Source organism: Glycine max, chromosome 20, assembly GCF_000004515.6.
Source record: "Glycine max cultivar Williams 82 chromosome 20, Glycine_max_v4.0, whole genome shotgun sequence".
Lineage (NCBI taxonomy): Eukaryota > Viridiplantae > Streptophyta > Magnoliopsida > Fabales > Fabaceae > Glycine > Glycine max.
Genome location: NC_038256.2, coordinates 11255395 through 11320246, shown reverse-complemented (window position 1 = coordinate 11320246; position 64852 = coordinate 11255395). Strand labels below are relative to the sequence as shown.

At 33.6% G+C, this 64852-nt stretch overlaps 1 protein-coding gene across 5 annotated transcripts; it reads right to left on the bottom strand.

The window, feature by feature from the left end:
* Positions 1 to 24665: 24665 nt before the first annotated feature.
* Positions 24666 to 34328, bottom strand: LOC100800818 (transcription factor bZIP34). Of its 5 annotated transcripts, XM_041013644.1 has the most exons (8): positions 34306 to 34328; positions 34148 to 34218; positions 30746 to 30792; positions 29384 to 30542; positions 28707 to 28778; positions 28104 to 28318; positions 26345 to 26568; positions 24666 to 25781 (listed from the first exon to the last, which is right to left on the bottom strand). In XM_041013644.1, exons 4-8 carry the CDS (start codon positions 30483 to 30485, stop codon positions 25040 to 25042), a joined length of 2355 nt encoding a protein of 784 aa, XP_040869578.1. In that variant the 5' UTR covers positions 30486 to 30542; positions 30746 to 30792; positions 34148 to 34218; positions 34306 to 34328; the 3' UTR covers positions 24666 to 25039. The 5 variants fall into 5 exon arrangements, with proteins under 5 accessions (XP_040869578.1, XP_040869577.1, XP_006605643.1 ...); XM_041013643.1 differs by lacking the exon at positions 34306 to 34328 and having other exon boundaries at positions 34148 to 34234; XM_006605580.4 differs by lacking the exons at positions 34148 to 34218; positions 34306 to 34328 and adding an exon at positions 31558 to 31752.
* Between the last annotated feature and the right edge of the window lie 30524 nt (positions 34329 to 64852).

The following is a 64852-nucleotide window of genomic DNA, read 5'->3' as shown; positions in this document are numbered from 1 at the left end:
ATTCATGCATGCTTAGTGCTTGATTAATTGTCTCTGTGCTTCATTTACGTTCATGCTTAATGATCGTTCATGATTAATTGGTGTATGTGTTGCTTAATCACATAATGAATGCCTTATGTTAAATTTCGCTTAGTAATTTAATTTAGGGTTAGATTAAGTGGTTGAACTGATAAAGGATAAACTCTCGTAACCTAGGATAAGAGACTTGCTTATGAATCAAGGGAAAACAACGTGTTTTAATTCTGATATTTTCGAATTCACATCTATTCGCTATTTAATTTACAAAAGCAAACAACCCCCCCCCCCAATTCGTTACTATTTTCCTACTATCTGATATGAACATTTGGTTTATCATTGCTCGTTGGGAAACAACCTAGGATCACTTACTAGTTACTACATTTTAATGTTTATTTGATTCGAGTACGACCTCGATCAAATTTGGCGCCGTTGCCGAGGAGTAATGTCCAAAGGTTCATAATAGCTAGTGATTCGTGTTTTATGTTTAGTTGTTTTAAGTTTTCGTGTTGTGTTAGTGTTGTTTAGTGTCATTTAGTGTCTTGTTATTTTGTTTAGTGTGGTGTTTTGTTTTAGTTTTTATGTTCAGCGCTTTCCCTGTTTCAGTTTTTGTGTTTTGCTGTGAATAGTGCTTTGCGACGGATTTAGCGACCACTTTTGTTGATCTGGAAAACCGAGTAGTAGTGCAAATCCCTTAGCAACTGAATTAGTGATTGTTGCTGACAATTTAATTGGTGATTTTTGTTTTGATAGTTAGGGTTGTTATTTTTGGATGAATTTTGGTGTGGTAGGTTCTTTTGACTCATATTTTGTGTGAAAAATACTAGGAACACTTGTTGTGGCCAGATTTGAGAGATTCAAAAAATTTTGAGAACTTGTGTGTGCCAAAACTTCAAACGGCCATAACTTTTGCTCCGGGTATCAGAATGACTATTATTATATATGTATTTGGGGTAGAAAAAAATTCCCCATACCGTGGCAGCCGAGGTCTCTAGCTAGCCAAAATCGCCTGTTTACTAGTTTTTTTTTTTCAAGTTTTATTGTTTTATTTTTCTAAACTTTCCTTAGGTAGTTTCCATAGTTAGACTTTGAATTTTTGCCTGAAAATTTTTGTGCCATCTTTTCATGATTTTAGGGTGTTGCTCACAAAATTTCAAGTCATTTGAATATCATTTGAGGGTAGTTGTAGTTCAAACCTACATTGTTACTTGCATAAGAAGGCAACTAGTTGTGCATGCTGAATGTAGTGTATGACTAGGGACAATCCATTTGACTTACAACCCTTTGATCCTGAGATAGATAGGACATTTCATAGATTAGTTAGGCATCATTTTGTACCTTTTGAGTATTGGATGCACAAGCTTTCGTAGGTGAAATCAGGTGCAACCATTTCCCTTTGAGTCCTCTCACGGGGTGGAGGTTGTGCCATGTTCTCAGAATGTTCAAAACTATAATCAACCATAGAATGCTCAGACTCACCAATAACAGAATGCTCAGGATGCTCAAAACTGCACTGATCCATTTGCTTCCAAAGTTTCATGGCCTTGCAGGTGAAGACCCGCACAAACATCTAAAAGAATTCCATATTGTCTGCTCCACCATGAAACCCCTAGATGTCTAGGAGGATCACATATTTCTGAAGGCTTTTCCTCATTCTTTAGAGGGAGTGGCAAAGGACTGGCTATATTACCTTGCTCCAAGGTCCATCACGAGCTGGGATGACCTCAAGAGAGTATTCTTAGAAAAAATTTTCCCTGCTTCCAAGACCACGACCATCAGAAAGGATATTTCAAGCATTAGGCAACTCAGTGGAGAGAGCCTATATGAATACTGGGAGAGATTTAAAAAACTATGTGCCAGTTTCCCTCACCACCATATTTTTTAGCAGCTTCTCCTCCAATATTTTTATGAAGGACTCAGTAACATGGAGAGAAGTATGATAGATGCTACCAGTGGTGGAGCCCTTGGAGACATGACCCCTGTTGAAGCCAGAAATTTAATTGAGAAGATGGCTTCCAACTCCCAGCAATTTAGTGCCAGAAATGATGCTATTGTCATTAGAGGAGTGCATGAAGTAGCCACGAATTCATCTTCATCAGCCGAGACTAAGAAGCTTGAAGGTAAACTAGATGCCTTGGTTAACCTGGTAACCCAACTGGCCATGAATAAAAAATCTGTACCTGTCGCCAGACTCTGTGGTTTATGCTCCTCTGTCGACCACCACATAGACCTTTGCCCTTCTGTGTAACAATCTGAAGCAATTGAACAGCCTGAAGCTTATGCTGCAAACATCTACAATAGACCTCCTCAACCTCAGCAGCAAAATCAGCCACAACAGAACAGTTATGACCTCTCCAGCAACAGGTACAATCCCGAGTGGAGGAATCATCCCAACCTTAGATGGTCGAATCCTTCACAACAACAACAACAACCTTATTTTCAGAATGTTGCTGGCCCAAGCAGACCATACGTTCCTCCACCAATCCAGCAGCAACAACAACAACAGCAACAGCCCCAGAAAAAAGAAAACAGTTGAGGCTCCTCTGCAACCTTCCCTTGAAGAACTTGTGAGGCAAATGACTATGCAAAACATGCAGTTTCAACAAGAGACCAGAGCCTTCATTCAGATCTTAACTAATCAGATGGGACAATTGGCTACACAGTTAAATCAACAATAGTCCTAGAATTCTGACAGATTACCTTCTCAATCTGTCCAGAATCCCAAAAATATGAGTGCCATTGCATTGAGGTCGGGAAAGCAGTGTCAAGGACCTCAACCAACAACATCTTCCTCATCTGCAAATGAACCTGCCCAACTTTACTCTACTCCAGAAAAATGTGATGACAAAAATTTAAAGAGTAAGTTACCTAACAATTTCTATGCAGGTGAATCTTCCACTGATAATTCTGATTTACAGAAGCAGCATATCCCTCTTCCATTCCCTCCAAGAGCAATTTCCAACAAAAAAATGGAAGAGGCAGAGAAGGAGATATTGGAAACATTTAGAAAAGTAGAGGTAAACATACCTCTGCTGGATGCAATAAAGCAAATTCCAAGATATGCTAAATTCTTTAAGGAGCTATGCACTAATAAGCGGAAGCTTAAAGGAAGTGAAAGAATTAGTATGGGCAGAAATGTCTCCGCATTGATTGGTAAATCTGTTCCCCAAATCCTTGAAAAATGTAAAGATCCAGGTACATTCAGCATACCTTGTATTATAAGGAACAGTAAGTTTGACAATGCCATACTAGATTTAGGAGCTTCTGTTAGTGTTATGCCTCTGTCTATTTTTTATTCTCTATCTCTAGGTCCTTTGCAGTCAACTGATGTGGTAATTCATTTAGCTAATAGAAGTGTTTCCTATCCTGCTGGTTTCATAGAGGATGTCTTAGTTAGAGTTGGTGAACTAATTTTCCCTGTTGATTTTTATATTTTGAATATGGAGGAGGGATTTTATCAAGGATCAGTTCCCATCATTCTAGGCAGACCTTTTATGAAAACTGCTAGAACTAAGATAGATGTATATGCAGGCACACTATCTATGGAGTTTGGTGATATAACTGTTCATTTTAATATTCTTGATGCTATGAAACACCCATCTGAAGATCTTTCTGTATTTCGTGCTGAAATAATTGATCATATTGTTGATGAATACATGACTGATCTTCATTCTAATTTGCATGCCTGTCACTCTTCATGCATTGAATCTGAATTTGTACTTGATCATATGTCTGCATTTGATGCTGAGAGTGAATCTAAAATTGATATTGAGTACATGTCTGGTGATGTTTTACCTCTTGAGATTGATTTTCTAGAGTCAGATAGAACTAACCATGTTTCAGGAAGTACATATACCTCTGACTTTCTTTATGAGGTACAGGCTGAGAAACCATCTCTTTCTACCATTATCCAGCCGCCCACACCAGAATTGAAGCCTCTGCCATCAAATTTAAAATATGCTTACTTGGATGATAGCAAAAGTTTTCCAGTAATTATATCTACCTCCCTTGTTGATGAGCAAGAGGAGAAGTTGTTATCATTTCTCAAGAAGCATAAGAAGGCTATAGGCTGGACCCTGGCGGACATTCCTGGTATTAGCCCATCCACATGTATGCATCGGATAAATTTAGAGGATTGGGCTAAACCAGTAAGACAGCCACAGAGAAGACTCAACCCGGCAATTCTTGATGTAGTGAAGAAGGAGGTAACCAAGCTTTTGCAAGCTGGAATCATTTATCCTATCTCCAACAGCCAATGGGTGAGTCCCGTCCAGGTAGTCCCGAAGAAAACCGGCCTCACCGTGATAAAAAATTAGAAGGAGGAGCTAATTCCTACTCGGGTGCAGAACAGTTGGAGAGTCTGCATTGACTATAGGAGGCTGAACCAGGTTACCAAAAATGATCATTTTCCCCTACCATTCATTGAACAGATGCTTGAATGCCTGGCAGGTAAATCTCACTACTGTTTTCTTGATGGTTTTTCTGGTTATATGCAAATCACTATTGCTCCTGAGGATCAGGAAAAAACCACATTCACCTGCCCCTTCGACACTTTTGCCTATAGGAGGATGTCTTTCGACCTGTGCAATGCCACTGGTACCTTCCAGCGGTGCATGATCAGTATTTTTAGTGATTTTTTAGAAAATTGCATAGAGGTATTTATGGATGATTTCACTGTATATGGATCCTCTTTTGATATTTGTTTGGATAGTCTGGAAAAGGTTTTGAATAGATGCACTGAAACTAACCTTGTTCTAAATTTTGTAAAATATCATTTTATGGTTGAGCAAGGTATAGTTTTAGGCCACATTATTTCCAATAAGGGCATTGAAGTAGATCCTGCAAAAATTTATGTTATTTCACAATTGCCTTACCCCTCTTGCGTGCAAGAGGTGCGATCTTTTCTTGGTCATGCAAGATTCTACAGGCGCTTTATAAGAGATTTTAGCAAAGTAGCCCTTCCACTATCCAACTTGTTGCAAAAGGAGGTGGAGTTTGACTTTAATGATAAATGCAAAGAGGCTTTTGATTGCCTCAAAAGAGCACTGACTATCACCCCCATCATCCATGCACCCGACTGAACAAACCCTTTTGAGCTTATCTGTGATGCATCAAATTATGCATTGGGGGTTGTCCTTGCTCAGAAAATTGATAAATTTCCTAGGGTGATATATTATGCTTCTAGGACTTTAGATGCTGCCCAAGCGAATTATACTACTACTGAGAAAGAGCTACTAGCCATAGTTTTTGCTCTTGAAAATTTTCGTTCTTATTTGCTTGGTACTCGCATTATTGTTTATACTGACCATGCAGCTTTAAAGTACTTGTTGAAGAAGGCTGATTCAAAGCCTAGGTTGATCCGATGGATGCTCTGGCTCCAAGAGATTGACTTGGAGATCTGTGATAGGAGCGGAGCACAAAATGTATTTGCTGATCATTTGAGTCGGATCGAGCGTGTGTCTGATGAGGACTCACCCATTCAAGATGATTTCTCGGATGATCATTTGTATATATTGTATAGTATTTCTGATTCTCTTTCTACTCCCTGGTTTGCTAACATTGTCAATTATTTAGTTGCTTCTGTTTTTCCTCCCTTAGCATCTAAGGCTCAAAAAGATAAAATTAAAAGTGATGCTAATCATTTTATTTGGGATGACCCCTACTTATGGAAATTGTGCAGTGATCAGGTCATTAGACGATGCATTCCAAATCATGAGACTGACTCAGTCCTGCAGTTTTGTCATTCTTCCGCACCGGGAGGTCATCTGGGTGTTAAAAGGACAGCTCGCAAAGTGCTTGACTGTGGCTTTTATTGGCTCGCCATCTTTAAAGATGCATGGAAGATTTGTAGCACTTGTGAGCAGTGCCAGAGAGCAGGAAGTGCACTTACATGGTGACAACAAATGCCTCAGCAACCTATGCTATTTTGTGAGGTGTTTGATGTCTGGGGCATAGATTTCATGGGCCATTTTCCTGTCTCTTTTGGTTATGTTTACATTCTCCTTGCAGTTGATTATGTTTCAAAATGGGTGGAAGCCAAGCCCACTAGAACTAATGATGCTAAGGTTGTTGCAGATTTTGTCAGATCTAATCTGTTTTGCAGGTTTGGAGTACCTAAAGCAATCATTAGTGATCAAGGAACCCATTTTTGCAACAAATCAATGCATGCCTTGCTTAAGAAGTACGGGGTTGAACACAGGGTATCCACACCATACCACCCCCAAACCAATGGACAGGCATAAATTTCTAGCAGGGAGATCAAGAGAATTTTAGAGAAGATTGTGCAGTCAAGCAGGAAAGATTGGAGTACCAGGCTTGATGATGCTCTTTGGGCACATAGGACTGCCTACAAAGCACCCATAGGAATGTCTCCTTATCAGGTTGTCTTTGGAAAGGCATGTAATCTTCCAATGGAGATTGAGCACAAAGCATATTGGGCAGTGAAGACCTGCAACTTCTCTATGGATCAAGCTGGTGAGGAAAGAAAGTTGCAACTGAGTGAGTTAGATGAGATCCGCCTAGAAGCCTACAAGAATGCCAAGTTCTACAAAGAAAAGACCAAGAAGTTCCATGATAGCATGATAATTAAGAAGGACTTCATGGTTGGGCAAAAAGTGTTATTGTATAATTCTAAGCTTGGACTCATGAGTGGTAAGTTGAGGTCTAAGTGGATTCGTCCTTTTGTTGTTACTAATTTTTTTCCTTATGGTACAATTGAGATCAAAAGCGACTCCACAAACAAGAGCTTCAAGGTCAATGGACACCGACTTAAGCCATTTCTCACAAACCCTTCTTTAGTGGACGTAGTGGTGGAAGAGACTTCCTTACTCCACCCTACTCTTCCTCCACCATGACTTAGGGAGTTTTTCTTTTCCTATCTCCTCCTTTATTTTTATTACGTTTGTCCGATTCTATTTGATGGTTTAATTGCCTTTAATCTTTTAATTGTGCTACATTGAGGACAATGTGTTGTTTAATTATGGGGGGGGGGGGGGAGTGTTCTTTGGTTTTGGTTGCTAGTTTTGTTGGATTTGTTAATTTTGTTAGTTTTGTTGGGTTTCTAGTTTAATATTTTAGGTCAATTATGTTTGCATGTACAACTTTGCATGTTTTTCTTTGAATTATAGGATATCTTCAAGTAATGGGTAATTGTTTTGAAAATAAAAGTCTCTTGACATTTTGTGATTTGAAATCCTTTTTTTTCCTCTACATGTCATGATAGTTTTGAAAGCTCAATTTGAAAGTGATAAGTTTACCTTTGTGAGAATTTGAGCCATCCATCATCATAATCATTTGGTGTGTTTTGCCCCATTGATTGCTTGCACAATAGCCTTGGCTTGATTCTTGTTGATGCTTCCTAATTCACATGCATATTTGGAAATGATTTAGGCAATTTTGTTCTTATAAGCCTCTAGTCAAATGGACTTACCTTAAATTAATTCCTTTGATAGCCCTTTTGAGCCTTGTTTCCCTTTCCTTGTTTTGAAGCTCATTACAAGCCTTAAGTGAAAAACCATGATCTCACCTTAACCTTAAGGAATTTTGGAGCTTTGGAATTGTTTTGGGAACAAGTGTGAGGGGGGTTTTGTTGGATAACATGTGTTTGTTGGCTATGCTTCATGATGTATTTTTGGGCCATACTGATGTACATTGTATATGGCTTAAATGTTGGACATGCTGCCGAATGATATGCTAGTTCTCAAATGCTACCGTTCTTTAAAAAAAATTCAAGTTGAATCAATTAAAAAAAAAGCAATAAAGTTGAGTGAATAAGATCTTAAATGGAAAAAGAATGACGAGACTCTTAGCTCTACTCTTTGCATTTAAAATTTTATCTTTAGGTTTTCTTATTTTTTTCTTAATATGCACTTATTCCCCATTGCTCCTCTATTCCTTTGGGATTTAGCTACTTATTCCATATTTTTCCCTACCTTGTCCTTGGCCCCATTACAACATTAAAAGACCTTTTGATCCTCATGTGCTTGTGTTTATGGGTTGATTGTCAATTTTAGAATCTTGCCAAGTTTATGTGGTGTTGGTTTTCATGGGTGCTTTGAGGGTAAATAGTAGCCTAGACACTTAAGAGATAAAGTGTATATCTTGTGAGGCTTTATCACTTTTCATTCTTGAGCTGATTAACTATTTTGCCATAATTGGGTTACTTGGATGATTTTCACGAATGTCTTGACTCTTTGGATCTCTTCATGTTAGATGTTACCCATTCCTTTCATTCCTTGATGTTCATTGAGAAATATGTAAATGTTTTTGTTTGTCTCTCTTTGATACCCTTGGATTTTGTTCTTTGTTTCATTTTGCCCAGGAGTGCAAAAGGCTAAGTATGGGGGTTTTGATGTGCCATTATTTTCTCCTATTTCTTAACCCTTTTTGCACCATTTTAATTACTGATTAGTCTTAATTGTCAAATTAATTATGCAGTTTTATCATTTGGGCCTATTGGACTAATTTTGTGTTTTTAATTTAATTTCAGGAGATTTATAAGTAATTGGGCTTGAATCCAGAATTGGGCTTGGACTTGAAGAGAGCTGACAATTTTATCAAATCTTATCTTATCTAGATTTTATCTAATCTAGACATTATTTCATCTAGATCTTATCTTATCTTATCTTATTTAGATTTTATTTCATCTGAATTTTATTTTATCAAATCTTATCTTATCTTGTCTAGATTTTATTTTATTTATGGGCTTGGACTTAAAACAAATTTGTAAGCTTTGGGGCTGAAAATATATAACAGCACCAAGGCTCTAGTTTAAGCTCTCTCCCCTCTTTCATTTTTAGTTTTAGGCTTCTCTTCTTCTTTTAGACACTTTTTCGTTTTGCAATTCCAGTTTTTACTTTTCGTTTTAGCAATAAAATTTCATTCTCTATTGATTAATGGAAGGCTAAGTCTCCAGTGTTGTTTTCTCTTGAGGATCAAGCACAGTTCTCTTTGAGGTTCTATTATTACTATTAAATTCTGTTCAGTTTTTCATCTTCACCAATTACTCTGTATTTGTTGCTATTAATTCATGCGTGCTTAGTGCTTGATTAATTGTCTCTGCGCTTTATTTACGTTCATGCTTAATGATCGTTCATGATTAATTGGTGTATATGTTGCTTAATCACATAATGAATTCCTTATGTTAAATTTCTCTTAGTAATTTAATTTAGGGTTGGATTAAGTGGTTGAACTGATAAAGGATAAACTCTCGTAACCTATGATAAGAGACTTGCTTGTGAATCAAGGGGAAGCAACGTGTTTTAATTCTGATATTTTCAAATTCACATCTATTCGCTGTTTAATTTACAAAAGCAAACAACCCCCCCCCCCAATTCGTTACTATTTTCCTACTATCTGTTATGAACATTTGGTTTATCATTGCTCGTTGGGAAACGAGCTAGGATCACTTCCTAGTTAATGCATTTTAATGTTTATTTGATTCGGGTACGACCTCGATCAGGGGGGGTTGAATTAAGATATCACAAACTTTTTAAGATTAAAAATTTTATTTTGATTTTAACCCAAATCCCAAGATTCCTTTCAAAATGAACTCCTAAAGAATTATGCAAATTAATATTACTGAATAGAAGCAATAAGCAATAATAAATAAAGGAGTTTAAGGGAAGAGAAAATGCAAACTTAGATTTATACTGGTTCGGCCACACCCTTGTGCCTACGTCCAGTCCCCAAGCAACCCGCTTGAGAGTTCCACCATCTTGCAAAAACCCTTTACAAGTTCTGAACCACACAAGGACAACCCTTCCTTTGTGTTCAGATTACTTTACAACAAGAGACCCTTGGTCTCTTAATCCCTTTTTAGAAATAAGATGAAGAGAAGAAGAAATCTCTTTTGAAAGAGATAGATTGAACAATTAAGCACTCAAATAATTCCTTATTGAATTGCAAGTGTATTGACCAAGGAATTTTTAAGAGGATAAGATGATTTTTCTTTTTGAGAGGATAAGACCTTTTTATTCTGAAAAACTCTAAGCAAACTCGTGTTCCAAGTCACATATAAATAGACCTTTGATGGCCATGTAAAAACCACTTGAACAAATGTGACCCTTGGAAATAATTTTCTGAAAATCTCCTCTGGTAATCGATTACAAGACTTGTGTAATCGATTACAAACTTTAAAATTTGAATCAAAACGTTTAGTAACTGCTGGTAATCGATTACCATCCATGTGTAATCGATTACACTGTAAAATTTAAATTTTAATTTCTAATGGTTGTTATAAATCATTTTGGTCACTGGTAATCGATTACATCCTCTGGTAATCGATTACCAAAGAGTAAATCTCTAGAAAAATACATTTTTGCTTAAATTTATTGGCCAAACCTCTTGCTGTTTCAATTTGGAATTCCCTCCCTAAATCACTAGAGATCTTCTTGATGATGTATCTTGAATCTCTTGGATTTTTGCCTTGATCTTAACTTGAGAAGCACCTGTTCATATGGCATCAAAACATCATGATCATATGGCATCATCAAAACATCAAAGTCAAAGTCTTTGCTTCTACAATCTCCCCATTTTTTATGATGACAATTTAATTCTTGAAATCAAGATACAAGTAAAGTATATGCAAGATATAATGTTGCGTTCACTCATTTTATACTCCCCCTATGTTTTGGACTTAATGATCACATGGTCACTTGATTTCTAAGCTTCTAAACCACCCCGTTTCTCTCCCCCTTTGGCAACATAAAAAAGCCAAAGAACGTGGTAAGCAACACAAGATGGAAGAAAATGATAACTAAAGTTCACATAAGCATTCATAAATCAAAACCAAATATAATCCAATCATAAAATACTAAGTGCCAAATATAATCCAACCATAAAATGCTAAGTGCCAAATAACAAAATATAACGAAAGTTCAGAAAATGATAACTTGAAAAGCATAACCAAATACACAGCTTAAAATAAAAGATAATAATGATCTAAAACTAGGAAGGTGGTGGAAGGTTGAAGCACTGACGAAGATAAGTCACATCCTCTTCAAGCTGCATGATACGGGTATCCATTCCTTCAAAGCGACCATCCAAGGAATCAAACGTTCGCCAACATATGTGCAGAGGCCCCGTAATTCTGAAAGAACTTCATTCGTAAGGACTGAGGAATCATCTCTTTGAGGAGGAGTACGCTCGTCTTGTGGAGGTAGTGCGTCCTTCTTCAGCCATTGTCCATCACGATCCTTACAGTAACCAAATGAAGTTACTGCACCAGCACCTATAGCAAAAGATCTCTTGACTTGAACAAAAGGTTCATCATCAAGAGGAATTTGAAAATGATGGAGAAAAAGGGTGACCAATTAAGGATACGGAAGAGGTGCATTGGCCCGTAATGCCTTATGCATTCGGTACCTAACCAAGTAAGCCCAGTCGATCTGACGACCGGTAAGGAAAGCCCACATCAAAATCAAGTCCTCCTCAGAGGCTTGAGCCTGATTAGAAGAACAGGGAAGCAAAATTTTAACAATAATATAGTGCATGATGCGACAATCAAAAGGTTAATGATCCGACCAACAATCTACCGATCATATCAGCCTGGTCATTACAGACCATACGGTGAGCATCATGACTAGAATAATCAAACTTCCAGTCATCAACAATGGTGCCCTCAAAAGGTGCACCTTGACTGGGTAATTTAGTTAATGAAAACAGAGATTGATCAATGATCATAGAAATACCATGCACCTCAGAACGAATAATACCATCCTGAATTTTGAATTTGCTGTAAAAGACTCTAACTAGTTTAGGATAATAAGGTAATTTTAAGGACATAAAATCAACTAATCCAGAGTTTTGAAACACTTGATAACATTTAAATGTCTCATCATTGAAGAAATCTACGTCTAGGTACTTAAGGTCTAAGATGATCCAAGAAGAAAATTGAGAATTGTACCGTAGATGTTGATCATCTAAAAAAAATAGAGTAGATGATCGTGGAGATGACAAGGAAGGATGAATTGGTGCTGTGGGTGCTTCAGATGGTCCGTGGCGGCGATGGCCAGCAGCAGCGGTGGTGGAGGACGTTCCCTTTCTCTTCTTTGATGATTCTTCCATTTGATGAAGTTTTAATAAATTTCAATCAGTGGAATTGAAAGAGGAGTGAAAATGATGAAGATTGGGCTTTGTGGGACGTGTTTTGGTTAAGAATTGAGGGAGTTATGAAGATTTGAAGATTAGGGAAAATGAGGCACGTAGAGAGGAGTGTGGCTGCACAACGCTACTGGTTTTCGTGAGTATTTATAGAAGAGGGTGTGATGTAATTGATTACAAGGTTTGGTAATCGATTACATGAGCATTTAACCTTCTGGTAATCGATTACAGGATGTTGTAATCGATTACAGGCTATCTGTTCTTGTGTAATCAATTACACGTGATGGTAATCGATTACCAGAACATTATCTAGGTTGTTCCCTTAAGGAATAGTTATGTCTAAGCTAAAAACATCTATATATGTCAATTATCAATACTAATACTCATTTACTTCAATCAAACAAGTATCAATCACACAATAACATACCAATCAAACATAATTAACACCTTAGAATAAAAAATCAATCAATCATGAAACATTAAGATTTCAAACAACCAATCAATCCTTATTTATCCAAATCACTAATATCTAAGAGGCCTAATTCCCTTCTAATGGAAAAGAATGTTTCTTTTGGGAGAGGTTTTATGAAGATATCAGCAAGCTGATTCTTTGTATCAACAAACTCTAGCACACAATCTCCCTTCAGAACATGATCTCTTAGAAAATGGTGCCTAATTTCTATATGCTTGGTTCTAGAGTGTTGAATTGGATTTTTTGATAGATTGATTGCACTGGTATTGTCACACCTAATAGGTATATGGTCAAGAAAGATTCCATAATCAGAGAGTTGTTGCTTCATCCATAAAATCTGTGCACAACAACTGCTAGCAGAAATATATTCCGCTTCTGCAGTAGATAGAGCAACACTATTTTATTTCTTACTATGCCAAGAAACTAGAGCAGATCCAATGAATTGACAAATTCCACTTGTGCTCTTTCTATCTGTTTTAGAACCGGCAAAGTCTGAATCAGAGTATCCTATTAAGGTGCATGTGGAATTCCTAGGATACCATAAACCTATATTCATAGTGCCTAATAAATATCTTATGATTCTTTTAACGGCACTTAGATGTGATTGTTTGGGACTTGATTGAAATCTAGCACACATACACACACTAAACATTATATCAGGTCTGCTAGCAGATAAATAAAGAAGGGATCCAATCATACCTCGATATTGCTTAACATCTATTGACTGACCGATTTCATCTTTATCTAAATAACAAGCAGTGCTCATTGGTGTAGCCATGTGCTTAGCATTTTCCATGTCGAATCTATGAATTAACTCTTTGCAGCACTTGGATTGATTGACAAAAATACCATCCTTGGTTTGTTTAATTTGTAATCCAAGAAAGAAATTAAGTTCTCCAATCATTGGCATTTCAAACTCACTTTGCATGTCATGAGAGAATTCCTTGCACAATAATTCATTAGTAGATCCAAAGATAATATCATCAACATAAATTTGAACCAATAAAATATCATGTGATTTTCTCTTTATGAAAAGAGTAGTATCTACTTTTCCTTTAGAGAAGTCCTTTTCTAAAAGGAACTTACTCAGACGTTCATACCAAGCCCTAGGGGCTTGCTTTAAGCCATATAAAGCCTTTTTTAATTTAAAAACATGATTAGGCTTGTCTAAGTTTTCAAATCCAGGGGGGTGATCAACATATACTTCCTCTTGAATAAAGCCATTTAAGAATGTACTTTTTACATCCATTTGATAAAGCTTAAAATTCATTATGGATGCATAAGCTAATAGCATTATGATGGCTTCCAATCTAGCAGCTGGAGCATATGTCTCCTCATAATCTATTCCCTCTTCTTGATTATATCCTTTGGCGACTAATCTCGCCTTATTCCTTATAACTATGCCATTTTCATCTAATTTATTTCTAAACACCCATTTTGTCCCAATGATTGGGTAGTTTTCAGGTTTCTCAACTAACTCCCAAACATTATTTCTTTCAAATTGGTTTAGTTCTTCCTGCATAGCTATTATCCAATTTTCATCTATTATGGTTTCATTTAAATTTTTAGGTTCAATCATAGATACAAAAGCCATGTTTATTGCATAAATCTTTGAGATAATGTCTAGTTGTTACCCCTTTTGAGATGTCACCAAGAATGTTGTCAAGGGGATGATCTCTTGAAGCTTTCCACTCTTTTGGAAGATCATTATTTGCTTTGACTTCTACTGGAGGATCTTTATTGCTTCCTTCTCCTTTTCCTTTAGAATCTTGTCCATGAATGTGCATTTGTTCTAAAGATTCTGCAATATCATCTAAAACATCCTTTCTTGGAGAAATAACATTAGACTCATCAAAGGAAACATGAATTGATTCTTCAATTGTCATTGTTCTCTTATTATAAATTCTATAAGCTTTACTATGCAAAGAATAACCAAGGAAAATTCCTTCATCTGACTTAGCATCAAATTTTCCTAAGTTTTCTTTTCCATTGTTTAATACAAAACACTTGCAACCAAAAACATGAAGGTGTGAAATGTTAGGTTTTCTACCATTAAACAGTTCATATGGAGTTTTCTTTAAAATGGGTCTTATTAAAGCCTTATTCATGATATAGCATGCAATATTAACGGCTTCAGCCCAAAAATATTTTGGAAGATGAGTGTCATTTAATAAGGTTCTAGCAATTTCTTCCAAAGATCTATTTTTCCTTTCAACAACTCCATTTTGTTGAGGGGTTCTAGGTGCAGAAAAGTTATGTTCAATGCCATGCTTGTCACAAAATAATTCAAATTCTTTATTTTCAAATTCACCCCCATGATCACTCCTAATAGATATAATTTTGAGATTTTCCTTGTTTTGAAGCATTTTTGCAAGTTTCCTAAATGCTTGAAATGCATCATTCTTATGAGTGATAAATAGTGTCCAAGTGTATCTAGAATAGTCATCAACTATATAAAGGGCATAGTAACTTCCTCCAAGACTCATGATTCTAGAAGGGCCAAACAAATCCATGTGTAGTAATTGTAAAGGTTGAGTAGTTGAAACAATGTTTTTGGATTTGAATGAAACTCTAGTTTGTTTTCCCTTTTGGCATGTATCACATAGTCTATCTTTTTCAAATTTTAGTTTTGGCAAACCAACAACTAAATCTTTTGAAATTAATTTGTTTAAGTGTTCCATGTTAATGTGAGCAATTCTTTTATGACATAGCCATGGATCATTATCTTTGCTAAGAAAACATTGATTATCACCTAGTTTTTGACTTTAAGTCTATCATGTAAACATTATTGACTCTAAATCCATGCTTTATATTTGTATCATGTTCATATTCAATGACACATTTTTTAGAATCAAATGATACCAAATAGCCTTTATCACACAATTGACTAACACTAAGCAGGTTGTTCTTAAGACCTTCAACAAGTAGAACATTTTCAATGGGGGTTGAAGAATTTGTACCTATTTTTCCAACTCCAAGAATTCTACCTTTGTTGTTGTCACCATAGGCTACATGCCCGTTTTTCTTGGGAGAGATATGTGTGAACTTTGATGTATCTCCCATCATATGTTTTGAGCACCCGCTATCTATGTACCACTTTTTCCTCAAGGGTTCCTACAAGATCAATATTGTGACTTAGGTACCCAATCTTTATTGGGTCCTTGAGTGTTAGTGTGAACAATGGATCCTTTTGGAACCCAAATCATTTTAATATTGTTGCAATTTTTCCTAAAATAGCATTTAGATATGCCATGCCTTTTTCTTCCACAGTAAAAACATGTAATGAAAGGAGAATTATATTTTTGTGTGGAAGAAAAGAAATTTTTATAAAACTTTTGTCATTTTTCTGGTTTATATCCAATCCCTGCTTTATCAAAAATACATCTTTGTTTTCCTAATATAATATCTAGGTTGTTTTTACCACTTGAGAGTTTGGCAAGTGAGCTTTTCAGATTTTTAATTTCTTCTACATATTTACTACAACATTCACATGAATTTTCTTTTTCAATAGTCATAGTAGAAGTATGAACTTTATCACTTGATTTAGAGATTGACACTTCAGACTTAGGATGATCTAACTCTTTATTTAACTTCAAAATCTCTTTCTCTAAATCTGAAATAGTTTTCTTAGATGAAGAAACAAGTTTTGCAAGTTTAATAGATTCGCTATGTAATTCAGCAAATGCATCTTGTAACTCATAAAAAGAAATAGATTTGTTAGAAGATGTTACCTCTTCGTCACTTTCATAGTTTTTGCCCATTAGACATAGATTAATCACTTCTTTTGCAGAATCATCAGACGATTCTAAGTCGTTATCATCCCATGTGATGTAGGCCTTCTTTGCCTTCTTTTCTTCAATGTTTTTGTTCTCGAATTTCTCCATTCTTTTCTTAAAGATTGGACAATCAACCCTCAGATGTCCGAGTTGATTGCACTCATAGCATCTTGGAGTTTGATATGATTCTTCAATCCTTCTTTTAGGTTTGAAGTTTTGTCTTCTTTGAGTTTATCTCATCCTGAGAAATTTGTTGAATCTTTTGACAAAGAGACTAAGTTCTTCATCATTATCCAAGTCAATTGAATCTTCCATATCACTTTCTTCTTGGATTGAAGATGAGGCTTTAAGAGCAATTCCCTTCTTCTTCTTATCATTTTCTTCATGTTGATTTAGTCTTTACAACTCCATTTCATGTTCCTGTAATTTTCCAAATAATGTAGCAAGAGACATACTAGATAAATCTCGAGATTCTGTGATGGTTGTTACCTTGGGTTGCCAATCTCTACTTAGACATTTCAAAACTTTATTTATTAGATCCTCATTTGGAAATATTTTTCCTAAAGATGCAAGATGATTAACTATGTGTGTGAACCTCTTTTGCATGTCTTGTATACTTTCATTTGCATTCATCCTAAATAGTTCATATTCATGAGTTAATGTGTTTATCCTAGATCTTTTAACATCTGTTGTGCCTTCATGTGTTACTTGTAGGGTATCCCACATATCCTTTTCACTTTTACAGTTTGATACCCTAAAGTATTCATCCATTCTTAGGGCAGATGTAATTATGTTTTTGGCTTTTAAGTTGTATTGTACTAGTCTTCTTTCTTCCTCACTCCAATCTTCCCTAGGCTTTTCTATTGTTGTATTCCCAACAACCATGGTGAGAATATAAGGCCATACTTCAATTGCATCCCAAACATTTAAATCTATTGCCTCTATAAAAATTTGCATGCGAGTTTTCCAGTAATGGCAACCCACTCCATTAAAAATAGGAGGCCTATTTATTGAATTCCCTTCAGGAAACAAATAGTTTGATGAGACCATTATTCTTGAAGCTTCTAAACTTTATACAAGAATGAAGCTCTGATACCACTTGTTAGACAAGTGGCCTCAGATATCTTAAGAAGGGAGGGGTTGAATTAAGATATCACAAACATTTTAAGATTAAAAATTCTATTTTGATTTTAACCCAAATCCCAAGATTCCTTTCAAAATGAACTCCTAAAGAATTATGCAAATTAATATTACTGGATAGAAGCAATAAGCAATAATAAATAAAGGAGTTTAAGGGAAGAGAAAATGCAAACTCAGATTTATATTGGTTCGGCCATACCCTTATGCCTACGTCCAGTCCCTAAGCAACCCGCTTGAGAGTTCCACTATCTTGCAAAAGCCCTTTACAAGTTCTAAACCATACAAGGACAACCCTTCCTTTGTGTTCAGATTACTTTACAACAAGAGACCCTCGTTCTCTTAATCCCTTTTTAGAAATAAGATGAAGAGAAGAAGAAATCTCTCTTGAAAGAGATAGATTAAACAATTGAGCACTCAAATAATTCCTTATTGAATTGCAAGTGTATTGGCCAAGGAATTTTTAAGAGGATAAGATGATTTTTCTTTTTGAGAGGATAAGACCTTTTTGTTCTGAAAAACTCTGAGCAAACTCGTGTTCCAAGTCACATATAAATAGACCTTTGATGGCCATGTAAAAACCACTTGAACAGATATGACCCTTGGAAATAATTTTCTGAAAATCTCCTCTGGTAATCGATTACAAGACTTGTGTAATTGATTACAAGCTTTAAAATTTGAATCAAAACGTTCAGTAACTGCTGGTAATTGATTATCATCCATGTGTAATCGATTACACAATGTAAAATTTGAATTTAAATTTCTAATGGCTGTTATAAATCATTTTGGCCACTGGTAATCGATTACATCCTCTGGTAATCGATTACCAGAGAGTAAATCTCTTGAAAAAGACATTTTTGCTTAAATTTCTTGGCCAAACCTCTTGTTGTTTCAATTTGGAATTCCCTCCCTAAATCACTAGAGATCTTCTTGATGATGTATCTTGAATCTCTTGGATTTTTGTCTTGATCTTAACTTGAGAAGCGCATGTTCATATGGCATCAAAACATCATGATCATATGACATCATCAAAACATCAAATTCAAAGTCTTTGCTTCTACACATCCTCCCCAGCGATCATAATTCTGATCTTTCCTTGCCGAAGTGTCAACTGGTCTATGCCATCTTGACTCAGGTTAGTATTAATGTGGCCCAGCTAATCTCGGACGACATTTACCAATATGTAGGGATCACACCTCCGAGACGCCATGTTAATATTCACGATTTTTTTCTATAATATTAGTTGTTACATTTTTTATCAATACTAATATTAATAATTATAGTAAACAAGATTTTTTCATATAATGAATAAATTTTCATTAATTAAATAGGCATATTAGCATCATAATTAGAACCTTTTCATTATTAATTAATTATTTTTTCTTTTTGAATCATGGAAACATTTTCAGTTTATTATAAGCTATACATTTCCTTAATAATTAAAGAGATAAATGTCATAAGTTACCACAAATTATCTAACTTTTCAAATATGTTATCTATTTATGTATCCAAAAATGATATATTTTTAGTTAGAGAATGGAAGTTAATATTCTCTCCCCTAGTGTCATGATAATCACCTTATCTCTTCTTTTTGCATATAACCTTTTTCCGATAAGTTCTTTCACCCCATGTTTTATCTATATTTTGTTATTTATTTGAAAAGGATATATTATTAATATAAATCAAGAAGTTTCAAGCATGGATCACGGAGTTAACCAATTTTAGCAACAACAAAAAAAAATTATCTCCCCTAATTTTGCACTAATCACCTTATCTCTCGTTATTTATTTGATTGATCTTTTCCTCATAAGTTCTCTCACCCAATACTTTTCTAATTTTTTATCTAAAAATTAATGTTTTTAATAATAAAAAAACAGGGAAGTTTCAAATATGGTTCATGGAGTTAACCAATTTTAGCAACAAAAAAAATCCCTCCCCCAATTTTGCACTAATCACCTTATCTCTCCTTAGTTTTCTAACCTTTTTTCCCCATATTCTATCTAATATTGATGGAATTTTTTTTTTTTTGAGAAATCTAAAATTGATAGCTAGGCTGAATGTTTTATGATTTTTTATTTTATTTTTAATAGAAATTAGTTATGACTCAAAAGTAAAAACTACTAGATGTTACTATGTTAATGGAAGTATAATTCCCTCAAAAAGATGAAAGTATAACAATGAATAAGAAAAGATTATTTCCAAATTTAACTAATATTATAATAGTAAGTAAAAATAATATTCCTTTAGGTTAATCCTTCATTTTTTAATCTTAAAAAAAATCTTACATCTTTTTAAGCTAATTTTATAATGGGTTTGCATTAAAAAAAATTGAAGTATTCAACAAGGTATTGTCGCCACTAGTTAAAATTGGTATGCTTTTTAGTAGTTTTTTTATTTATAATATTTTAAAAGTTTTATTAATGGATCCTTTCAACAACAAAAAATTGCATTGAATATGGTGATGTCAACAACATAAGGAACTAAATTTCAAAAAAGAGGTCAACTATTCTAGAAACTAGAAACTATATGAAATGGGAGTAGTAGATTATCTTTTCTTTTCTTTGTTCTTACAACTTGCCATGTGACTTTATAGTAAAATACCCATGTGACTTTACAACTCTCCTCACCTTAATTAGTCTTTACAGGTTATAGTTGTTAGGTGGGGGAGTAGTAAAAAGTAAATACAAAGTACCAACCCTAAATTCAAAAAAGGAAAAACCTAAAATTGAAAGGCAATTTTTTAGCCTCCCCTTCAATGAAGTTTGCTTGAATGATGTACCATGGAGGATTACATAGCCTTCCTCTCCCCATCTATTGTAGACCAAGATTTAAAATGTCAAGTTAGTAGATAGTAAGTGGGAAAAAATTTGAAAAACATTTCAACTTTCTTCCTTGGTCCGACTTCCTGAAACTTTTGGTTTATTTGATGTCACATCCTTTTTCTTCCCCCTGGGTCTGACCCATTTCGTGTCTACACCCGGGTTGTGTCATGTCAACACAAGTATGGTGGGGGAATAGGTGAGTCTGAGCATCATAGCCTTCAAGAACCTCCAAGGCTTTGATGATCAAAGTCTAGACTATAGAGCCCCTCATATGCTTCTTCTTAAAGATATGATCTTCCTTAAAATAGATACTCTTCAAAACTGGAGTCCAGACTGTTGAGTCTAAAACCCTAGTGTTTCAATTATGACAAACTTTCTGAACACAAATCATAAGTCTTTTAAGTTTATGTCTACTGAAGACTTTGTTTAAGTATATTTGGAAAAGACAAGTTTTGTAAAGAACAACAATTGAAGTAAACTCAAGGTTGTCGTGAGTCACTCAGAAAAGATGATATGCATGAAAGCGCAAAAGAAGACTCATAGTGTCCTTGACTATGTACTGCAATGAAGAAGTCAACATGCTCACTGGTTGAAGAAAAAACATTGAAGTCATGAGAAGTAATCAACAACTGAAGGACAAGAAGAATGTTGTAGACATGAAGATCTGCACAATAAACATGACATGGAGAGCAACATTGTTGCAGCACACTCAAAACAAGTTTTTTCCCAACTATTTCCTTCACGTATCCTAGCCATTGATCTTATTTATGTTCTAACAATTATTGTACATTTAATTTCTTGTATGAGAGTTGTGTTGATTCAGTATGATCATTTGGTTTAAATAGTAAGAAATCATACTTTGTGACGATTCAAAATTTTCATTAAGTGGTTTTAATTCGTCACAAAATATATATTTTTCTAAAAAATTAAATTGATTTTAAAAATTAGAGGATAAAATTGATCCTAAAAAAAACTAAATGACTAAATTGAATCGATTTTAAAAATTATAGGATCAAATTGAACTCAAAAAGGTGAACTTTCTAATATATATTATTTTATGCTTTTAACATCAGCCGAACTTGTTAAATCAACCGAACTGTTTAACAAGTGATAACCAAATATTTAAAATCAATTTTAAATATTGACGAGTCTCTAGATCGCCTTGCATTCTACTTGTCTCAAAGCATGACAAATCATGGAGACTATCTCAAAGGAAAGACCTTTAAGAACTTTGAGGCTGCCTTGTGAGTACTTTATTGAGGCTTCCGGTTGAAAAAAAATTCCACTTTGCAGCTATTTCAGCAATTCTTGAAACAAGGCAACATCATTGTGATTTTGTACACATAATGAACTATTGTCATGGTGTTCAATGACCTACAATGATTAAAGTTGTTGCACATATGCACAAAACATTGAAATTGACATCAATCAAATGGGATGGTGGGGGCTTTGAATGTGTTTCTAGTCCATCAAATTTTGAGGAAACTAGTAGGTAACTCCATGAGCATGTCAAATCTTTAAAATAAAATAAAAAGTTACTCACCTCTTCAATTTAGTATTTTTTCCGGTAACATTTTCAATTTAATAGTTACGAATACATATTTATTTTATTATATTTATCAGTCATTCTAACATGCGTATATAAAGACCAATGCGACCTCACCAGTGTAGGTCAACCTAATAGTGGAATTAAAAATGGATAAATGGTCACTTTTGTCCCTGAAAGTGTAATTCGATGATAAATACGTCCTTGAAAGATGAAAATATAAAATTTAGTCCCTGAAAGTGTAAAAAGTGCGGCAAATATATCCGACCATTAATTTTCGTTCGTCACCGTTTATAAAATAGTCTGCGTGGCACAAAGGGACGAATTTGTCACTAAAATGATTGTCAATGTAGTCATGTCTAATTGCCAACATAGGGGCATATTTTTCATAATATTTTTTTTTTACTTTTTGTCTTCCCACTTCGTTGACAAATGCGTCCTTGAAAGATGAAAATACAACATTTAATCCCCAAAAGTGTAAAAAGTGCAACAAATATATCCAGACTTTAATAGTAGATTGTGACTAGTTATTATAATTTGGAAAAATTTATAATGATTGTGAAAAAATTTTGGGAGAGCTATATCACACTGGTAAGTTTCTGTTTCCGTTATATAATTTTTAAGCTTCATCAACGGTTGAGACATGCATAAAATATTATCAATGGAAGTGAATTTTTATTGCTTTGACGAATTCTTATTACTTTTCTTCAACTACAAAAAAAAGTCAATCATTTGATTGTTAACTCTTAAATAAATGTTATTAACACAGAAAAAAAGAAAAAGAAAAAGAAAGTTTACTGTAAAACGATAAGAAAATCATTGTTTTTGTTTAATCAAATACTATTTATTTAATTGTTTTTTAAATAAAATTTTCATAATAAAGTATGAATTTCTATTAGTATATGCAATGACATCAAATTACAAATTATAATAAAAGTTTGTTGATTTTTAAATATTTTTTAAAAATCATACACAATTATTTTTTATTAACTGACTGATCATTTAAAAAAATCATAACCTTAAAAAATCATTCCAAAGGAGGTGAATTTTTTTACAAATTAAAAGTGTCATTGTAATTGCAATTTTTCCTAAAAATTATTCATGGATCTAATTTAACTATAATAATTTACAATAAACATTTCTTTTTTACTTGAACCTTTCATCAAGCATGGGAGTATAAAAAAATTATTTAGGAGTTTATAACACAAGTATTCTTTTTTCTTTTAGACTGAATTTAATTTATGAGTTTTATCATTAATTTAAAGTTAATAAATCAAATACAAAAATAATTATTTATTATATTTTTTCTTATTTTTTTTTTACTTTTACCTCTTTAACCCTAATTCTATGATCTAAATTTTAGTTAACAACCAAATCGAAATTTTAATATACCCTAACTTTTTTTTGTTATTTGAGATGAGTTAAGTTAAAAAATATATTAAATTACTAATTCGATCCTTTTGTCACAATTATTATAATTTTTTTCAAATTGTAATAATTAGTCACAATCTACTATTAATGTCTAGATATATTTGTCACACTTTCTATACTTTTGAGGATTAAATTTTGTATTTTCATCTTTGAGGACATATTTGTCAACGGAGTGGAAAGACAAAATGTCAAAAAAGTTATATGACAAATATACCCTTATGCTGACAATTAGAGATGGTCACATTAACAATCATTTCAATGACAAATTCGTCCTTCTGTATCATATAGGCTATTTTATTAATGATGACAGACGGAAATTAACGACCGAATATATTTGTCGTACTTTTCATATTTTCGGAAACTAAAGTTTGTATTCCATCTTTCAGGGACGCATTTGTCAGCGAATTACACATTCAAAGACAAAAATAACTATTTATCCTTAAAAAAGTCCATATTATTTGGTCATATATCATCTTCTTTCGGATAACTACTTATTGATCATTTGCTAGTTCTTAATGCATTTCCTTAAACAACATTTATTGTAAAACCAGAACATGAAACAATTTGCTAAAAGAAAAAAAAATATCAAAATATATTTTCAATCCCTAATAAATGACTAAATTGTATGTTTATTTTCTTTTTGTATTGAATTCCTAATAGAATAACAATTTTACTTTTGGTTATTAGACACTTTTTTAGTCCTTGATAATTAAGGAATTTTGTGTTTACTTTAATTAAAAAATTCATTTGTTATTTGTTTTTTTCAAAGGAACTAAGAATATATGCTTTTTTTTTTAATCATGAAACACACAAAATTCGCTAATTATCAGTGACTAAAAAAATGCCAGGTACCAAAAACATTTTTTGTTTTAACAAGGAAAAAAATAAAGAAAATTTTTATTAAAAAATAAGCACAAAATTTGGATATTTATTATAAATCAAAAACATATTTTAAAAAAACAAAATATCATGTTAACTTAAAAGAATTATATGAAACCCAAGGAACTTTGGACCAATTTGGATGTATTTTTCCAAAAACACTTTTAAGAAAAGAAAAAATAAAAAGAAAATAAACTTCTTCATAAGTTAAAATGAACTCTCCATTAATTAATTTATAGAAATTCTTATATAACTTTTCTAAAAAAATGAAAAAACATCTACAAATTAATTAGCAATTAACTAATAAAGAGTTCATTTTAACTTTTAAAAAAAATCTTTTTTTTTCTTCTTGTCTTCTAAAATTACTTCTAAAGAAATTTTACCCAAACGGATCCTTTATCAGTATTCCATTATAAATCCTAATATTGAAGTACTAAAACTTAACCTACACCCATGCATATCATAAATTCAAACAATTACGTCCGTAAAGAAAATCAAGTAAAAGTACTATATATGACACTTTTTGTTTACAAAAATGACACTTCACAAGTTCCTTCTCTTAGCATGCATAGTAGCACTTTAACAGAACCTAGTAATTACAGCTTTGCCTAACCTGTAACCACCGTCTTGCATTATTGAAATGATGAAACTATCATATAAGTATGCTCATCCTGTAAATATACTTTCTTCCTTCCTTTTTCTTTCTTTCATGTACAAATGCCACATCCAATGGACTTGTATGAAACTCAACATTCATGAGTTCAACATAAACCTGTAATGCTGCAACAACTCCACCATGTTTAATGCAACCTATGAAACTCAATTATTGTTTTGGGATTTTCTTTTCAGAATTGGCAACTCAAGATTGAGACATGGAATTATCATCTTGAGACAGAGAATTCCACTGACCATCTTGAGCCTGAGAATTAGATCTATGATGATAATTCTTCTTGGCAATCTGAATGGCTTGTCTAAGATCTGTGTACATCATGATCGAAGACCCGGCAAAATTATTTAATTGGGCGAGAAATCCAAGAAAGCTTGCACGAAATTGATCAAAACCTGAATCCCAGTCCTCTAATGTCCCATCTCTCAATAGATTATCCGACGATTCGCTACGGATATTATTAGCACTCCAAGTTGTTAAATGGGAGTGATTTGCACCTTTACCCTGGTTCTTCTCTTGACGCGGTAAGAACTGGGCAATTTCACCCGCTAAACTCTTCATAGAATCCACAACATCCTGGACGGGTAATTCGCCAAGCTTTTCCAACCAGATTTCACAGGTGGCATATATTGGAGGACCATACATTCTTAGGAGTGGACGTTGGGGTCTCTTTTTCTTTCCTGGTTTTTGTTTAAGAGAAACACATTTGTGCAGCCATCCATTTATGGCCTCCAGATAGAACTTCTGAGCTCCAATCCACTTGGTAAAACTAGAGGATAGATAATGGAGCTCGCTTTCGAGATAGGAAGTAATTTGCCTACGTAATTCAGAGTGTGTGGCAGCAATTCCAGCATGGCTGTTGTTATACACAGTTGACATTGTCTGAAACTGCAGCTTGTGGCACTCAAACATCACTTCCCACATCCGACTTAACCTGCCATCGCAGCACAACGGAAACATAAGAAACAACAAAAAAAGCAACAAGTTCATATTTATAGACAAGTAAATTAACATGTATAAACCACACCTAATACCTAAGAAAACACAAATGTAGATCCATATTCAAAGGTTATTAGTACAGCATCAGTAAGTTACTAAGATACAAATCAGAAAGTCAGCAACCTTGAAGAGCATAGAATGATAATAATCATTTGATAGAGACCAGCAGAAAGGACAGGAAGAAAGCCATGTTCTTTGCACCAAAATAACATTAATAGAGATGACCTATTTAAAATCTATTCCACTATATGAAAAATAAAAATAGGAATTTGAAACTGTATTTCAGTTGTGTGAGCCAGACCTAGAATGATAGTCACAATAAATAAAAACTCAATCTGTAATAACTTTTTCTTCAAAAAGTTTCTGTTTACGCTTTGAATTGCTTTCACAGATGGTGCTCCTTTCACCCCAACATCGAAATATAATGTAATATAAAGCAAAAAAATGATAGCATGAAAAAGAGCCTTAGAAAAACAAGATGAATCTATAGAATCATACCCGTCAATCAACTCCTCAAGTTGAGGCGTAAGCTCTTTGTCCCGCAATTCCTCAATCCTCTTAGATATAGAGTCTATCCTAAGAATTGCAATTCTAATTCTTGAATGCAGATCCTTGACTACAGCACGCATTTTATCAATTCTAGAAGTCTTTTCTCCTTTTGATTCCAGATTCCGTAAGAATTTGCACTTCATGTCATATTCCTTTCTGATCAAATCACTAGCCTGCAATTAGCAGAAATAGGTTGAGAATTTACTAAAACTGATTAAGAACAATATAAAAGGAATCAGAACTAATTTTGATATAGACAAATCTTTCATAAGACTCCACATGATTCAGATTCAGATTCTTATGCCCTAAAGTCCTAAACCATTAATACCAGATGCACAAAGGATAAAAATAATGATGTATAAAAGGAATAATAACAAATCATGCATCGGTGAAGGTTCCACAATATGAAGGAGGAAAAGGTTCATAATTTTAATTTGCTTTATCTTCTTACACTCGACCAACTGTTTGCCACAAGCTAAGCCACCCCTATTGCTCTCATCCATCCCGCCCATTAGCTTTTAATTCATACTTACCACAGATATTAGAAATATAGCCTTGCCTAGTTACTGTTCATCAAACTAAGACGGGGTTTTTAACAAGTTCAAACTTCAAACGATTTTTATTAAGTATGATGGACATATATAGTTCTTAGAACACTACTCATGACGCCAAATTTGACCATATCAACACCCTCTTCAAATTTTGATCTCATGAACATCCTAGATCTACATGACTTGATGGATAAACATTCTTCAAAGGGAAACTTTTTATTGATAATACCAAGGATGTGAAGAACTGATGTAAAGAATTTGGCCAGCTAGAAACTAAAATTATTTCGTGTCAAATAACTGCTTAATCTAGCACTGTAGGCATGCTTAACAAGGATAGACAGAAGTATGAGAAAAGGAAAGGATAGAACATTATAAGAGGATATAATCTAACCTGGCCCGGTAAAATTCTATACCATCTATTTATTGGTCCACCATCCACAACAATATAAACATTTCTAAAGCAACAACAAATATTTAAATAGAAAATTCCCTTTTCCCATAGTTCAAAGCAAAAGGCAATGCCAGTAGAAGGTAGTGAGGCTAACAGGTGGATGCAGTGATGGCATGGTGCAGATATGAAAACATTGCCAGTATTGGTATTGATGCGATAGATACTAGTGGTCATATTGATGGTGGTGGCAATTGAGAGGGTGCTAGTGGCAATATGGTGCAGGGGAAAGTGGAAATATTGACATACTAGTTTTCTTATTGAGCCTTATATATATGGAAAATGCTCAACAAAAGTTACTATTTGGATAAGCTTTTATAACGTGATGTGTGCACCAGATGTTGTATAAAGCTATATAGGATAGCATATTATTTCTATTGTGCCAAACAATTGTATCTACTATCTAGGGTATCAAATAGGCCATAAAGAATGAAATGCTACCAATCATGATAATAATTTCCTGTACCTTGAATGTAAAATTAAAAGGAGCTGTATCAAACCAATGAACTGTTTCACCAAGAAACGGTTGATATCCTTTATTCTACCATGGCATGCACCTTATTGCTTAAAATAAATTGTTAACAAAATAACTTCAGAGCTTAGTCTGATATCCAAACCAAGACTTCTGCAACATCCTAATATCAAAACATAACATAGCCAACATAAAGAAATGTCTAAAGGTTACTAAGAAATACACAGTATACAGTACCTTCACTTCGTCATAGAGCTTTCTTTCCCATGCATATAATCTATCCAAGGTTGATGCATGACTTCCAGAGATCATGCAGAAATTATCAAAGAGATTATTTGTAACATCATCTACATCAGCTTTTGAGTTTGCTCCCGGAGGGTTTGCGGATGAATAGGATCGAGATGACATTGTCCTATGCCAAGTTAAGTACTTAACAGAGTTTTGAGCAGGTTCTAAAAAGGTGTAGTGAAAAAAATCAGATATAGGATCCCAGAAACAGCTTTCAACAAAACCAAGCACTATAGATAGAGACAATTTTAAAAGCTTATAATCTCACAGCACTTTGGAGAGTCATTATAGACAATAACCACAAAAAAGGTTAGGAATATTAAACATATTAACAATTTAAGCGGACCAGACCTACTGCTATTGAAATTCAATACAAATTACCAATAATCTCATGCACAATACACACATTTAATAAGAGGATATTATCTTTCCTACTAGCACAAATATGTAATCCAAAGGAACAAGCATGAACCAAAAATCAGACTGCTCAACACAAGATCTGCAAGGTCCTGGTAAGGCGAGAGATCAACAACAAAAGACTATAAAAATTACCTTCAGGAAGTTTACTAGGGTCTTCCCCACATGAGAAACATGCCTTCAAAAATGAGGGTGCCACCAAACGATCTGTTATAATAAGACATGTTTAAGCATTAAAGCATTTAATCTTGAAGTGAATAATGTAAAGAAACTTCCAAAAACCTCTTTGAAAATGAAATTTTATTATAAAACAAAGAAAAACAGCTAGATATCTAGTTCAAAGAAAGTATCATGATCAAGGTTATAGACATTTACACGGGAATTGCCTAGCCTGTGGTAAAACCCTTCTAGTTTTTTGGCTAAGGCATTGTTGTTGAAGTCGTCCACATAAAAATATCATCATTCTTATGTAACGTACTAACGTATACTATAAACAATAAGGAAAAACATAGCATGCCATAAAAACATCATTTTTATTTTATTTGTACACTTTTATAAATGGATTTGAATGACCCCATGTGACTTTTTTACATGACTAAGAGAGTGATAGACAGAGACCCAACTCAAGGCCTGTCAATTTTGTCACATGTCCAGAATCCTTGTCACTTTCTATCCACATGATCTTATCAAGTTAATAGCCCATGAGAGAGATACAAATCCTCCTAAAAACTGCTAAAATTTAATATTCTCCAAATTATACTAACAAGGAGAGACATATGGACTTATGGAGATTAGAGAGCTAGAAAAATTACTTTCTTTGGCCGGAAATAGAGGACGAAAGTGTGACTTATTTGCTTCAAGCATTTTTGGAACCTCTTTACCAGATTCAGAGGCTTTAACAAAGAGGAATTCTATATCTTTCATGCTTGAAAAGAAATCCTTAGGAACAACTTTTTCCCTGTGATTTTCTTTCTCCTTCGATTTATCTATTACAGTTAGAAGCGAAACTTCTGTAGAAGCTGTCTTTAATGGTGATACAACAGGAGAATTCCCTTTCTCCCCATTCCCAAGTTCAACTTCAGAAGCAGAATCCCCCTTCGGATGTTTATCTGTGGCAGATAAGTCATTGGGTTTAATATGATCATTAACTCTATTAAAATTTTCAAATCTTTGGACTAGAGTATCTGTGGCAGGCTCATCATCAAATTCATCTTCAGAGTCCGTAGAGTCTTCCCTTTCATGAGAAGAAACCTTCTCATCATCTTCTAATTCAGGAATTCCTTCCTCCTCCCTAAGTCGTGATATATCATCAGCATTCGCCACCATATCTTGGTGCATGACCTTCCCTTCTTGAAAAGAAAATTGATGATCAATGGGATGAAAGAGACCAAAAAAATCCCATGGTGGAGTTTCAACGGGAAGAGGAGAAACTTCAAATGCTGACTTATCAGTGGGATGAGGAACGACATTATGTGGAGTACCTGATGATGTTACGGTTCCTATAATGGGTACAGGTGGTTTTTCTTCAACCTTTTTAGAAGAACTACTGCTAAATTTCATATGATGTGCTTGGAACTTACTAGAGCTAGGAGGAGAGGGAGTTGGAGAAAATGTTTCAGCTGCATCAGTGCGTCGGGACACAGATGAAGATAGTGAGAACTGGGACAGGGTTTTGTCAAGTGGCTGCTCTGGTGTGGCATTGGTGGAAGTGTCTAAGGAAGATTCAATTGGGGCTTCAGGTTCCAAGAATTTTCTCAAAGCTGTTCCTGTACTTTTAAGTGACTGGACATATGAAACATGAGAAGCTGCAAAAGAGCAACGCCCATCAAGTGCTTGCTTAACAAATTTCTTCCTTTCACGGCAAAGCTGGAGTGCCTTATCATCATCATCCATTTTGGAGCTTGAGGCCCCCATTAGCCCAAACCTAGCCTTAGTTTTCCCCTTATGCAAATTTTGGTGAATAACTTCAATCTACAGATTCATTCAGTATCAAACATATTAGAGAAACAATAATTATATACAAGTAGTAACGACAATAAGCATAGTAATAACACGACAAATTACAGCTCAAAAGCACCTCTGTATCAACATAACAAGATTATGAAACATTATAAATGTAACTAACTAGCATTCAAGTCTAAACAAGAGGTAAAGATGTTAAAAGTTATAAATACCAAATATCTCCATCGTCATACATAGCGACAACAGATATAACTCCGACCTACACACGGACAAAAAACTAAAATTAAAATTAAAACAAAAAGTTAACAGAACCACCAATGCAATAAAGAGCATCAGCAACTGCCAAAGGAAAACCAGATCAATCAAAGCAAAAACAACATCAACTCTCCCAAGAAACAAGTTTCCATGCAACTTTGTTCGCAAATGAAAAAGGGCAAAGAAAACAAATTACATGCTCAAACAACACTCACTGCCTTTACAGTTTACACAATTCACTCTAAAACAGATGATATTATAATATATTGACATCATATAAACAAAACAAAATTAAATTAAAAACCAAAGTTGGAGGCAAAAGACACAAGAGAACCCTATGAATATTCCCACAGGCAAACTTTCCCAATTTAGCATACCAATTCCACATAACTACGGATAAACAACATCACACCCTCCATTCAAAAGCCCTCAACTTTCCTATTGAAATAATAGAAAAATAAAAAAAAGGCAACCCAATACAGCAAACCAAAATAGCAACAACAGAACGTAAACTTCACAACCCAATTCTAAACACAGTGCTTGGCGATGCAAAAGGCAAAAAACTTTAACACAAAGGAAACAACTTTCAGGGAAGTAAGAGAAAACCCACTTGCAAAACAGGAAAACAAAAAAAGGGTAATTCTCAAAAACACAGAAAGAAAAGAAAAATCAATCAAAACCCGAATGGCACAGTGAACATAAAAAAAACTAAAAAAAAAACAAATACTGTCATAAATTGAATTTGATAAGGTTGAGAAATTTGGGGTACCGAAGGTGCAGTGAATCAGTGGTGCACGGCAAGAACTTGGAATATAGTCGCTGAGTCAGAGAAAATCGTTAAGGAGAAGGAAACTTTTTTTTTTCTAGAGAGAGAAAGAGATGTAGAGAGAGAAAGTGAAAGTGCGGGACGAATCTCGATCAGCCCGTAGATGTTTCCATGCAAAAGGCATAAAAAAGGACAGACCATCTGAGTTTGGAGTTTGGACTGTGGGCCCAGTCATATTGTACAAGAATTGACCGTTTTCAATTGCATGAAAATTGAAATAATAAGAAAAAAAACATAGGTTTAATTTAGAAAAATCTTTATCTTTATACTAGGGGTGCCTCTTTGAATTTTTAAAATAATAATAAAAGAAAAAATCAGAAGTTAAATACAATTAATAAAAAAAAGTGACAGAATAAAAATTAATAATATAAAAGTAATAGAAAGTTAACGTGAAGAAATTTAAAAATAAAACCATCTAATAAAATATGAACATGAAATGAGGATATTTCTTTTTTTATTATTTTAGATTATAGATATACTAATTTTTTACCGTGCAACCCATAGGATAAACAATTTATCAGTTTTAATTTGATTTTGTGTTAAATAATATAATTGTGTAACTAAAAAATTATTTGGAGTTTGGACTGTGGGCCCAGTCATATTGTACAAGAATTGACCGTTTTCAATTTTCATGAAAATTGAAATAATAATTAAAAAAACATACGTTTAATTTAGAAAAATCTTTATCTTTATACTAGAGGTGCCTCTTTGAATTTTTAAAATAATAATAAAAGAAAAAAAAATCAGAAGTTAAATACAATTAATAAAAAAAAGTGACAGAATAAAAATTAATAATATAAATGTAATAGAAAGTTAACGTGAAGAAATTTAAAAATAAAATCATCTAATAAAATATCAACATCAAATAAGAATATTTCTTTTTTTATTATTTTAGATTATAGATATACTATTTTTTTACCGTGCAACCCATAGGATAAACAATTTATCTGCAGGGTTAAGTTGATTTTGTGTTAAATAATATAGTTGTATAACTAAAAAATTATTGGAATTTTTTATTGAATAATTTGTTTTTACATATAATAAGTAAATCATTAAATAAAAAATTTAATCTAATAATATTTTATTAATTTGGTGGTATTCTTTTTCTACAGTCCATAATTTAGATAATTTAAAATATTAAAATAGAAAAAATAAACCAAATACAAGAATATAAAAATTTAGATATAGATATTTGCACAATATATTAAAAAATCAAGATAAAAATCATATAGATATATAATTTTAATATAGGTGGATTAAACATTAATTCAAGATCGATGTTGAATGTCTAAAATAATCGATGTTAAATGTTAATTTTATAATAGTGTAAGAAACAAATATTTTATAAAAGTAAATTATGCTAAAAATCCTATTATTAATACAATTAATGTTGATGTTTTATTGATCAATTTTTTCATATATATATATATATATATATATATATATATATATATATATATATATATATATATATATATGCTTAATTAGAATAAAATATTTTGAAATTATTAAATAGATATATCAAATTTAATTATATTGCCTAAATACCTAACAAATAGGAACAACAACATATAATGATAATACTCCAATTAATTTAAAATTGTGGCAATAAGGAGTTATTACCTTATTGCTTTTAATTTTTTAAATTTTAATCTATATCAACTTAATTAAAATATAAAAAATTTAATTATATTGTCTAAAAAAATTTCACGTAGTCCTCAAACACTTTGTTACAGTAATGTTTTATTTAAATTATGTCAATATGTGATGAAATAATATTGCATATCCATATATTTCAAACAAAGTTGAATACGTAAATAAAATAATATCGTCTAATCATATATTTTTACATTAAAATATTCAAAAAATTGAATTAATTTATTTGTTAAAATAAATTTTGAATTTTTTAAAAAGAAAATAAATATTGAAATTAATAAATAAATTAGTGATTATGAAAATATTTGAATATAAATTGTCTTAAATATTATTTAATCATACGTTAATAAGCCTTAACTATAAATTAAATGATAAAAATAAGAATTAAATATTTTGTAAAAATAAATTCAATTAAAATTTTTATTATTAATACATTTAATATTGGTGCTTTGTTGAACATTTTTCTTCCTATTAAAAATATAATTGAAGTTCTGTAAACAACTTAAGACATAATTCTAGAGTTTTTGTGATGTGGGAATTTGTACTAGATGTATATCTTATTGAAGAATTAATGAAATATAGATATCCAGATGCCCACATATTTGCTTAATTAATTGGATGAATGAGATTTTAATTTACCCAATAAATCTTCATATGTATGTTTAGGTGATCAAGTCACCACCATATTTTTTGGTAATACCTGTTTGAAATGACATCTCTAATGCATAATATTTGATCGATCAAATTAGAGAACTAAGATCTACTCATGTTGGACCATGAACATTGGGAATTAAGATCCCTTAATTTTATAACATTTATGGTCTAATCTTTCAAACTACAGTAGCATATTGATCTAGTTAATCAAATATAACCATACCGTAGCCACGTATTTGCAGGATCTTTCCTTGAGGGGATTTTGGTTGCAGAAGTGGTTGAGCACAGATAAAGCTGAAGAGAGAAGAGAGGAATGAGAGATCGACTTTTGAGTCGTGTAAAAGAAGGAAAGTTAAAATGCAAGTATGTTTTATATTCTACCTTTCAAGGGGGGGATTGGGTTATACGGTCAAATTGATTTTGAATGTTCTCACACTTTTGTTTCGTATTCATTTGACATACCAATTTCACTTAATGGTTGCTTTATTTGCAGGATGAAATTGGCTCCCTTTGACGATTTCAACACAGCATTGGATAAAGCTCTTGGAAAACTTGTGAGCCAACCTAAGCAAGTGATGTGATCTTGACTAGGAGTAGATTGTTTAATACAGGTTACAGAGTTTTGGATGACGCCACTTTCAAAGAGGGAAGATAAGGCAAGATAGACGCCACAAAGATTATCTTGATAAGTTTGATATTGGTTCAACAAGAAACCCAGAGAGAAGTTTTCGCAAAATTTTATCAAATGCCAAAAGTCTTTTTATTGAAAAACGAAAACAATACATATAGTATATTTGAACAAAAAGATAGAAATAAACATGGATCTTCTAAATAGTTTGGGCCAAAATTACAATTAAAAAAATTATAAATAAAAAATAGAACATATTTGGTATGGGTCTTCAAATTAATATGGGCCTTCATCAAAAAATTAATATTCTTGTTAGTGTCTTTGCCTCTGGACTTTCATCCTTCTCCATTTGGACCTTCATCCTTCTCCACTTGGGCCTTCATCCTTCTCCACTTGGGCCTTACTAAGTATTCCTGCTACCATTTGTTAGAGGGTATCCACTGACTGTTTGGTCCTACTCCTGGTCATAGGTCCCTCTATTTAGGCAGTTTTAGAATTCTCATCATTCCCTCTTTCTTGGAAAGCATTTGTCCTCAAATGTCCAGGATCATCACCGGGTTCAAGTACCACTTCCTTCCTGTTCTTGTTGACTTGCTTGGCACAACTTTCATTCTTCTTTGCAATTTGCACTTTCACTTGGTCATACAATCTTTTCACTTACTCAACTTTGGTCTGTGCATCCTTATGTTGAGTTTCTTGGGGATTGCTTTTGTAAACTAGCCTGTTAGGCAATGAAGCTCCTGGAAGGAGATTAACTTGATGTTCTATGTCTTTTTGAAGGTGGCAGTCCATGAGGAAACTCCTTAGAAAAGACATCTTTAAATTCCTGCAATAAGAGTTCAACACTAGGAGAAACAAAAATAGTTAACTCATTAGAATTATCAGTATAAATTTTACTGTCTTTGCAATACAATAGATAGAGTGGTTCATGAGCAAGTAACACTTTCCTCACTTCACTCGCCTCTGCAAAACAATTAAAGTTTCTCTCAGTTGTATCACTCTTCTTTTTCCTATTCCTCTGTGGTGTCTCATTATTTTCTTTCTTGTTCTCTCTTTTCTCTCATTATGATTTGGTCATCACACACTTCTCTAAGGGATAAAGGTTTAAGAATAATTTTTTGTTCATGGTGCTGGAAAGAAATCTTGTTGGTGAAGCCATCATGCACTGCCTTGGTGTCATACTGCCATGGTCTTCCCAACAGTATATGAGTCGCCTCCATTGTAACCACATCACACAACACCCTATCATTATATCTTCCAATGGTGAGACACACCTCAACCTGCTGAGTCACCTTTACCTTTTCATCTTCACTAAGCCAGTGAAGTCTGTATTGCCTAGGATGAGGCTGAGTATCCAAATTCAGTTTGGACACTAACCTGGAACTTGCAACATTGGTACAGCTTCCTCCATCAACAATTAAAGAGCAAAGCTTACCATTAATTGTATATCTGGTGTGGAAAATATTTTCTCTTTGGGTGTCATTCAGTGGCTGCATTTGACTTCCCAAGAGCCTTCTCAGCATTAGCATATCATCTTGCATAGCTTCCTCCTCAAGCTCTTCTTCCACTTCTTCTTCTTCACTAATTTTAGATTCACTAGTGATTTCTCCATCTGTCTTCATGATCATGGTCCTCCTGATTGGACACTCAGAAGCAATATGTCCTCTACCTAAGCATTTGAAGCATTTTATGTTTCTAGGACCAGTGTTGGATGATGAAGCATGATTATGCTTGGTTTCAGCACTGAACACTGCTGATTTTCCATGTGCACTAGAAGAGTTGCCTCCCTCCTTCTTGGATTTGTTGGTCCAGTTCTGGTTGAAATTGTTGGGTAAGTTCCTTGTTGCTGCAATTTTCCTCTTTAGCTGTTGTTCAACCCGGACTGCCTTATGCAGTAAGTCATCTAATTCCACGTACTCCTGTAATTCAGTAACATCTTTAATGTCAGGATTTAGGCCACTTAAAAAACAAGCCATTGTGTCCTTAGTGTTGTTTTCAATGTTGGCCCTCACTAGTGTCATCTCCATCTCCTTGTAGTACTCCTCCACAGTCAAACTTCCCTGGGACAACCTCTAGAGTTTCTGTCGCATGGTTCTGCTGTAACTAGTTGGAACATACCTATTTCGCATAACTCTTCTCATGTCAATCCATGTATTTATCTCCCGCCCTTTCTCTCTCATCATCTCTCTTTGATTTTTATTCCACCAAACAAGGGCATAGTGTGAGAATTCAGTTGCTGCTAACTTCACCTTCTACTCTTCAGTGTAATCATTGCAGGAGAATACATGTTGAATCTTCATCTCCTAGCCAAGGTAGGCGTCTGGGTAACTTCTACCTTTGAAAGGAGGTACATTGAGTTTTACTCCCTCAATTTTGTTCTACCCCTCCATTCTGTGTTGCTTGTGTCCAACATTGCCCACTCTGTTACCACCATAATGTCTTCCAGTATTCTAATTTAGTTGGTTCTCCAGACCTTCTATTTGTCCATAGAGTTTTTCATTGTTACGATTTAGCAATCGTTGCATTTGTGTAGTCATTACGTCTAATAACAAATGTTGAGATCCGTCTAATTGATGATAATCACCACCTCCATCACCAGCTCCTGCCATAATAAACAGAGAAGAAAATCTTATGTAGTAATTAAAAAAAAAAAAGGTTTCAGGACCTCACCACACTCTACTTACGTGTTTCTCTCTTTGATAGTAGTTCACTCGTGTTTGATGCTCTCAATATAGACTTTTGTGTGATGTTTTCACTCTTCCCTTTTACCACTCACTCCCTCTTAAGTTCCTGGATGAATCAAATTAGACACACAAGGTAATATAACAGGAAATACAATTTAATTATCACAAATTGAGTAAAAAATTTGATTTGGATAACAAATTCGACTTGGATAACAAATTAGACTTGATTTGGATAACATATTAGATTTGATTTGGATAACAGACTAGATTTGATTTGGATCAGATTGGATTTGATTGGATAAAAAATTAGATTTGATTTGGACAATAGATTATATTTGATTAGATAACATATTAGATTTGATTTAGATAACAAATAGAAGAAACAAGGAAGCTACTTAATCACAAAGAAGAAGAGAATAGAATTAATGAAGATGACATGTAAACTTCAATTGGTCATAACTTTTGCTACGGTTGTCCGTTTGAGGTCCACTATATATCAAAACGCTCATAATTCAGAGGAGAATCCATATAAGAAGATTTGGTCCATGATTTTCTTGCAAAAAAATGTCTCTAAGTGCCTCAATTTCGTGTTCAAAGATCAAACACCCACTTTCTTTCTTTTTTTCTTTCTTTCTTCTTTTCTTCTTTTTTTGTTTTTCAAAATTTCTGAAACTTTTTTTATAATATTTCTTTTCAAATTTTTTTAGGATAATTTAGGTAATTCATTCAATAGACAAATAGGCACATAGATTCAAGAGACTCAACCCCAAAATTATTCCAGTAAGCCAAATTGTCCCCAAACAGAAATTGTAACAGAACTTGAAACAGAGTTCAAAGAGATTTTTTTTTTACAAAGTTTGAAAGAAACAAGAACAAGAACGAAAAACAAGAACATAACAAGACGCAAACAAGAACGCAAATAACAGAACAAGAACAAAACACGAAACTGGACAAATTACAAAGGAAAAGAATTGGATAGGATAGAACCTGTATCAAGAGTCGAAGCTCTGATACCAGATGATGTGATCCTGACTAAGAGAAGATCGCTTGATATAGGTTATAGAGTTTTGGATGATGCCACTTCCAAAGAGGGAAGATAAGTCAGGGTAGACGCCACAAGGATTACCTTGATAAGTTCGAGATTGGTTCAACAAGGAACCCAGAGAGAAGCTCTCACAAAATTTTATCAAATGTCAAAAGTCTTTCTATTGGAAAATGAAAACAATACATATAGTGTATCTGAACAAAAAGATAGAAATAGACATGGGCCTTCTAAAAGTTTGGGCCAAAATTATAATGAAAAAATTATAAATAAAAAATAAAACATATTTGGCATGGGCCTTCAAATTAATCTGGACCTTCATAAAAAATTTAATATTCTTGTTAGTGCCTCTGCCTCTGGGCCTTCGTCCTTCTCCACTTGGGCCTTGTCAAGTATTCCTGCTATCATTTGTTGGAGGATATCCATTGACTGTTTTGTCCTACTCCTGATCATAGGTCTCTGTATTTGGGCAATTTTAGGATTCTCATCCGCAAGTGACCAACCAATATACTATTTTTTGTTACATCAAAATTGTTCTGGAATTTTCAAGAAAAAAAAATTTGAGAAGGAAAATGACTTCTTCATTGGGGGTAAATACTGCAAGAAATAAGCATCATTTTAATTTTTATATACAGTCTTGTAAAGATTTTTACATAGTTAACTCATCAAACTCGTGTGTCTCTATTGGCTATTATTGAGCATTTTATTAATAAGATTTTGCTCTTATTAATGTTTACATTGACTTGTCTTCTTTAACCTTCTGAAAACAATGTATTTTATTTCTTAAAACCGTAATAATTTTTTGGATAAAGATAATTAATATATATATATATATATTAAAGATTAAAAAAATATAAAATGTTAAAATTAAAAAATACTATTTGGTTATTTGTGGCAATTCTAAAATCACTAGAAAATGAAAACAAAATCAAAAATAAAAATATAAAATATGTACTTGTGGCAGTTAAAAATATTCACAAAATTTCTAATGAATTTACCCGTGTTTACCAAAAACAACCACAAACCATTACCCATTCTTGTATTTTCACTACTAAAAAAGGCAGTTTTTAAGTCGCTGGTTCTAAGACGGTTGTCGAGGACCGTCTTAGAAAGTGCGCTGGTGGCATTATTGTAATTAACAACAACGAAACAACATCATTTTGCCATACCCGTCGTCGTAGCCCCATGCAATGGCAAATTTGTAATTATGTAATTACCATACAAAGACAGTCTTGTCCCTACAACCGTCTTTGTATCATTTCTAGATGCACATGGCGGACACGTGATTGTTGTTTCGTGTTCTTTGGCGCCTAAGGTCATCGAAACACCTTTCACTAGCTACTCCCATTGATTAGTGTCATACCTAGCATTTGTTCTCTTATGCCCTGTGTTCTGCTTTCGTGGAGGTACGTGACTACACGCTGTACCTTGCTTTCTCTAGTTACGTTTGGCGGGTGGTTTTCTTGGGCGTTTGTTGGTTCTTTCGTGTTGTGCCGTCTGCATTGCCCTCCAACAACGCTGACCTCCAATTTAGGTAAGTTTTATTGTAGAGTCTGCATTTGGTTCATATGTTGATGTTCATTTGTATTACTTATATTCCTTCATTGATACATTGACGTTTCATCTCTGGTTAGGGCCCTTGTGTCTGAACAGTGGTTTCGGGTGTTGTACTACTCTGCAACCGATTTCGGTGAAGCTGAGTCCCATTATAGGTAATGCTTCAAACAGTGTAGTTTATAATTTTTTGTTTCACACTTGAAAGGTTTTTGTTGTTGTCTTGTATTATTTGCTTGTTTCTATGATTTTTTTTATAACAAAATGTTGGCACTTAGCTGTAGTTTCAAAAGACATAAATCTAACAGACACGACATTCTAAACTTTAATCATTAAAGGTGGAAATTGCATGTATTGTCCTAGGAGGAAGCTATAATTTTGAAAAATAAACCCTGAAAATGACAAAAAAAACTTTTAATTTGTAGGTCAGAAGATAACATTATTACATGTATTAGGTCGTACCTAGTACTACATGTATACTTGTACCTAGGTCCTGTTGTCCAAGCAAAGTAATGTAACAATAGCACCCATACGTAGTTAGTGAGGCATGTGTAAATGAGGTTTGTATGTGTGCCAATCTGTACATAACATTTGTACCATTAAAGGCAGTAAAAGGAATGCTTACTTGAGTACCACAATAAAAACTAGGCTTCGTAGTAAGAGGAATGTTTACTTGGGAAAAAATCAATTTGCATGTCAGACCAAATGTAGCATACATGAAGAATTAGATCAAACATGTTGCAGGAAATAGATGAAGTCATGAAATTATTGTTACCATTGAGGGTGTTTTCAAACTTTGAATATGAGGGAGACATTTAAATTAAAGTACATGTTTAGAGTTGAAAGGGACATACCTATGAGGATAGTCAACTATTTAATAAAACAAAGGAAATGTCGTCTTGCATGTCTTGCATGTTTAGATGTCGTCTTGCATGTGTACATAGTAATTGATGTGAATGTTTTAACACATCCAACAACTTGTGTAATTCCTTAAATAAGAATATCAACACAGCATCTAAAAAAATATGAATGAGGAAATGAAACCTACAACAATAAACCTGAAAGCATTGATTATTATTGTTTATTTAGCTGCTAGTAATCATTGTGTTTTGGACTAAGTTTTTTTATGTTGCTTACTCAAAAACCTTAAGGTTGAACTCATTAGAAAAATTTGATATACTAGTGGTGGATGCATTGGGTTTTCTTCTGCTGGTATGACCCTAGCTTGTGTGATAAAAAAAATTAAGTATTAGTTTACACATTATGACAATACATTAATATACCATACATCATATTATTAAAGACTTTCCTACAATACCTTAATAGTGTTCTGTTCAAGCCGTTTTTCCCACAATGTGTTAGTACCCTCAACAACTTCATTGAGGAAAAATAAATATGTTCTATGTCTCCAATATTGTTTTGAGTAGCAGATGATAATATCAATGCTTTCAGAGTTAATTAGGGGTTTTATTAGGGTAAGGCTAACTACATTTGTCAAGCATGATTTGGTCTTTAGGGATTCAGTTGATATGGCTACTGCGTGTTTTTACAATTAATGTTCAACCTTACTAGGATGCACAACATATTCAAATCGGTAAGAATTAAGGAATAATGATATATAATATAGTTGTAAAATTGTTGATGTTGGAGGTATCAATTTATTTTGTGTTTGTTACTTACTTTGTTTAGGACAATTAATTGATAACATTTTCTATGTGCATTTTTCTGCAGTTGTTTGTGTTATAAGATCAATAGTATAGGGGAAGGTGACCACGAGAGGGCATAAAGTGGGCTCTTTGTTCAGTTCGGTAAATTTACAGTTTCGGGTGTTTTGTTTTTAGCTTCTAGTGATATGTATCATATGAAAATGAGGCTTGGGATAAACGATTAGGAAATTGAGAATCAATGTTTTGTCGTCTAATTTAGGGAAACATGGATTTGGCTATTTTTCATACAAAAGGTCACAAACATAATTATAGATTCCACAGTATGCTTAATTAACCTATTCATTATAGCACTATCTTGAGGCAAAATATTTAAATAAAAAAGAGTAAAGATAGTCGTCAACCAAAGCAAAACCCTAATTGAATTGGTATAAAAACACCAATCGCTAGCCTTGAACAATCCACATTAGTGATAGATGCAAAGAAAAGAGCATATATACATGAACGTTGCTTCTTTGCATGTTTATGAGATATTCGATGTGTTTCAAGTACAACTATGTAGAGAGAAACAAGCATGCTAGTTAGCACACACCAAAGGGAATCCTATCCCCTCCCCACAAAGGTTCTCTATCTGATTAGTATTTGTATAACCATAAATGCGTATTATAGCTAGCATTGTGTTCACTTTCCCATATGGTTCCTTTTTCTCCAATTTTTAACAAATATAATCATGGTAAATGAAATACCGGCAAGCGCACTGGGTCATCAGGTATTTAAAATTAAAACGGAGTGATCGAGTACCGAACTTAGGGAACTTACTTATTAGATAGAGTTTTATTCAGAAGTAAGGCATTGTTGGAACAAACATTGATAATTGATGGTTAAAAACATAAATAAACTAATTCTATGGTAAAAACAGTAAATGCAAGTATGTAAAAGTTGACAGCAATAGGTAAAAAGTGTTGGGTCTTTCTAACAAACAAGTTGATGCATATGAGGATATTTCTCTAATTAATCATGTTCTTGTGTTCTATGCAATAGCCTAAAGTACTAAACCTCGATCTCTCGTAAGTTTAGACTAATTTAACCTAAGCTTCATCAACAGATCCCTCTTGTAAGACTAGGCTTAACTTAAACAGCATTATCATCACAACATATTCAAAAAACCAAAACCCCACAATCCATCCCTGGTAATGTAGTTATTTAATCATGTTTCTATCAAATTCTAAGGCAACAATACATTTCCCAATGCTAAAGTCACCTAACAGTACACACAAGTGGGTGATCAGGCCAAGAGCATGAAATAATTAAGCATTGAAAGAATCATTGAACACACAAAACAAAATTAATTAGATATGAAAAGTAATTACATCAACTGTTCATTAGAAATCTCCAACTAGGGTTTTTAGCCAACCATACAAGGAACCCTAATACAAATGAGACAGAAAGTACAGAGCAGTTGTTGCTTACACAGGAAGGGGGATTCCTCCTCCTCTTCTTGGCACCTCACAATCGCTCAAACACTCTCTAATCTCTCAAAGTGATTAACCTTAGCTTCCCTGCTTAGCTGCTGCCTCTTTGCTGCTTCTAGAGCATTATTCTCGAAGTCTGTGCAAAAATATACAACTTTGGTCTCTCAAAATTGTACCCTAATTCTAACAATTCAGGCTTAAATAGGCTCTAAAATTGCGACGTCGCACTTAGCGCCACCCTCGTGCTTAGCGTGAGTAAGTGGATTTGGGCTTGGCACCAGTCGTGCGCTAAGCCTGGCAAGAGACAAACGTCTCGCTTAGCGAGCTGATCTCGAGCTTTGTGCACGACCTTGATTCTTATGCTCTTCCAGATTCCCTTGTCACGCTAAGTGCACTGAAGCTGCGCTTAGCGGTGGATGCACACTGAGCTCACAAGGTCCGCGTAGCACGATTGCTTCTTTTAGCACTTCAAGATTTTATCCTCTTTTGACCTGAAATTGTATAGATTTTCTCATTAATTCCAATTAAAGATACTCTAATGACAGGTATCAAAACATATCAAGATTTATTTACAAATTCCTACAAAAGAACTATAACTTGGGGAAACTATACATGTTTTAGAAACTGTTTTCTATACAAAAGTTAGTCGTATAAGATGACTAACAAACTCCCTCAAATTTATAGTTTTTCTTGTCCTCAAGCAAAGAAAGAACAGTTCACTTGTCCTGAAGTGACAAAATAAAGTGGTTAATCAAAGTGGTGTTTGTTTCACAAAAAAAATCAATCATATGAAATGAATATCATGGAATGCTTCAATCAAATGCCCTCCACAAACATGCAGCTTTTCAAAGATAGGAACGTATGAATTAGAGTCACAACTGAAATAAGCTAGTGAGAATGACAGATATCAAGGAAGGATCATCAACCAAAGCCTCACAGTCATTATTTCACTCAAGCACAAGTGTTTAGGCTTATTCCATCATAAACAACTAACACAAGTCCCAACCTTTGCATTTCATCTCATGCCATATAGAAATAAGCACACAAAATGAATCCGAAGGACTTTCTAGGCTTGTAATGAGGTTGGGCTACCAACAAATCATGGTTTTTCTAGGATTCAAAAAGCTTAGATTCTAGGAGAGCATTCATCCATAGATAAACCTTTACTTCTTTTTTTTTTATTAATTCCCAACCCAATACTTACCCCTTTTTAGGCACTAAGCTTTCTTTTCATTGATTTGCAGCACACACACTTTTATTTATACTTACAGTTTTTTTTTAAACACATAAAATTGTGTGAGTATGCTGCTCTGCTTTGACCATTTCATTCCTTTACCCCCATGTCTCCCCCAAATTTGGGACAATTTTTCCTTGAAACAAGCTTTTTTGTGGATGATGTTCTCCTACAACCTAAGACAAGGTAGCAGGAGATAAAACTGCATAGGCTTAATGTTCCATCAATCAAACATTCATTCAGCTCAAAACTGGGTGCAAGGGATAAATCATTCATGCACATGGTCAGCTTTTTGGCTAAGTGACTATCACAATCAAACATGGCCTTCATCATCCTCAATTTCATGAATTTAGTCATTAGTACTAAATGATAATCGCTTTCTCTCAAAAATAAGGATCACACTCTCACCGGGTTACGGTTAATGCATTCCTTCACAATCAATCTGACAAACTGACCAACATTTTCATCTATAATTTTAATCACATGTTCTTTCTCTTCTAATGACTGCAAGCTTGCTCAAGACAAAATCTAACATTCCAATCCACTCAATTCATACAATTTCTCATTCAAATCAATCACAACACTTCATTTCATACAAAATCAAACCACTGAATCATATTCAATCAATTCAATGTTCAATCATGCTTTTGTACAAGCTACTACTACAAACAAAATAATTGAAATTTAAAACTGAAATTTAAAGATTGAAATTTAAATAACTGAACATAGACATAAAATAAACTAAAATAGAATAATAATAATAAACTGTTCAAAATGCAAGACAAGAACATAAAGATCCTGCCAATCCTTATGTGGGTGATCCTCTGCATGCTCGTTTAGATCCAGCACTGAAGCAGCTGGTGGATCCTGTGAAATGGGTTGCTCTTGCTCCAATGCTGGTGCAGATGGCAGGGTATCCTTATAGATAGGTGCAAGGGATGGCTCTGGAATAGGTTCTCGTGAAGGTACTTCCTTCTGAGCCATAAGTCATTAATATTGTGTCGCATATCAGCTCTTCTAAAAGCACAATATATTCAATGAGGGATCATGAATGATTTTATATCTAACTTAGTACTAAAGGGGGAAGTCAGCAGCTTTAGTCGAAAGCAGATTTCGGTAGGATTAAAGATGTTGGAAATTACAAGATAAAGGGAGCTTTGACTTATGGATTACGAGACACGTAGCAGAAAAATTGACATCCTCTTTTTAGGCCAGTTTGTTGGATTGCATCCCATGTGTCACTCTTTTTCAGTTATGGTTTCATTTTTTCCCTTGTCCTTCTATCATAGCCCTCGATGTAGCTTCCAGTGTGTCGTCACCATGTGAATCCGGCAGGAAATAATCATTCCTGCAACTTTCAAGTGAAGGTTGGATCATGAATTTGTCATAGGTCAAAGCAGAGTCTTCAATCCACTTTTGTTGTTCTAGGTGTTGCTGAACCACCTATTGTTGCTATCCTCACTTGTTGTTGTTGTAGTTGTTCTTCGTCTTCTGCAACCTTCTTTTGTTCTTCCTTAGGTTCATTGGTTTGGTTCTCTGACTTAGTTGGGTGGTTGGCAGTGTCTAAACTGATGGTGGTTGTGTGCTTAGGATCAGAGGTTGGTGAAGGAAGTTGAAGGAAGCTGAAATGGTGATGATGATCAACTTGAGAATAGTGTAGTAGAATAGGACTCTTGGCCAGCTTCTAACTCAGACACATAACTGAGGATATATTGAGATAAGATGGTGGAATGTATATTTTGGTAGTACTATCACTTTCAACAAAAGAAGAGTGGAGATAGCCCCCATGAGCACAAGCTTTGCAATCCACATCAAAGTCTCAAATGTGTATGATTTGACAAAAGATGGGTTTTGAAAAAGACCCATCACTGCCATGTTGCAGCAGTAGCACTACTAATAACAACTCTTGACAACAACACCCAAATTTCTTTGTACAAGGAACAAAAAAAGGAATTTTGTGTCTGGTTCAAAAAAATTAAAAGAATAAGAGCCAGAAACAAAAACTTCTAGGGGGGAATTTAGTAATTTAACAAGTTGCACATAAACATGAACAAGTAGTAGTTGTTCAGTGGACTTTTAAAAAGGATTAAATCATCATTGGTCTCCATATTATTGTCTTCCCCACGCTTCGGGACCACAATATTCAATATACTATCCAAGGCTGAAAGTGTGTTAGACTTGACACCCTATTTTTGCTGGGCTTCCAGATCAAGTTCTTTGATTTTGATCTGATTTCTAGATATCCATTCATACAAAGACCTATAGTATTCCTCTGGTACATCTTTTCCATCATCTATGCCACCATTATTTTTTATCAAATCTTCAGCCGACATCTGCATAACTCAACAAAGAAAAATAACCTAATTACATATATGATAATGATAATCATATGAAAATGATTGGTTCTTTAATTAACACACTGCACCTTGTTTTTCACCGTAGCATTGTGGGCATTGGTATTAAGTAGTATCACATTATATGCAAGGACATATGTTGTATCAGCATTAGAAAAGACATTTGTCTAGACATTTATGTAGAAGTTGTTGCAAGTGAAATTGCTCCTGATAGTCAGATATAATGCTGATTTTATCCCACTTATAGTGCCAAATTATTGTTGCCCTAATAGGCAGATATAATGCTAATTTTATCATCGCCAATACATACCAGGAGATTACAACAACAAAAAATATTGTCAGCTAGTATGAGAGGCACACTGCTTTTAGTCTACCCAAACTCTATAGTCTTGCAACAAAGGCCCAAGAAGGAAGGCCCAAGAGAAGAACCAATCAGCCTGCATATGTTACAAACTATAAATGACACTCAGGAGGGATAAGTATCAGGAATATAGTTGTTTTGTTTAGCTAAATGCCAATATTTGTTAAAAGGAATATTGTTAGTAGTGGGAAATTTTGTCAGTAGTGGAAAATTGGTTAGTATTTGAATTATGTAGAAAATGATCACTACCCACGGTTATACAAGCAACATTTTGTTAATGAAATAAGAGAGAACATGAATTACAGTTTGTTACCTTTGCATTAGGAGGCTCGTTGACGTCCAATACAAGGACTGTTGTTTGCTAGTTTAGCCTATGCTCCTAACCAAAGCTATTAAATATGTTTGTTGAATTGACATGATAGTCATAGTTGATAAAAATGAGAACACAGTCATAGTCCATGTTGTGCAAAAAAATATAATAGCACAACAGTAATGTCATGGAAATGATGGACAAAATTTTATTTCATATACCTTCCTTTCTTTGAGGCCTGGCAGCCAACAACTTCAGTCCTCTCTCTCTAGTTTCCATATTACTACAAAGAAAGAAAGAAACAAGATTTTTTTTTTTAAAGAAAGACACGTTTCAAATTTCAGTGTTTCAGTTGTAGTAGTTTCGTTAGCAGAGCCAACAAAAATTCCATTAGTACTTAATAGGTAGGTATGCTGGTTTGGTTATACAGTAGACGACCAAATGACGAGTGAAGAGGGGATTTAAGTGAAGATGTATTGGGGTCTGTTATATTTTTGTTCTAATCAGTGATAGTGTTTTCGTACATGCATTCATACTGAGACACATACAAGTATATATAACTGCTTTAGTATGTCACCTAATTATATTGTTTGAGATTGGTTGTAGGTATTTGTATTTCAGTGACAAAGGAAGTTAAGGTGGTTTTTCATGGTTCTTGGTTCACTAAAAATAACCTGATACAATATTTGTTGCCATCATCTCAGTGATCATTTTTGTTACACGTATCTTGCCAGGTACATATGTCGCAGTTATTGTTTTATGGATATTACAATTTTTTCAACTATTTAAATTGTTAATTATTAATATTATGCACATGTTGAGTTACCCTTAGTTTCCCGTTCAAGCCTCATTACAGTGATTAATACGGACAGTTTGGATTAATCACTATATTGGATCTTGAATTGTCTGTTTGGACAGTTTGGGAGCACTTTTTTTTTACTTCATTCATTGTTACATGTTAAGTACGTTGTGCTAAATTTCATTAAGTTTTGGTTGACTGCATATCGCTTTGTTCTCCGGGTGCATACTTGAATGTGGTCAAATCATGTGACCTGTTTCATTTTGTGCATTTGGAGACCAATGTGAAATGCTGCCAAAATTTAATGAAATTTACCCTATCGTATTGGACAAGTACATATGAATGACTTAAAAAAAAGGGTTCTTGAATGGGATAGGACCACACCTTTTATTGAAAAAAGTGAGATTATCATGCATATAGGATAATGTACCTAGTATTACAGAACAATGACCATGGATCGAAGTTGGATTAGAGCACCTCGCATAAGCGAAGTTTATGAAAAGGAGGTTGAAGAGTTTTTGGCATTTGGCGAACAAAATGCACCAAATTTAGCTGCAAAATATTTCTGCCCTTGTGTTAAATGTGTCAATAGGAGACGTCAACCGTTGAATGACATTAGATCACATTTTATATGTGATGGGTTTTGCCCGACTTACACAAATTGGATATGACATGGTGAATTGCCAAACCTGTCAACAACGTCTCAACTTGAGCTGGTTAATGTACAAAGTGGAGATCGAATGGAAGACATGATACATGATCTTGGCCAAGAGGGTTTTGGGATGTTCATGCAGATATTTATGATGATTTACAAGCAGATTCAAAGAAGCCATTGTATGTGGGATGCAGAAGTGTCACTCGATTATCAGCTGTGCTAGGTTTGATGAACTTGAAGGCCAGATTTAGGCGGAGTGACAAAAGTTTCACTGAGTTGCTTATGTTATTGAAGAATATGTTTCCTGAAGATAACATTTTACCCAAGAGTCACTACGAGGCAAAGAAGATATTATGTCCTGTCGGCATAGAGTACCAAAAAATCCATGCATGTCCTAATGACTGCATTCTATACCGAAATGAATTTGCAGAAATGCATAACTGCCCCACGTGTGGGTTATCAAACTACAAAGTCAATGACCGGGAAGGCAGTGATGGTGTATCCACAACCAGTACTCGTCCAACAAAGGTATGTTGGTATTTGCCAATAATACCAAGGTTTAAGAGATTGTTTGCTAGTGCATCCGATGCCAAAAGCTTGACGTTGCATGTAGATGGAAGAATAAAGGATGGCCTGCTTCGACATCCCGTTGATTCTCCACAATGGAAGATAGTTGATCGTTTGTATCCAGAATTTGCACAGGATCCAAGACACCTAAAGCTTGCTGTTGCTTTAGATGGTATGAATCCTTTCGGTAACTTGACCACCAATCATAGTTCATGGCCAGTTTTGTTAATGATTTACAACCTTCCTCCGTGGTTGTGCATGAAGCAAAAATACATAATGTTGTCTATGATGATAGCGGGTCCAAAACAGCCAGGAAATGATATTGATGTTTATCTGAGTCCCTTGATTGAAGACTTGAGAAAATTGTGGGTAGACGAGGTTGATGTGTATGATGCGAATGTTCAAGATAGCTTCAGGTTACGTGCTATGATATTTTGCACTGTTAACGACTTTCCGGCTTATGGTAATTTGAGCGGATACAGTGTGAAAGGACACCACGCATGTCCTGTTTGTGAAAAAAACACTTGTTACATCTAACTCACACATGGGAAGATGATGAGGACAAGGCAAGGAATAAAGGCAAGGAACCTTTAGAAGGACTTGGAGGACCTATGGCAAGGGCTATAACAAAGAAGGCCAAGGAAGCTCTTCAACAAGTGTTAACCATGCTATTTCAATTTAGGCCCAAGTTACAAGTGAAGAAGCTTCGGATTGTTAATTGCACCATGTTCCAAGAAGAGTAGAGGTTGCCACTTTTGTTGAGTGGTTTTATTAGCATTTTGTTAGTTGAAATAAAGGCCCAAACTTGTGTTAAAGTGGCTGTCAATTCTCTTGGGATTTGCACCACCTATGGGCTTGTTTTAATTTAAAGAAATTATGGTTTAATAAGGTGAAAACTCTAGGATTGTGGCTGCCTCTTGGTTGACCAAGGAGTTGCACAATTTTCCTTATGTTTATGTGTCTTAATTCTAGTTTTAATTAGATATAATGACACCATCAATTGTTGTTATCAATTCTAGTTTTAATTAGGTTTAATGACACCATCAATTGTTGTTATTGGTGATCATTTCACTTATGTAACCAACTTGATGTCATTCCTATTTATAGGCTGCACATTTTCTAATAAAAACATAGACCTTGAATTTGAGTTTTTAATCACCTTCTAAAGTGTGAGAGTGAATTTTCTTTGTTACTTGAGTGATTCAAGAAATTGGTTTATCAAGGAACATCACCTTGTGTGTGACACCAATTTCGGAGGAGTGATTCTTCCAACTCCCTTCTTCATTCTCCTTCTTCATCTTTCTAAACCTTCATTCTTTAATCTCACTTGAACACCATTGTTATCATCTTCATTTTCCATCCAAACACATTCAAACTTTGAACCAAATACCTTACATTCAACCCTCCATAAACTCATCACTTTCTCTTTCATTCAATAAATTTCATTAAAAAAAAAAAGAAAGAAAAAACCTTTGAAGATCTATCTTCAATCCTTGTGCAAATGGGTTTACATCAGAAGAAGACAATATATACAAGGCAAGAAGATTTTTAAGCCGTAATCACCCATATCGGCGATTGAAGAAAGCTTTTAATGGAGATAATGAGATTGAAAGTGCGCCTCAACCATTACGTGGACATGATGTTTATGATCGGGTCAAAGACATTGTAACTATCTTTGGTAAGACACAAAAAAATGACTTTTCTGCGAAGAACATTTGGAAGAAAAAGTCCATATTCTTTGATCTCCCATATTGGTGAGAGCTAGATGTTCAGCATTGTCTGGATGTTATGCATGTGGAGAAAAATGTTTGTGATAGTTTGATTGGCACCCTTCTTAACATTAAGGGCAAGACAAAGGATGGTTTGAAATATCATCAAGATTTGGTTCAGTTAGGTATACGAGACCAACTACATCCAGTGTCTCGTGGTGATCGAACATATTTGGCCCCAGCATGTCACACAATGTCAATGACAGAGAAAAAAAGTTTTTGTCATTGTCTACTAAATGTGAAAGTTTCACAAGGATACTTTTCAAATATCAAGAGCCTTGTGTCAATTAAGGATTTGAAAATGATTGGCCTGAAATCGCATGATTGTCACGTACTAATGCAAGAACTTTTGCCAGTGGCCATTCATGGAATCTTGCCTAAAAAAGTTAGAATTGCCATCACTCGCTTGTGTTTTTTCTTTAATGTTATCTGCAGCAAGGTTATTGACCCATCACAATTGGATAATTTGGAGAATGAAGCTTCAATTATCCTTTGTGAATTGGAGATGTATTTCCCCCCTCTTTTTTTTGACATCATGATTCACTTAATTTTTCATCTAGTTCGTGAGATTCGGTTGTGTGGCCCTATTTATTTACACTGGATGTATCCGGTTGAGTGGTACATGAAGGTGTTGAAAGGATATACAAAGAATCAATATTGACCAGAAGCAAGCATTGTTGAAAGATACGTTGCTGAAGAAGCAATTGAGTTTTGCTCAGAGTATATAAATAATGCTTCACCAGTCGGGGTTCCTCAAAGTCTTCATGACTCCACGACTCATGGTAGGGGTACACGAGGATTTAATGTTGTAACAATGGATCGGCAACAGCTATCCCAAGCTCATCTATATGTACTAAACAACACAGCAGAGGTCATCCCATACATAGATTATCACAAACAACATGTGTTACATACTCACCCTAAATTTAACAAGACGAGGTTGTTGCAAGAACACAATAGAACTTTCATTAACTGGTTTAGACACACCATATTTGCTGATGACAGTGTTTCAAATACGCTAAGAATGTTAGGGTGTATTTGATTTGCATTTTCATTTTCTGTTTTCATTTCCTGTTTTCATTTTCTGAAAACTGGTTTCATTTTCAAAAGATTAGAATTTTGAAAATATGTTTGGTTTGACTTCTTGTTTTCTGTTTTTAGGAAATAAAAACACTGAAAATTTATGATATATTGACTTCTTATATTTTTTGTATTTTTAAATTTGCTTAAAATTACATTCATTGCCATCTTATTTTCATTTTACTCAAAATGAGGTTCCTGTTTTCAACTGAAAACACTGAAAATGAAATTTTATTGTTTTCATTTTCTGGTTGTTTTCTATTTTCATTTTCACTGAAAATGTTTTCAAAAATCCAACCAAACACATTTTCATCACCATTTTTTTGTTTCCAATTAAAATGAAAACAGAAAACAGGCAAACCAAACACCCCCTTAGAAATTGGTCCAAATCTAAATGTTCCCACCTGGCAAGGATATGATATCAATGGCTATTTTTTCTGCACAAAGTCACAAGATGCAAGAAGTAGCATGGAGAATAATGGGGTTAGTGTTGACGGTCAGTCAGATCACTTTAGTAGTGTTTCTGATAATAATCTGATTCACGCATCCATGCCTTACTATGGAGTCATTGAAGATATTTGGGAGCTTGATTACGGTCAATTTAGAGTGCATGTGTTCAACTATCGATGGGTTAATGGCAACACAGGCGTAAAGCAAGACAAACTGGGCTTTACTTTAGTAGACCTGCAAAAGGGTGGTTACAATGACGACCCATTCATCATGGCAGTGCAAGCTAGACAAGTGTTTTATGTCCAAGATCCGTCCAACTGGAGATGGTCAGTGGTTGTTCAAGGCAGAAAATTCTCTATGACTGACTATAGTGATGGTTCATCAGTTGATGTCAGTGACATGTCAGCCGTCTGTCAACAAATGCCCATCATAAATGCCACAGATCAAGATGATGTTGTACATGCAACTCGAAATGATCATTATGAAGGTTTATGGGAGAATAATCAAATGTAACTGCTTATGTTTTTATTGATAATGTATATGACCTATTGCATAATTGTAATACATTTATGTATTTGAATTTCATTCAACTTAATGTACATTTTATTTGTTTGTTTGACTGACATTTATGTTGTATATCTGAGATGTTAAAAGTGATGTTGTCATACATTTTTTATCATGTTGACATTTATGTTTATATAACTGACATGTGCTGCTAATTGTATTTGTTTCAATTGTGTATACTCATGACGACATCCCCACCCTCACCTACACATTATGATATTCCTTTCAATGGTACGTCTAGGAAGACTAGACAATCCACTCGGCTAAGAAGGTTGACTGCGAGAAGCTTGGATCAGCCACGGCCTACAGTTAATGTAAATCCAGCCACTGGCAGAAGATCAGGCCCTCATAAAGAGAAGTTTCATAGCTATCTAGGAGTTGTTGCACGAGACAAGATTCCAATTGTGCACTCCAGTTGGAATGATGAACCAGAAACTCTAAAGAATCTTATATGGGATTACATTTTGGTAAGTCTTTATTTCAATTGACATTTATATATGTTTTCATATAATAGTTAAACAACAAATTATATGTCAATAATTCTTACTTGAAAAAAATTTTTGGAGGTCAAATTCGACATCCCCGAGGGTGACAATGCAAAAAAGAAGGTGATGTCAATGGTGGCTACACGATGAAGGCAATTTAAGTCCTCCCTGACAACAAAATATGTTTACGGTAATATTGAGGGGCAAGCAAAAGATGATCCTTTTGTTAAGTATGGTATTGATGTAGCAACTTGGGCGGAATTTGCAAAAAGCCAGCAAACCCCTAATTGGCAGGTTTATTTTACTACATATATAGTTGTCTATGCAACTTGTCAATTTGATAACACATAAATGTTTTTTCTAATCATTCAAAATTTCTGATTTTTTTGTCAAAGGGAATAAAGAAAAAGGCGCGGGAGATTCAAAAATACAATGACTATCCTCACTTGTCTCATGGAGGTTACGAGCTTCTTGAAAATAAATTAATGGACCAAAAAAGGAAGACACAAGAACAACAAGTTGAATTTACTGAAAACCCCTCATTGTATCTTGACCCACCATCCCCCATTTTGAGACAAATGAAGTGGAAGATGGTCTGCACAAAGCAATATGGCCAGATGAACTCTACTGTCGCCAAAGAAATATCTGACAAAATTGTGAGTAATTAGCGGTCGCTACTTGATAGTGCCAATTAATTAATTGTATAATAGCAATCTTTGTTGGCTTTTAATTTTGTCTTATGTTCTTAACAGGACTCTTCAGAAGAGCAGACCATGCAGGGTAGCTTTGTTCCTTCTGGACGTCAGGATATATTGAACACGACTATTGGCTGACCGAAGCATCCAGGTCGTGTCCGGGTGGCGGGGACAGGTGTGACTATCACACAGTACTTTGGCCAGGCCTCACGTGCGTATAACACTTCATCTGCATCGATCATGCCACAATAGTTGGTTGAAATCATCGGTAACTTAAAGGAAGAATGGAGGAAACAAGTAGAAGAAGACAACAAAAACAGAGAAGAAGCGTGAATGAGGAGGGTAGAATAAGAAAAGCAACGCACTTTGGACACAATTAAACAAGAACTAAAACAAGCAATCAAGTTGGAGTTATCACAAATTGCATCACAACACTCACCCCCACTTCAGCCATAGGATATACAAGTATTAGCTGCAAGGGTAAGCACGAAGGGGAGTTGTGCAACACTTGAGACAAATGTAGTAGGTGTAGAAACTTCTGATCTGCATCCTGATACCGTGGGCCTGCATGTACTTGTCGACTATGCAGCTAGTGGCATTGGGAAAACTGTATGACACTTCTAGCACCATACACAATGTGCCTTATGCCGATGATGTGGTTCGGGTGAGTGTTGTGAAAGTTTACCACAGTGATGCTCTCGTCCCTTTCCCGACATCAGAAATTAAGTTTGTGAAAGAAGTTGTTGGCACTTTCGTGGGATGGCCAACACATCTGGTGAAACCCATATCTGATGAGGTAATTATTTTTGTCATTAGTATTTATTTTATTGACGTTCTTATTTTTTTGGTTAGCGTAATTCTTTATTTTTTGTTAACCTTGTAGGTTTCACAAAATCCTCTTACCAGACCGGTTAAATCTATTGAGGCGGACAAGGTAGTGGCCCTAGTTGATCCATTGGGAGAGTTGGTAAAGAACTTGTTCGAAATTTACCAAAAGCCAATTCAGTTGTTGTGGGATGGCGCACAATTTGGGATTGATAATGTCAAAGATGGATTTTTCATCACACACGCAAATTTTAGTGAAATAATACTAGGTGACAAGTGTTTGAACATCTCCATAATATAGTTGTGGCTGATGTAAGTAAATTTGGTTTATTAGCTCTACCATTTGTTACCTGAGGATCTATGTTGGTTAAAATATACCATTAACGATATTTATGTCAAATGTTTGAAACAGGTTTATGTGTGATTGGAGTACAAGCATAGGTTATGGACCACTATATGGTTTCCTTGAACCTCAGTGTCTCCATAATACAAAGAACAAACATGAAGATTGCCAACATTACATTGAAAATGGGTAAAGGAATCACAAAAAGAAGTCTACATAGGACCTTACCTAAATCGGTAAGTTCAATTCATGTTGTTCAATGTCCATATTATGTGATTCAACTTTTGCCTCAATGACATGCCTTTATGTCTTTAGGGCCCATTGGCAACTTGTTGTTCTATGTCCATGGGACAATATAGTTGTCTGGTTTTGTTCTTTGCGTAAGAAGCCAGATGTTAACATCAAGACTGCAATGAACAGGTTAGTTTAAGTAGGATTGCTTCAATTGATGTATTGTAATTGTACACTAGACACACAATGATTATATACATCGACTCTTAATTTAAAATAGTGCAATGAAAACATTAAGCACAAGTGCACAAGGAATGGCAGATCAACTTGTGCCTCAATGATTGAAGCAAAGGTGTGTCATTATATTAAATTAATATAGCGATCTCCAATAACTAATGTGTGTTTCTTTGAAATAACTAGCTTAAGTGAACATGTTGCATGTAGATTCATGTTCAAATGGGAGGGTACGAGTGTGGATACTATGTCATGCCCTAGATCTGGTGCATAGTCACCAGCGATTTGAAGAATGAATGGAATAGCGTATGTTTCTTATTAATGATGTACTTGTTAGTGTCAATAGACCTCACTAATTGCAATGTGTTAACGTACGCAACTAATTTCATATTTACAATGTTGCAGTGGTTTTATGATGGAACACCGATAAGCAAAGAGACCATGACAACACTCCGGCATAAATGGGCGGGATATTTTCTCCAAATTAAGAACAACTTGGAAGTTAAATAAATTTAGCTAACATAGGAACATGTTTCGTTCGTACTAAACATTTTTCCAGGCATTTACAGTTGATAAGGAAACTTATTTTGTAATTAAACTTCATTTGATGGTGGCAAATTTTTATGTTTCCATTGCATGTATTTTTTTTCCTATTCCTTATATGAACATTACATTACTTCATGGTTTGTTGTCTCTATAACCAAATTTATGCATCAGCTATTGATTGCCTATGAGTATTGTGCTTTGGAGTTACACCAATGTAGAGCACGAGTGAATTCACTATAGGAACTACTAAGCAATGGAAATACACTTCTTCTTTTAGTTTTGTTGTGCTTTTTACAGATACTACACTTTGGTCAAATGGAGAAAACCAACTTGAAAGGTTTCTGTAATACAAGCAAAATTGTATTTGCTTCTCTAATCTTAATCAATAGTGGTGGAATTAATTCGACTTTTGCAGTCCAGCAGGTGACATCCTCATGCCATTTGTTTGTTGTTTTCTATTGTGGACCACATAACAAGCCTAGGATTCGAGGCCTAGATCCTCCAGAATAAAGGTAAGGAAAAAGGAAACTTGTATTATTCATATCCATTAGAATTACACTTTCTTTGTATATATAGATGTTTCTATTGCAAATCCTAGGCATAATCCTAACATATTTTGGCATTATTTGCCTTGGAGGAATTTGGAAATTGCAAAACCGAGGGGGACATCATCTAACAGTAATCAGCTCTGAAAGATTGGTGGATTCTGCTTCTGGAAGGTATTGCCAGCTCAGTGTCACTTGGCCACGTAGTCCTCTAGGTAACGTGGTTTGTTGCTTCCACGTTTTGGTCTGATGTTGTCTTTATGCTTCATGCTATGTTTCTGCATAATTCTCTGAATTTTGCTTTGTGTTTTGGTTCTTAATCACAACATTTTCCCACTCTCCTTTTAGTTTTTTTGTTAAATGTGGACATTGGGCTTAGGAAAGGCTCTCCTACCTTTAATGAGGCTCGTGCAGTTGATTTTATTGAGGAAAATGGAATTATGGCTGACATATGTGAAAGTATCTCAGGCAGTCATGCTATGTTGTTGTTCATTTCAAATAGAGCAGAGGTTGGTTAATTGAACTCAGTGCACAATTGTACTGATTGATTCTACTATTTTATTTATATACAATTGTAATCATCAATCGTATATCTTTGTCTCTCTTTCACACAGTCCAACTTTGACATTAATTCTTTATATGATATCTAATTACTTTCCTGCCTTTGATGTCACTGAACTATAGTATTTCTCATAGCAGTTTTATTTTAAGAAAATAGACTGGTAGAAAAAGGTTTCCATAGTTGTTGAAGTACCCTGATGCTAAAGTAATAAGCCTTGGAATTGGTGATACAACTCAACCTATTCTTGTAGTCATAACTGATGCAATGTCAAAGGTATAACTTTGATCTCAAGAAAGCTAATATATGTTTAATGGTTGGAGATTGGGCAATAAATGTGGTCATTTTAGTTTTTCTTTTTTTTAAAGTAATTACCATTCCTGTGTTGAGGTTGGACCAGTTTCATTACTGCTGAATTTCTTTTCTTTTCTTCATCCTTGACACCTTTCAGGAAGAAATTTGATGAATTTTCCCCTTTTAGTTCAGTGAACATAAGTTTGTTGTGCACTTCAACAAGTTTTACTGGAACATGAAGTCATGGATTGAGCCTTCTAACAAAATTGGGTCTGAAAAATTTTCACATTACATCATGTTTTCAGGGTGTGTAGTTAAAAATATGAGAATGTATCAACCTTTTTTCATAAAATTAAAATTTAACTTTAAGCATCTTAACTTTTGGAGGAGTTAGATCACATAATTTGTATAATAGAACATGTCAAACTCATGAATTATTTTAGTTGCACAGAATGCACTAATTTATTCAAACTATATTTGAGTGTGCTAATTTGACTGCTAATGAATATTTTGGTAGCAGTAAATGTATATATGGTTTTGCAAGTGGTTTCTATTTTTTCACAATACATGCTACATATTTTGGATTATTAGTCTTTTTGGTATTTTTCCTACTACTGAATATTTTGGTAGCAGCAAATGTCTTGCATGCAATTTAAGTTCAACAATGGTGCAAATCTTTTGTATATTTCTAGTAGGCAATTTTGAGTGATTGAAGCTATATATTTGCAATTTTTTACTTGACAAGTTTTTTAGTTCAGCTTCATGCTTTGTGAACATTGGAAGAGGCCAAATTTACTCAGCTTTCTCACTTTCAGATGGCTATCGGGAACCTATACATGTTCACTGACATGGCAGCGCAAGGGGAGCAAAGTTGATCTTCACAAGCCTTCTTTTCTTACAAAGAGAACACTAATATCATTGTGACTCTGTTATTCCTTGTTTTTTATGTTTATGGTTATTACTTAGTTGGAATTGAGCTGCATCCAAAGTGATCTGGTACCCCTTTCTTCAAAGCTAGGATTTTTTTTCCTTCTTTTAAAACTCTCTAAATGTATTCTTTTCATTTTGATTAAATGATATGTGGTACTTCTTTGTGCTAGTTTGATAAATCTTATATCAATAACAGCTTTTGATCAGCATTAAAAACGCGCACATGCCCTCTGAATTGCTGTAAATGTAAAAAAAAAATAAAACCTAACAAAAATGTTCTACGACGATTTTCTTCACGACCGTCTTAGAATTCATTGCATTCTAAGACGGGCCCGTCCACGTGACCGTCTTAGAATTAAGGCGCATTCTAGGACGGTCCTAGGCAACCGTCGTTGATAACGAAATGACTTTTGAGGATGTCGAAGACCACGATGGTTGAAAACCGACGTAGTATATATCAAATAACCGATGTAGAATGCGTCTTCTGTAGTAGTGTTTTGACAGTTAATTGTGATAGTAAAAATCAGAACTTGTCTTTTAAAGATAAAGATTATTAACTTAATTTTATCAAAATTGTATAATAATTATCATTAATGGAATCAATCTATTTACTGTCAAAAGTAAATCTCAAGTCTCTTAATATAATATATTATAACAATAATAAGATCCATTTATCCTATTCAACCAAAAATATATAATGTAAATTGAAGTTATAAAATAAAAGTAAAATTATTCGATTTTTTGTTACTCAAAATGAGAAAAGCTAAAATAAATACAGTACTACAATATAACAAAAGTAAAAAATAAGAATATATTTGAAAAACTTGTACAATAATGATACAAATATAAAATAAAATAACAGTAAAATGAGAAATATAAAAAACAAAAAATGCTTAAACTTTAACATGTTAAAACTAGGCAATTTATTAAGTTTCTTTAAAATTGAATAAAAAAACTATGGAATAAGTCAAGCCTTTTAATGTAATAAATTATTAATAAATTACCAATATAGCTAGACGGATTATATTTTTAAAATTTGAACATCAATATTAAAAAAATTATACTTGTTTTTTCAAAATCATGATTATTGACTAATATTTTATTTCCATCAACCGCCACTGAATAAGAGAGCTAGTATTTATGAAATGGAGTAAGATTGTAGAAGAATAATTGTCTTTTATGAAATAAAAATAATACTATATTATATTATTTGAAAAAAAAAGACAAAAACTATAGATGAAATCAAACCCAACAATTGCAATTGAAAGAAAAAAAGAAAACTCACCTAAATTATAAGCAATATAATATTTCTACAAATATAATTTTGAAGGAAAAGGTATGAAGAAAGGTGAGAAGATTAAACAAATTAGAAAATCATTTAAAATTGAATTTATCCAAAATTATTTACCTATAGTCATTCTAAGGTATCTGTAGTCGTTCTAAGGTTGGAAGCGTGAGTGACTCGAAAGGAAAAATGGAGGAACCATGTGTCTAAAAATAGGAAATAGTAAATAGAATAAAAGATACCATATAATTGTTATTTATATTAGGTTATGGTGGGGATACATTAATTATAATATTTAATGTTCATATTGAACTTCTCCATTGAATCTCATATTTCAAAACGAAACATTTCACATATTGAGTGAGATAATGGGTAACATTTGGTTTAATTATTTTTTATTTTCATCAGTTAAAGCCTTTTTTTACTTCATTATTGCAAAATATATTTTCATAACTACCCCATCTATGCAAAATATATTTTCACAATTATCCTCACTTATCTCCTTTCATATGTATATCTTTATTTTTATCTTTATATATATATATAAGGAGTAGGGTGAAGGTATTTTTAGAATATAAAACGAGATGGATGTAGGTAGTTTTGAAAGAAAATCAAATTCATGAGGAGCACTTTAATTCATCTTTAGCTTTATATTATCTAATCTACTATATTATAAAAGAGAACCCCAGGAAAATTACTATTGTGCCCATGGTCCAGTTGATGACACCTGTCCATTTTATTGGATTTTCGGTCATTTTATACCCCTTCAGCTTTGCTTGGTTTTGTGCCACCTGGCTGCCATGTGTTTTGCTTTCAACTTTTTTTCTGCTACAAACTCCACGTATCATGCTCAAACTGACAGATTTCAACTTTCATTTAATTTTGCTTGATAATGTCTCTCAAATCCTAAATCTTTCTCTTTCCTCCTTTATCTCTTTCTCAAGCCACCCGCTTTTTGCAATGGATTCTCTCTTCTTCTTCTTCTTCTTCTTTCTCAAGCCAACCGCTAAATTTCAAGTTTTTTATTTGTTTAATCAATGTAGACATTAAACCAAATGATATACCGTTCCAAAATTAGAATTTTGGGGATCCTTTTTTATTTGTTATATATGACAATGAGAATTAGCTAATGTCAAATTATGAATACAGAAAAAGTTGCAAGTTCCAGATGTGGAGTTTTCAAAGGTATGTATGTATGTGTTAATTCAATTATCTGCACTAGCACTACTTTGTAGGCCTTTTAAAGCTTGGTCAACTTTTTTTATGGGAGATTGATGCATATTTTACTAATTATGTTAAAATTTTATTTTCTCTTCTTCTGCATTGTAGTTAAATTAAACTATTATGTGAAAGTTTGGTCCATCTGTGTTTCAGCCCTGCTTCAATTACTTTCTGGGTGTAGAGCTATCAAGGTCAATGGAATCTATTTAGGCATATTGTTTAACTTCTACATGATTAAGTTATTACAAATTTGCATTGTTTGATTGTTTAGAGAAAGGATATATATGGTGCTTGGGAGCAATATCTTGGACTGGAACACGATGATAGTGCTCCAAAAAAGCCCTATGCAGTCAACCGGGTAAATATTCTGGATTAGCTTCTTTCTTTCCTTTGGGGGATTGCCCAATGTAGCTGTTTAGAGTTGAGATATTAGACTTACAATTTATTTTCTTCCCTAATCCTTCTTATTTATTTTCTGATTTAAAAATAAACTTATAAACTACAGTAGAACAGAGCCTACATAATAATAATAATAATAATAATAATAATAATAATAATAATAATAATAATAATAATGAAACAAAACCAAACATTATTTCCTATCTCTTACTATTATTATTATTCTTATTCTTATTATTATTATTATTATTATTATTATTATTATTATTATTATGTAGGCTTTGTTCTTTTATAATTTCTTAGTTTGTTTGCTAATCAGGAAATAAATTGTTGCTTTTTTGAGTGGATGTGCAAGTTGAGGTGCAATATCAACAAAAGGTAACTTTTTTTTTCTTTCATTTTTCTGTCATTTTTATCATGATTTTCTTTCTCTTATATGTTACAAATGACAGACATGCATGAAATTTCAATGCATGTGTAGAATAAGCTTAGAAACCTTATACCCACAACTGTGATGCTTCAACATTCCACTTTGCTATTGAATGTTTGGTTTCTTTGGGTTCTTTAAATAAAGCATGCACTTTGAGAAGTGGTTTATCTTTTGTAGATGTTAAGAAATCAAAATTTTAGTTGCTTATATTTTCCGAACTCATAAGAATGTTCTTATGCTTATATTTTGGTTTTGTATCATCATCATCATCATCATCATCATCATCATTATTATTATTATTATTATTATTATTATTATTATGTAGGCTCTGTTCTTCTATAGTTTCTTAGTTTGTTTTCTAATCAGAAAAATAAATTGTTGCTTCATTAGGTGGATGTGGGACTAGAGGTGCAATATCAACAAAAGGTAACTTTTTTTTCTTTCATTTTCTGTAATTTTTATCATGTTTTTCTTTCTCTCATATGTTTGGTTTCTTTGGGTCAAATCATTATTTTCTTTTGCTTCTGATGAATATCTAGGCTCTTCTATATTTAGTTTCCTTGCTTATACCTATAATGACTATCATACTCAAATGTTTTCTTTGCAACTTTGTGCTAGCTGAACTCCATATTATCCATGACCATGGTTCATAATAGACTCTTGATATTTTGTTTATTGATTCTTGAAGGCTCCCAGGTTACTGGTCTATTGTTTTTTTTTTTTTTTTGAACAGGTAGCTTCTTTGGGAAATAACATTGTCATTCAAATTGCAGTTGAAAGCAGGCTTAAGATAAGTATTTTCATCTTATTAGTTTAACTACATGTTTAACTTTTATTTCTAAACCTCCCACTATACATATCTTTGGAGCAGATTGCACTGCTATAGTACCTACTCCTTTAGCAGTTATTGTTCTTAATTGGATAGTTTTTTTATGTCTAAGATCAGTATTTGTTTTTGTTTTTAATTCCCTCAATTTTCTTTAGTGGATTTCTTGATATTTTCCATATGAGAAATCAAATGGTTTTCATCCAACAACTAGAAGCTATGGGTATGTAGTGGTTTTCATCCATTTTTTCCCTTTTTCATTTTAACTTTTATCATTCTAATACCAAAGTTTCCTTCATATTTTTTTTTTGGAACTTTCTTACTTTCTTTCTTTTCTCATCCTGCAAGTTCTAAAGGACTACATGTTTGGTAAGTCTTTTTATGGGTATTTTTTTGTTGATGCTTTCCTGCAATTTTTGGTTTTTGGTCAATTCATGGTTGGATTTTTTGTATTATTATTATTATTATTATTGTTGTTGTTGTTGTTGTTGTTGTTCTTGTTGTTATTATTATTATTATTATGATGTATACTCTAGCTGAAGACCAGTTTTTATATTCTAATTCCGGGAGTGAACATTGAGATTTTTCTTTGAGCTTCCTGGTGTGTGTAGGTTGTAATATCAAAGAAAACCATTTTTGTTTTAGCATGCAACTCCTATCATCACAACATAAAAAATGGCTTTCAGCTAGAGCCAACATAATAATAATAATAATAATAATAATAATAATAATAATAATAATAATAATAATAATAATAACAACAACAACAACAACAACATAAAAAAGGACATTCAACTAGAGTCTACATAATAATAATAATAATAATAATAATAATAATAATAATAACAACAACAACAACAACAACATAAAAAAGGACATTCAACTAGAGTCTACATAATAATAATAATAATAATAATAATAATAACAACAACAACAACAACAACATAAAAAATGACCTTCAACTAGAGTTTACATAATAATGATAATAATAATAACAAATGAATATTCAAATTATTAATAACAAAAATATATATGTTTAGAATGTCTTAATTATAATTTTTTTTTAAAATACAAAACTCAACAAGCACTTCTCTACCCACAAGAAAGAGAAGTTCTTAATAATGGAGGAGTAAGTTGTTATATACTTTTAATTTTTAATTGTATATTTTGTTGGAAATGTATATTTTGATATTTGTGTGAATGCACATAATAGAATAATGACTTTCAGAATAATGCCTAGAATTTCATCATGCTTGGTTTGACAACGATAAACCTATTAAGGTATTTCCTTCTTTCTTTTTCTTTTTCTTTTAAATCATAAATTTTATTGTTGTTGCAGGAAGTCGAATTAGGATTTTATTTAATTTTATTGTTGTTGTTGTTGTTGTTGTTGTTGTTGTTGTTATTATTATTATTATTATTATTATTATTATTATTATTATTATTATTATTATTATTATTATTATTATTATTATATGTACTATGCAAAGTATCATCTCGGGTAACTCAAGGCAAAAATAGCAAAAATGAGGACACAATTATTGAAGCCTCCAAAAGTATGCTGCTATTTATACTGTTTATTTCATATTGCAATTTTACATTTTAAATTATAAAGTTTATTGTTGTTGCATGAAGCTAGATTATGATTCTATTTAATTTTGTTGTTGTTGTAATTTTACATTTTAAATTATAAAGTTTATTGTTGTTGCATGAAGCTAGATTATGATTCTATTTAATTTTGTTGTTGTTGTTGTTGTTGTTGTTGTTATTATTATTATTATTATTATTATGTTGGCTCTACCTAAATGTCCTTTTTTATATTGTGATGACAGGAGTTGTATGTTTTTCTCTGGTCAATAATTTTTTCCAAACCTAATTTCTCTGCTCTCAAAA

Bases quoted from the DNA above. Each gene is read 5' to 3' on its own strand.
- LOC100800818 (XM_041013644.1), bottom strand. From the start codon at position 30,485: ATGGGGGCCTCAAGCTCCAAAATGGATGATGATGATAAGGCACTCCAG. The intron at 28,319-28,706 runs GTAATTTTTATA...ACACCTTTTTAG, and splicing joins CCCTAGTAAACTTCCTGAAG to AACCTGCTCAAAACTCTGTT. The intron at 25,782-26,344 runs GTATGATTCTAT...CTGCGATGGCAG, and splicing joins CTTGAGGAGTTGATTGACGG to GTTAAGTCGGATGTGGGAAG.